Source organism: Selaginella moellendorffii, unplaced genomic scaffold (genome assembly GCF_000143415.4).
Source record: "Selaginella moellendorffii unplaced genomic scaffold, v1.0 SELMOscaffold_118, whole genome shotgun sequence".
Classification (NCBI taxonomy): Eukaryota; Viridiplantae; Streptophyta; class Lycopodiopsida; order Selaginellales; family Selaginellaceae; genus Selaginella; species Selaginella moellendorffii.
In genome coordinates this window covers 357,462-426,966 of record NW_003314379.1, presented here as the reverse complement: position 1 = coordinate 426,966, position 69,505 = coordinate 357,462, and the positions used below count along the sequence as shown (strand labels likewise).

The 69,505-nt window shown below is 46.2% G+C and overlaps 7 protein-coding genes and 1 pseudogene across 8 annotated transcripts; 4 read left to right on the top strand and 4 right to left on the bottom strand.

Annotated features, from left to right (window-relative positions):
- Positions 1-19,041: 19,041 nt before the first annotated feature.
- LOC9639429 (F-box/kelch-repeat protein At1g55270) lies at positions 19,042-20,117 on the bottom strand. The gene has a single exon (XM_024665073.1). It carries the CDS (start codon positions 20,041-20,043, stop codon positions 19,042-19,044), a length of 1,002 nt encoding a protein of 333 aa, XP_024520841.1. The 5' UTR covers positions 20,044-20,117.
- A 739-nt stretch (positions 20,118-20,856) lies between these two features.
- LOC9639469 lies at positions 20,857-24,065 on the bottom strand (annotated as a pseudogene).
- A 2-nt stretch (positions 24,066-24,067) lies between these two features.
- On the bottom strand, positions 24,068-34,996 carry LOC112342755 (fanconi-associated nuclease 1 homolog). Its single transcript, XM_024665047.1, has 6 exons — positions 34,883-34,996; positions 25,394-25,411; positions 25,208-25,340; positions 24,768-25,162; positions 24,620-24,715; positions 24,068-24,573 (listed from the first exon to the last, which is right to left on the bottom strand). The coding sequence occupies exons 1-6, from the start codon at positions 34,934-34,936 to the stop codon at positions 24,145-24,147; spliced, it is 1,125 nt and encodes a 374-aa protein (XP_024520815.1). The 5' UTR covers positions 34,937-34,996; the 3' UTR covers positions 24,068-24,144.
- LOC9639468 (acidic endochitinase) lies at positions 25,785-26,647 on the top strand. Its single transcript, XM_002991307.2, has 3 exons — positions 25,785-26,066; positions 26,119-26,236; positions 26,283-26,647. Exons 1-3 carry the CDS (start codon positions 25,808-25,810, stop codon positions 26,584-26,586), a joined length of 681 nt encoding a protein of 226 aa, XP_002991353.2. The 5' UTR covers positions 25,785-25,807; the 3' UTR covers positions 26,587-26,647.
- A 319-nt stretch (positions 34,997-35,315) lies between the features above and the next one.
- LOC9639428 (chitinase 4) lies at positions 35,316-36,092 on the top strand. Its single transcript, XM_002991304.2, has 3 exons — positions 35,316-35,535; positions 35,588-35,705; positions 35,754-36,092. Exons 1-3 carry the CDS (start codon positions 35,316-35,318, stop codon positions 36,055-36,057), a joined length of 642 nt encoding a protein of 213 aa, XP_002991350.2. The 3' UTR covers positions 36,058-36,092.
- Positions 36,093-36,249: 157 nt separating this feature from the next.
- Positions 36,250-46,045, top strand: LOC9639464 (fanconi-associated nuclease 1 homolog). The gene is made up of 14 exons (XM_024665046.1): positions 36,250-36,356; positions 41,903-41,935; positions 42,000-42,128; positions 42,181-42,276; positions 42,323-42,632; positions 42,688-42,762; positions 42,817-42,920; positions 42,974-43,050; positions 43,106-43,190; positions 43,257-43,397; positions 43,446-43,654; positions 43,713-43,986; positions 44,042-44,278; positions 44,326-46,045. The coding sequence occupies exons 3-14, from the start codon at positions 42,072-42,074 to the stop codon at positions 44,758-44,760; spliced, it is 2,100 nt and encodes a 699-aa protein (XP_024520814.1). The 5' UTR covers positions 36,250-36,356; positions 41,903-41,935; positions 42,000-42,071; the 3' UTR covers positions 44,761-46,045.
- On the bottom strand, positions 40,217-41,028 carry LOC9639465 (chitinase 4). The gene is made up of 3 exons (XM_002991267.2): positions 40,755-41,028; positions 40,585-40,702; positions 40,217-40,538 (listed from the first exon to the last, which is right to left on the bottom strand). Exons 1-3 carry the CDS (start codon positions 41,011-41,013, stop codon positions 40,235-40,237), a joined length of 681 nt encoding a protein of 226 aa, XP_002991313.2. The 5' UTR covers positions 41,014-41,028; the 3' UTR covers positions 40,217-40,234.
- Positions 46,046-47,248: 1,203 nt separating the features above from the next.
- On the top strand, positions 47,249-48,422 carry LOC9639463 (F-box/kelch-repeat protein At1g55270). Of its 2 annotated transcripts, none has more exons than XM_024665045.1 (2): positions 47,249-47,420; positions 47,484-48,422. In XM_024665045.1, the coding sequence occupies exons 1-2, from the start codon at positions 47,328-47,330 to the stop codon at positions 48,324-48,326; spliced, it is 936 nt and encodes a 311-aa protein (XP_024520813.1). In that variant the 5' UTR covers positions 47,249-47,327; the 3' UTR covers positions 48,327-48,422. The 2 variants fall into 2 exon arrangements, with proteins under 2 accessions (XP_024520813.1, XP_024520811.1); XM_024665043.1 differs by having other exon boundaries at positions 47,249-47,919; positions 47,974-48,422.
- Positions 48,423-69,505: the final 21,083 nt, after the last annotated feature.

Sequence of the window (69,505 nt, the reverse complement as noted above, 5' to 3'; positions counted from 1 at the left end):
ACAAAGGATTTGCCAATGGTGCAGCTATACGTGAAGGTGGAGCTAGGTAAATTGCAGGACATCATTTAGCAGGGTGGACAGCCAAGTCGTTGTGGATGTCAAAGCCTAAAACATGCACCACTGTCCCAAAAGCCATGATGTTGCAATTGAGTAGTCATGAATGATAGAGGAAGGTGCTGATGACAACCTGTGGTCATCCTGGATTGCCTATAGAAGTCTAGGTCGTACAAAGTGAAAATTGCACCAGAAGGCAAGTGGAAAGCTCAAAGTTGAGGAAGCCATGCTCCCCCTATCATGCTGTGTCCAAGAGTGCCAAAAAAATCTCTTATATCCAAGAGTCCTGCTGAAAAGGTACTAAAGTTGTGAAAAAGCTGTAGAGTGCTCACGTCCACCACTTTCATTGCTGTGAAGTTGTTAAAAGAATGAGGTGCTCTGATTGACTGCTACAGGTGTGGATGGCCATGGTCCAGAGCTGAGTGTGGTTGAAAAGAGTCACTGCTCCAAGTCAAAGTAGGAAAAACATGCTGGAATCTTGAAAATGCCACCTTGCAGGATCCTAAGCTTTGCAAGCTCAAAACTCTCATGCAGCACGTCCAAACTTGTTGGAAATGGATGGAGAGAAAACTAGAAGAGTCTCCTGAATATCATTGTGAAGGCCTAGTGTCAGAAGCATAGAAGCAGAACTCACTATTTGATAAAACTTATATCAAGCATCTATGATAAGCCTAGAGTACTTGAAAGTCACACATTAGTGCATAAGGGGTGGATACATTGCCTTCACAGTTGGCCAAAGAAAGCCTCTAATAAAAACTCTAGGAATGCTTTTGTCAGAAGGCAACTATTCAAGAGCACAAACTTTATGCTCTTTGATAATGGTCTTTTATATGCTATTAATGATGTTTGAAAACTAGGAGAAAATCTTTGGTGTGGTTTGGCTTGGGATTGCGACTAGCTGCACCAGATTACTGTTGTGGTTGCAGAATGACAAAGGGCTTTTGTTGTCATTGATCTTGCATTTGTGTAGTAATCCTCCCCTTGGAACAAGCTACCAAACACATGAGTTAATTAAAAACTAACTTGAGACCTTCAATCCCCAAGAAGGATCATGCGAGTGATCGTGAGTAAGGATAAACTTGACATCACTAGTATACTCCGAGTCTTGAGCAAATAGATGTGCATTGGTGATAAGTTGGAATACAACAAAGATAAGGATAAGGATCAAGTGTTAACTCTCCCCCTTAACTACTCCTACATGGTGGTAGTTGCCATTTCTTCCTGAGTTCTAACTATCAAGATTGTAACCTTGAGTGTTAAGGTCATAATCTTGAATGTCAAAAAAATGCTCAAATGCATGCTTAATTTGATATACTTCACTCTCCCACAACTAAACAAAGCTTCGTCTTGAAGCCCCTACTACTCCATTGCATTGGTTGGCTTTGTTGGCATTGAATTTCCTGCGAGTTTGACTTGGAATTTGTTGAGTCGCTAATGGAACTCTTCATCATCGTCATTCTCCTCATCGTGTTTGCTTTCATTGTCGTCTTCCATTACTGCAGGCTGCTTTGCCATCAAAATGGGGACCTCACTGTGGAGGTCTACATTTTCTTTAGCGAGCTCATCATTGATGCATTGTGTCTCCGCACATACTGTCCCTTGGAAGGACATACCTCAAATGCTCCTTTTGAGCTGCTGGATGTCGCTCTGGATCTTGTTGAGCTTTGCATCTAGGGGCTGGAAGACAACTACGTTGATTATGGCCTATACTCCATTGTGTAGAAAGATGCTCATCTATTCGTCATGGAACTATCATGCGAAGTCCGGCAGGATTGGCATCTGTGGCGTTGGTTGGAGGCGTTGGACTTCATCAACAAACTGAAGGAACACCGAGCTGAGCAGCCTGTGTGGCAGCTCTAGTTCGCATTGTTGCTCTTGCTTTGGCTCCCTGCATCATTCCTGGTCTGGACGCTCCTTGCTGTGGTGCTCTCGGTGCTGAGGCATAGTGCTGTTGTCAACTGGTGCTTTTGCAGGTGGGGATGCTCGCCCTTCTTTCTTGGTGTGAACTGCTACACTATTGGTTGGGGTGGTTATGGAGTCAAGATTGATTTCTTGGTTTTGTTCCTGACTCTTTTCCTCCAATTCTTCCTTGGAGATGATGCTTTCGATTTGGTTTGTGGTTGTCCTGTTCTTTGGGGGTGAACCTGTTGTCATCTTGGTTCTTTTTGCTGGTGGAGTCATTGTCAGTGGCAAAAGCTCTTTTTTGTCCTCTTGTTCTTCCTCCTCTTCGTCTTCTTCTTCGGATATATGGAGCAGATCCTCTCTTCTCTTCGATTTGCATTCCCACTTTCTTCTAGTTTGTGGTGTTGTCGGAGGTACTTTCACGCTGAGTGGAAATGCCGAGTCAAGAGCTGACACAAGTGCAGCCACATAGGGGAATGCAAGTGTTTCACATTTTTGGCTGCTATGGATCAGTTTTGTTGCCAAGTGGATTTCCTTAATGAGTTTTTTGTGGAGGTAACTTGTGATGTCCACTTTGATTTTGTGTTGCAAGTCGTCATAGAGGATTGCAATGGCTTTGCTGGTGGAGCTACTTGACTTGCACATCTCGGGAGTTGAGATGAGAAACTTGAGCATTGGCTTCACTTCATCGGTGATGTTACTCACTTGAAGTGAGCTTCTGGAGTTGTAATTCTCAATGATCTTGATGCATCCCGGTGGCATCCCTTTTGTTTGCAACATGGATGTGACTTGCTTTCTGTTGTTTGGAAGCTTGACTACCCCTGCAATGTAGCCCATGGTGAAAATATATTTGAGTTCTTGGGCACACACCATTTCTTCTCGAAAAGCTGGAAGCATTTTCTTTGCAATGTCAATCTTGTACTCTTTCTCTATGATGTAGGAGACCTCGTAGAGGCCTATAGCTTGATTTCGGTGTTGTAGATCCTGATCTCGGTGCTTGGAGATATAGCCGCAAATGCTAGAGTTAGGGTTTTGCCCTTTGCTCTACAGTGTTGAGTTCAAGTCTCTATAGTAGCCAGTAGAATTGGGAAGGTGTTTTTTTGGGTTGCATTATTGAGCCTTTTGTAGTTGACGTAGACTTTGAGTTTGCCATTTTTCTTGAGAATAATGACAAGTGGTGATAGCCATTTCAGGTTTTGAATTAGGTAGATGAAGCCGGCATTCTCAAGCTTGTCAAGTTCTTCTTTAACTTTCATTTGCATGTTAGGGTTTATTCGATAGGCTACTTGCTTTCTTGGTATAATTTGAGGTAGCGATTCGGTGCATGTAGATTTCGGGAGGAATTCCTCGCAAATCTGTATTTGATCAAGCAAAAATATCTTTGTACCTGTCGAGAAGATTGATTGCTTTTGTCTTGAAGTCAGGGTCAAGCAAACCTAAGTGGAATCAATCCTTCAAATAATTCCCTAGTACAAACCAAAGCCCCTATCAGTTTTCAAGGGAATGAATAACTATAAAGTGGTGGAGGATTAATTTTATGATATAGAGGATTACTTCTGAGTATTGTAGTTACTGAGCTCAAAAAGGGTCCCATGTGCAAAACCATACTTGGCAAATAATACTAAAGCTCTATTTCGTTAAAGTGGGATTTATTCAGTAAAATGGGACTAGGTACAAATTTTCAAGTATTTGAAAATGACGTGAAATTATATGTTTTTTGTCCAGGGGCTAGACATATCTGGGGCATGGTGACTAGCGCGGTGACCTTATGTCCAGACTGAGTCCATCTAGTTGTATAATAAATCTCATTGTCAAGGTGAACAAGCCGAATCTGAAGCTAAAGAAGAGCGATGGCATGCGCGCACACACTATTTGTTTGTTCATTGAGCGTGTGGTGAGCTTTCCAAGATGAACATCATTCCTATTAGCCAGACATATAACTTAATGGTGAGAACATTTAGATATTATTCAATGTTATCTTTTTCTAACGAATCTAATTGTGAAGGTGTAGCAAGAGGCATTGCTAGTCTGGAGAAGTCATTTAACTCATTTGACCCTTAGTGTATTTTCATGAAACTAAATAACATTCATATTATTAAGGAATTTCTCTAGTACCTTTTTTTTACGACATAGAGGCTTGCATTTCTTTCAAAGGTGATTTAGTAAAAGGCCTGAGGGCACATGCCATTCTATTTCTCAGACCGGTATTAAGATATACTAGTGCAAAGGGAAAAAGGTATTTGGTGATCAAGTAAATGGCATGAGGGCACACGCCATTATAAGCCTAAGCGCTAGTGGACACCTCCTTTTTGGTACTCTCGGCAGTACTATCATCCTTCTCCGGGTCAGTTGTTTTGCTTTGGATTGTTGTCTCTGACGTTACTGGGGCGTTCTCGATAGTTGTTAATGTTGCCATTTGTTCAGAAAAATGATCACCTGGAGTATAGTACGGGGAGTTTGGAAGACTTATATATTCTACATCTTCACCTATCTCCTTCTCCGTCTCCTTTTCTGCCTCACTTACAGATTTTGTGCTTGCCATGAGAACGCTCTTCACCCTAAAATATGGAGTTCGTTGTGTTATAAAAGGAAACCAACACACACGCTGCAAGGGAATGATGGTACATAAAGCACGTAAGCCCACAATATGGGTTTATGTGCCATTAATATGGGCCACACGCCATATTATTAGATTTATGCACGTGTGATTGGTAAATGCATATGTCACATCATCTTTGTTTTACCTCACACACTATATCAAGCCTCCTCTGATTCAGATTCAGATTGTTCACCTTGAAAAAAAATACATTAGAAACTTTGTAAAGGAATATTAATGAATCTCACCTTGAACCCGAGTTATGAATGCTCTTGCTGCATCTCTTGCATGGTCTGGCAAGGTGATGGTGGCACTCTGCTTCCGCATCCAACCATGCACAACATTATCCACCGATATGCTCATGCTGGGATCCCTTGGATTCAGCACCCATCTCTTTTCTAGGCAATCCTTCGTATATCCGGAACTTGGCTTGAACCACTCCACAGTTACATTGAAGGAGTTAGTTTCCGCGTCCTCCTCTGCATCAGTGATGCAGCGCCCCACCCATATCATTTGTTTTTTATTACTGGGTCTGACAAGCACGACCATTCCTTTGCAGACCTGTACTGGATTGAATGCTGAATCCGGCTTCTTGTTCCTCGGCCCACAATAGTGATCCTCAACATCGTTATCTGTCACTGCATTTCCAGAGGACATTGTTCCGCTACTATCTGGTGCTCTGGGTTCTGGCCAAAAGGACTCTTCCAATTCTTCATATACAACCGGCCCATTTTGGATAGCAGATATAATCTTCTCCCAGTATTCGAGCAAAGGCTTGCACCTCTGAAAATAGGATTCTCCACCAAACACCAACCCCCTCTTCCAGAAGGCAATATGCTGTCTAATCCCGGCCACTATACTTTCCTGGTCTTTGAGTCCATCCGGGTGCATCGGCCGTGGGGAACCCTGAGGAATCATAGGTTCCCCAGTTATGGGATCTCTCTTGAAGAGTTCAATGCCGTCCACTGGCAGCCACACTGTGTCCCATTCTCTCATCTTGTACCTCATCACTGGAGCACCGTCACACATGCTGAAATGAAACTGAAGAGGCTTGGAGTGGCCAATCAGCGTTTCGGATCCATCCCTGATGTAGCCTCTTACAAACCCCTTAAAGTCTGGAACCTCTGTCAGAAGTGCAGCTTCAACAGTGCCTTTGATGCAATTTTGGAATTCATCGTAGAGTTGTGGGAGGGTGAGGACATTGGATCGCCGGAGGGACTCTGCCAGGTGACTGAACATGGCATCGACGTCTTCATGAGTGTGCCCAACCATGAGAAAGCCAAGTGTAACCGTTTCAAATATGCCTTTGGCAACAAGCATCGCCAAGTACGCGAAGACGTACATGTTTTTGTTCTCACTGCCAGCATTGTCTGTTTGGAGCAGAAGATGGGGTGGAAGGCCACATCAGCCGCAAGAACTTCCTTGAGATTCTGCTTCGTTTGGATGAGGCTGTGCATTCACCGGGCGACCAGCCTCGTCGGAATGGCATGAGGCCTCACGTGATAACCCTACAATCTGACGGCCAACATATTCACTGGGATGGCATGGGGCCCCACGCGATACTGCAAGCCTTTGCTCCTCCTCCAGCTGAACCCTGTATGGGGTTCGATCGACAAGGGCCTTATGCAAGGGTTGGCCGTTCAGCTCAGTCTGCGCACTTTGCAGAGACCTTAAGTGTTTTGCTAGGGACGCAATCATCATGTTTGCACCCCCGCCACCCCATAGAGGTACAAAGAAGTTCCCATAGTTCTGGGCACCATGCCCATGAGCGATTATGCCAAACAGAGACACAGGCAGCTGCATGGATGAAGAGATTGCCTTGGGGGCAGGATTGAGTCGAGGTAAGCACGTCTTTTTCTGGTCCATTTTGTCGTGGATGATGTAGAGGTAAGAGTCAGGTCTCTCCATGGAGAGAATCCTGTTATGATAATATGCAGTCCTGCAGCTTCTCTGCTCGATGTTGTGGTCGAGCCGCCTTCTAACCAACGTCTCTCGCTCTTGAGCGCTGCAAGAATTCTTCGACAAAGCCATTTTGATAGCAGTGCACTCGTCACACTTTGAAAAGCTGGAGTACTTTCCTATACTCACATCCCTGAACCTGTTGCTCCACAATCTACTAAATCTAGATTGGCTCAGCTTCCTGTAGCCATTACTCTGGAGTTCCCGATTCACATCTTCCAATATGGCCCCCTTGGTATACATGGAAGGGAGAACTCGTTGGGTGTCTCGTGTTCCATCTTCCAAGAGCCGGGTTTTATGTGGTTGCTGCTCGCTACATGTCTCGACAAACCTCTTGAAGATTGCCTCTCCATATACAACATGACCCCTGGTTTTGTGCGTACCGTCGTTCCCATGGACTGCCTGTTGAACCCTTTGTTCCTCGAACTCAGTTTTGATTCTGTAGAATGTGCTTCGAGGGACTCCATAAATGATTCTCCATGCCTTCATGCAGACCAAACCCCTCTGGAAGACCATGCCCCCCACCTGATGTTCTGAAGCATCAACAGATGACCGTAATGCCTCATACACAAAATTGCGAGCTGCCTTCCAGGACAATGTCTTGTATCTTGCTCTCTCCTCTTCAATAGCATCCCAATCAGCATGTTGACAGCACCTCCTCTTGCAACAAGCAACTGTCGAGACCATTCGAACCTCCATCGCCATTTTCTGCCTTTTCGGTTCGTTGCTCAGATCCCTTTGGCTGCGCTTTAGGAAGGTGTACTTTCTTTTCCCATGAAGAGATGTTCTATCATCAGTTGTAGTGGTGTTTGATTGTGAATCCTTCACATTCTCAAACACTAAGTGCCTCAATTTCCACCGCACAATGCTTCCAATAGTCAGACTGTTTTCTTCTGTGTCAACAACCTTTAAAATCGCAACTCCAATATCATCCCAGCCCAATTCTTGATTAGCAACCGCATCTCTTGGATCGACAACTGTGGCTAAGCCCTCAGCTACCACCTCCCCCTCGGGGTTGTTTAGAAACACTTTTGCCTAAATCCATGTAGCACGGTTCTTAAGATCCACGGAGGGAACATGCGTCGCACTTGCGCTGTCCCCAACATCTGCTTTCTTCTGAAGATTTTTCAAGGCAACAACAACATTTACCCCGACGACCATCTCTCCTCGTTCAATAGCGACCACATTCCCATCGAAGACAGTCTCTACTGATACAGCAGCATTGCCTTCCCCAAGCCTTTCACAGTGTATAACAAAGTTCCGATCCATAGACACAAGGGTCCCTTTTGCAACTCTCTTCCCACCATTCAAAATGTAAACCTTTTCCCCAACCCTGAAGGCCATTCTGAAAGTGCAGAAAAGAAGTTAAGACCATACAAAAAATGATTGGAGAATGGCCTAAATCATAACATACCAAACAACCTCAATAGCATGAGGCCACATGCCATTATTCAAACATGCTATTGACACCCACGTGAAATTTCGCATTCACAAAATTGGCATGAGGCCTCATGCCATCTTGATATACACACAGCTGCAGGCAAGTAAAAACATACATGACAATACGCTAGCCATGAAATTGCAAGGGCCCAAGATGGCATGTGGCCTCATGCCATTTCTAAATGTGGTCCTAAGCCATTCCATGGTGAACATACCAGGAAGCACAAGTGCCGAATATCAAGAGGAAGCGGTAGCCACACCAAAGACAGTGCCGCTCGCAACACTGCAACTACTCGTAGCGCCGCTCGCAACACCGCAACTGCTCGTAGCGCCACTCGCACAAACTGCCACTCGCATAAACTGCCGCTCGCAATGGCGCTCGCAATGCCGCAACCGCTCGTAGACGCATAAACCACAGCCCACAACGCCGCTTACACAAGCAGCGCTCACTGCGCTCAGCGGAACCAAGAACACGGCGCACAAAAATGATAGACCTAGGAATGAGTTCGAGAATTCAAAAATAACACACGCTTGAACGTCACATCAAATCCTCTGACAAACCAGATCTTATGATTCCTCTGACAAATTTCAAACTGAGTAGCTTCTAGACTTTGCTGTCGGAGGTTGAACTTTGTCACATCATGTCCTTGCCTCGATCCAGCTGTGCCATGTCAGTGATTCGAACTTTGCCATGCCATGTCAGCGATCCGCGCCAAGATTATTCGCCGTGTAAAGGAATAATTACGCTGTGTGTGTACGTCCATTTATGGCAATATAAGGCCACACGCCATTCAAAGAATAATGCTAGTCGAGCATTTTTTGGTGCATTTTTGGGTTCAAAATTGCATGAACCCACACGCTATAAAGTTTACCTGTACCAAAAATAGAAACAGCTTTATTTACTTGGGAATTTAAGTGGTTGAGGCATTTTTAAACTTACAAACACATGCCCTACTTACATTCCTTTGGTTGCCTAAAATTCAAAAATATTATAAACCTTTCTTTTTGCATTTTCAATGTTTTCAATTATGGTTTTTGATTTTCGTAGGACCAGCCTAGTAATCTATTTGCATCCCGTCATGTTTATAGCTAGCTTTCGTTCGTCCCCTTCGCTAGCCTGAGATACATCTGCTCGGCATCTGCCTCTTACAGCATTTGCCCAGAAAGGGCATCTTTCTTCACGCAGCATTTGCCACATGTTTAGGGTTTAGGGTTTAGGGTTTAGGGTTTAGCAATTCAGTAGCTTGATAAACATGCAAATACAGAACTTGATGCAAAATCCTTTGATATGTCACAATGCCCCTAGGACCATAAACACATTTCAATAGAGAGGGTCCTTTCATTTCATAACTCCTTACGTAGATCTTGGTGAAACCAGAGTTAGTGAAGTTAGTTTCTTGTGATCCCGGATCTGATTGTGATGTCCCTTTGCAGTTTCGATGGAAAGGTCAATGCACACCAAACTGTGAAATCTTGGAGCAAAATAACGGTCGGATCTATGGCAAATGCCCCTGAAACATTGTAAGGCTCGTGTGGTCTCATGTGGTGTCCGATTGAGATGCTTCTTTGCAGGGTCATCAAGAAAGACATTGTATACCATTCTGTAAAATCTAGTTGCGATCTAACGGTTGGATCTCCAGAAAACTCAAAAAAATCTCGCGCGTGTCAGAATATCCTAGGAATATACTCCTATGTGCCCCTGAAAATGGCATGCGGCCCCACGCCATTCAAGAGATAATGCCAGATGACGCCGAGAATTTTTTGGTGCATTTTTTGGGTTCAAAATTGCATGAGCCCACACGCTATAAAGTTTATCTTTGCCAAATAGAGAAAAATTTATCTGTGTCATGTGAGGTAGTTACAGTCCTTTGTGCTCGGCATCTGCCTCTTGCAGCATTTGCACTGAAAGGGAATTTTTCTCCATTCAGCATTTGGCCCTGAAAATGGCATGCGCCCACACGCCATTCAAGGAATAACGCCACAGGACGCCTGGATTTTTGGGTTTAAAATGTTTAGGGTTTTTTGGGTTTTTTCAAAATATTTTGGGTCCAACGTTTTTTGGGTTTCTTTGGTTCAAAATTGCATGAGCCCACACGCTATAATATTGATTTGAGAGAAAAATAGAAACAGATAGAATTTCTTTATTTAGCTGAACATCTGCCATTTTTGGAAATACAAGATGCTTTGGAATATCCAATCATGCATGGTATAAATATAGCGAGGGTATTAAATGATATCCCAATCATGATCTTTCTTTTGGATTTCGCGTGCATGCAGTCCGAGGAATGATGACGTTGCGGATTTCTTTTGGATTTTGCGTGCTTGCATGCGCGCGGCAATCCAGAAATTAATGGTGGCGCCCAAGTCCGAGGAATGATGACGTGGCGGGATTACCAACCGTTGTGACATTTCGCGCGTGTGAGGTTAGGTTTTGCATTTTGCTTTGTACTCGCGCTCGCGCTCGCATCACACTCGCGCTCCCGCTCGCATCGCGCTCCCACTCGCGATCACGCTCACTTCTCTACAGGTTTCTCGTGTGCATCGGCGTCCACTCGCGCTTGCATCACACTCGCGCTCGCATCGCGCTCGTGTGCATCGGCGTCCACTTCAAGACACACCCAGTTTGTAACTTCGCCGCCAACTCCGCCGCCCACTCCACCACCCACACGCAGCCCACTTGGCGTCCCGGGAGATTTCAGCACCACTCTCCAACTGTAAGTGGCAGAGTAGCCTTGCTGCTACGATCCGCTGCACACACAGTGCACATTCGCCAGCGAGTCCGGCCTCGATTGTCACGGCCTCCATTCGGCTTCAAATGGTAAGTCTTTTAGACGAAGTAGAAAATGGCATGAGGCCACATGCCATTCAGTAGCAACATTGGCATGCACCGATTGGGCTCTCGAGTGCAGTCCGGTTACAGATGGCGTGTAGCCTCACGCCATCTTAGGATGCAGCCTCAAGACATCTGATGCAGTGGTGAATGGCGTGTGGCCTCACGTTATTTCCAGCTGCTAGCTTTTCATCTGTCAGCTCTAATTGTTGTGCATTTTTGAACAGGCGAGGAATTGCGTTCTTCTTCCAGCCACTGTCAATGTGGATGCAGAGAAGGGGGAGGAGCTCACCAGTTGGACTTTCGGGATGGAAGGCGAGGATCTGATGCTGTACAACACAGATGGTGGGAGAAAAGAATGCATGGGGATCCTCATCCAAGTGACAGACACTCCATGCAGTTCCATGCAAGAATATGGACTGGCACTTGTGGTAGAGACAGCGTCCGCCTTCAAGATCCACCTTGCACATCCTAGCGGCTTCCCGGAGGGGGGCAGCGGCTATCAGGAATTCCTAGAGGGAGCTAGGGAGAGGTTGTCCAGGAGGCCCACAATTTCAAAGACGCTGCGGGTCTATGAAGATCACATGGAATCCACGGACCTCACCTACGGCGATGTTCAAAAACTATATTCCAACATTGAGCCGTTGAGAGTGCCTCCAGTTTGCGAAGCGAAGGGGAAGGGGGTCGATCTGGAAACTACCCCGAAGCAGAAAAGGGTGGTCAAGCTCAAGCCGACGTCCGACTCTGCTGCTCCAAAAAAGAAGCTACTCGGTGATGCCATTGCCTCGGGTTCGAACACTACACCCACCAAAAAGAAGAGCCGCAAAGAGCAGAAAGAGCAAGAAGAGGCAGCAAAAATCGTCGCAGATAATAGTACTTGTTACTATTCCAACAAAGTATATACAATCGACGTGAGCCGTATCGAGATCCAAAGCAAATACAACCACAGGCTAGTATCTGATGAGTGGGTGGAGAAACTGAAGCAGAAGATGCTGGCAAGTCCAGTAACACCCGACATCGCAGACGTGATCCCCTACTACCGAACAATGAAGGGCGAGACGAGGTTTCCAGACTTGATCAATAGGAAGGTGTTGGACGATCAGAACATCCGGTTCTATGCCGTCTCCGGGCAGCATTCTAGCTTGGCGATGCAACAGATAGTTGTGGATATTATGGTGGGCGAGGAGGTGAAGAAAGTCTTCAAGACAAGAGTTGTCCGCCTGATAAAAGGCAACTCGCCCCTCCGATCTATCATATACATCTCCCACGCGCAGAATGTCAAGCAAGAAACGTGCTACAAATCGGGTCTGCACGAGACATTGGCACGAACACGGAAGCTCTGGGTTCAACTGAAGAAGCCACAAAAACCAAGACAAGGACGTGCACTAGCAACTAGCGCCTGGCAGGTAAGCCTCGTTGCATGTGGCATAGCATATGGCCTCACGCCATTTCCATTGCAGGAATTCTCGAGTCTTCTCTCGAAAACACTGGGGGTCAATGACACACTCAGCATCCATAACATTCTACTCGCGACAAAAGTTGTTTTTGACAAATGGGTAGATGTGCTAAGGAGGTACCATGACGGGGAGTTGCTAAACTCAATGGGTGTGGAGGACGGCCGGAAGCCCAATGATTTGAAGCTCAACGCCTTGCGTTTCTCGCGGTCTCTAGACGACGACGACCTTCTGACAGTGGCTAATGCTCTTCTACTTGGTGAGGTAGTCTTCAACAAGACCAAAATGACTCCCGGCCATATTGTGCCATACGAGGACTTGTGCACGACTCTGAGAGCTCGTGCGCTATTGAAGGATTGGATCTTCGAGCAAGTGGCCGTGGCGAGGGTGAGCATCGACACCACGCAAGAGATGATGGAAGAGCTGGACTTGTCAAATGAAGACATCGACGAGTACGTGAAGGGGGCCCCCAAGTTCATCGATCTGCTGCGGGATGCCACGAAAAGTAAAGCTGAGAAGTTGGATCAGTATCCAAATTTCATTAAGAGGGATGTCGACCGCCGGCTTCAGAAACAGCTCGACCCCGCAGCAGAGGCCTATCGAGAACCTTACCGGGTATACGTGAATTCGGATGAGGATCAAAGGTGGAGGAGCATCGTTTCCCGCGGAGATGAGCAGGTCAAGAACATCTTTTGTGTGATGGACTTCACAAACGAGGAGATCACTCATGCAGACGAAGTCAGCTCCATCATTGACTTAATGGTGGGACTTGCGGAGGTGGAATCTTCAGTCCACTATATGATCTACGACTCCGAATCCTATCACAAGTTCTGGAAGGCCTTGAACGAGGTGAAGGCTCGGTTGAAAGGCAAGGAGATGCGGGAGATCCATGGGATAATGGCTAAGAAGAAGATACCGACGAATGTCCGCATCTTCACAGTCGCCCTTGTTATTGGTCCTGCAGCAGAGTGGGACTGGAGTGACTTCCCAGCTTCGTTCAACAAAGCCGATCGAATTGATCTGAGGGAGGTCAATTTACCCGTGCCTGAGGAACTGAAGACGGCTATGGAGCTTTTGAATCCAAAGAAAGCTCCAGGTGCAGCATGGGAAATGCTCAGCTGGGTCTTCAACGCAATAGCGGGTGACTCCAAGGGCAAATGCGTTGTCGAGTACAACTGCGGCGGACTATTCTTTCGAGCCGCACTACTCAAGGGTGTCCCGTGTGTTGCGGTGACAAACTCCATTGAAGAGGTGACTTCAATGGAGCATATAATTACAGTTGCCAAAGAAAAACAGTATCTTCTCTACGAACCTGGTGAGTACGCACTTTAAGTTTAAATGTTATCTCACAAGCTCTGTATGCAGGAGCGTGGCCACCCCCAGATGCTGAAACGGCGTTAACAGCTACTGATGTTAGGCCGAGGTCACAACCTGCACAAGGTAAGGTCACGTGAGGCCTCACGCCATTTTGATTATAGATCGTTGTGAATATTCAGACACGAGGACTGAAAAGCGCACTGGTGGCGCGTCGAAGAAGGACAAACAGACAAGCAATAGGAAAAAAGGAGGTACAAATTATATTTGCAATGGCGTGTGGTCTCATGCCATTCCTTGGAGGAGACACTTCTTCAAAGGCAAAACAGGCAAGCACCAGCCAAGCTCAAACTGACAGTGGTCATAAAAAGCGAAAGCACGTTGGACAGTCGTCGGGATCAGAGGCGTTTGATTCGAAAAGGAAGAAGGGCAACGAAAAGATGATAGGTAATGCCTCGCGGTTATGGCGTGTGTGCTCATGCCATTCATTGCAGATCAAGGGCTGAGTGAAAGGAGCCAGTCACCACCTTCTGACTCAGATTCCTATGGCGGACTCCCCTTCCCCAATCTCAATGGAGAGGTACAATGGATGAGGGATGCTTTTCAAGTCAGGGCCACGTTTTTCTCATCTCGTCGTCTTCGAAGGGTGCAAGAACGTGCAGAAACCATGTTAAGACAGTCGGGTGAGGATACGGTCCTAGGTCACGCACTAAAACAGGCTATGGATGTCTTGTATTTTGAGATGGAGACTCGGCCAGATGATTTTTCCAAGATGGTCCTGGAAAAACAAGCAATCTAGCCTGAGCAACCTATGGAAGAAATGCAAGAGGGGGATGAGGAGCCAGAGAAAGATAATGAACAGGAAGAGCAGAAGGACGAAGAGGAGGACGAAGAAGAGGAGGACGAAGAAGAGGAGGACGAAGAGGACTTGGATGGTCCTCACAATGGTGACGATCACAATAACGATGATGACGATGATGACGATGATGGCCAGCCTGAGGTGGCCAAAGAGCAGCGGAGGAAGGTCATACAAGACAAACCATCAGGTAAATAATAGTACATCCATTCCTAACCTTTTACCATTTCTAACATTGTCCATGTAGGTCGCAGAAGAAATGGTAAGTAGAGATTATTCAGTTGAATTAAGATACAAACTCTAGCCTTTAGTGTCGAGGAAGGATAGTGCCAAGCAAGGGTCGAAACGTATGTCCAATCCTTCAGAATCAGCAGTGCGCCCAAGTGATATCGGTCCTAGTTCCTCAATAGCAGTTGATGGTAAATACAGTATAGTCGATTCAATGTGCTAATGAGTTTGTTTTTAGTAGCACGGGAGGATACCATCTCAATCGAAGGGAGATATTTGGACATGCATATGGATCCGCCAGTGGACTCTACTTGCCTGCAAGAGTCATCAGAGCTGGTGGAGGCTACTATCCATATCAACGCCAAGCAAGTTGACCACGCTCCACTTGATGCTGCCCATACCACTAAGTCAATCTTGTCCACGTATCCAACTGACGGTGACCAGGCGCCATTGGACCCGCATGAGGCCGCCCCAGCCGCCGAGCCGGTCGTATCCTCATTTCCAACGTGTGCCCAATCGTCTGACTACGCGCCGTTGGAACCTCCCTACACCGCCCCTGCTGCCTGTTCGGTCATGTCCACTTTGCCAACGGAGGCACCAGCTGAAATGGCGTGTGATCACACGCCATCGGAACCACCCCATGCCACTGTTGAGCCAGTTGTACCAGAGTCTACAGCTGAAATGGCATGTGCCCACACGCCATCGGATGCGATTGACCCCACATTGCAGAGGAGAGTATTTCCACCCTTCACGTTTCCTCGACCAAAACCCTCTGAACGACCATCGGGAGCACCATTCGCTAATATTGTAGATGGTAAAATTAACTTGTACCATTTTTTATGCTAACGCATTTCATTTCAGAGTCACGGCGAAAGTACTGTATCGTTTTTGATCTGAACGGTGTCCTTTTCTCCCATGAGCGTGGCTCGTCCTCGAATGTCACTGCACCCTCCAAAGCCTGCGGTCGCAAGTTGGTCAAAAGAGACAGATTCACATTAATCACACGGGAGAAACTGCGGGATCTAATAATGACCATGCGACACTTAAAACAGAGGGCCGGGTTCAATTTGCAATTGGGAGTTTGGACATCCATGATGCGCCACAATGCATTAATATTGCTACAGATGATGCACGATCAGACGCGAGTAATATTACCATTTGACTTTCTCCTAACGCAGGAGGATTGCTTGACTATGGTCCATGTGAGGGGTAGCAAGCCCATCTTCGTCAAGGCAGAGGCTGTAGTGATGAACCGGACTGCTAGGTCAAGTGAAATCCTCATCATCGATGACTCGCCGATTAAAACTGCAGCGAACACGCACACATATGCAGTGCACCCCATCTCTTGCAGTATGGAAACTAGGGAGAAGAAACCGTATGTTCTGGGGGACCTTGCAAAACGGCTTGAAGCGATGGTGATAGAGAACCGGCTAGTCCAGGAGGTGGCTGCAGAAATCAACCAAATGGCAGATGGAACGGTATATCAGAAGCCATTTGATCGGACAGACACCAGTCATCATTTATGGCATGTATATTGTCTAGCCAAGCACTATCCGCATCTCCATAATCTGCTCAACCGGATGGGTTCTTCGACCACTGAACATGAGCGTGGACGTATTAGAGAAGAGATGGCATTACTATTGGGTTTAAATCCTGATAGTGTGGAGAGTGATGAAATTCCAAGATTATTGTATAGGCGTTGGAGGCAAAAAATAACAGTCTGAGATGGCATGTATTTATTTAAAAATGTAACTTATTATGGCATGGGGTTCCATGCCATTGTATTAATATTAAAAGACAATTCTTTGAGAGGATTTGCATTATACTAGAAGTGTTACAGCATGTTATTGGAAGTCTACGAAGTTGTTTTATTAATAAGGGGAAAGTAAAGATTGAATGGGGACTTGGGCTCCACCTAGACTCGGAGCAACTGAGCCAATATTAAAAGGATGGAAAGAAATTGGACGACAATGACAAGGAGAAGAGAGAGGTGAAGCAGTGAGAAGTGATTGAGTAGACATTTCCTTGTTTAAAATAAAATGGCATGTGCCTCAATGCAGTTGAATTTTGTTATATTTATATACTATATAAAGGTTTGGAAACCTTATTTTACAAGTGGGATAATGACAATTCCCACTTTAACGAAATAGAGCTTACTAAGTCTTAGTGGAGAACAACAAAGGCTAATAAAGGACTAGCCCACTTGGGAAATGATGAAAGTGAGGATTCGTGCAATTTATGTTCCTCCAAATGCTACTCTACATCTAAAGGATGAGTTGAGTATGCTGAAGTAGACAAAAACTATTCAAGAGTATGTGAATGTATTCATGGTGAAGAGGATCCCTTTCATATATATGAGCAACATGGATGCATTCCATGCCTTCATATTAGGCTTAAGACGAAGTGATGCGTTGGAACTCGACCAACTACAAGGAAGTATTGGATACAACTATTAAGCTGCATTTCAATTATAACTTGTGAAAAAGGAACATAACGGGGTCAGGGTCCACATTTAGCAAAGAAGCTAAACCAAGGGGGATATATGGCAAAGGGAAATTCAAGAAGAGTTTCTCTAAGAATGAGTCCTTAAGGTTTCAAAAATGCAAATCCAATAGCTAGTGAGCAAGTATGTGGGGGACTCAAGTGAAAACGAATAAACCCACTAATAAAAAGGCTAAGTCTACTAGTAGCATAAGAAATAACATATGTTTCAATTGTGGTGAAGCATAACATTTTTGAGAGAATATCCTTACCCAAAAAAGGCCAAAGTCAATGTGGTCATTAAATCAGGTGAAATCCAAACTAAGGTACGTGATGCAATCTTTAGCTCAAAGTTACTCATTACATAAGCAACTTTGCTAGAGAGTCATTTGCAACATTTACTAGCTCTTTGAGAGAAGCTCAGAGGTAGTTTTGTTAAAATCTTTATTGATATGAGTGCTTTAGATAATTTTGTGGTTGCAAACATAGTTCAGTAAGCTAGATTAACGGTGTAGCAACTAAGTGAACCAAAAACTATAAAACTTGTTCAAGGTAACTAAAGCATTGATAAGGTATTTCGACAAACAAGAGTTGAAGTAAGGATAAATGGGTCTATCCTCGAGAAGTAACATATCCAGAGGGCATGACTCTCCACTTTAGTTTATATATGAATATATAAGTAATATAGTGAATAGAAAGGGGCTAATGAGAAAATGACTTTAAGATTTTGGGATTAGTAAAAAGGTTTCCCTTAGAGAGTTGATGATGTGATCCATATAAACATTTTACTTAGCAAAGTAGTTAATGTAATTGTAGACTATAATTGGGATCATGGGAATGATAGAAACTCTTAAATAATAAAGGAGTCATAAAATTATCTTTATATGATTAAGGATAGTGTTCAAAAATTTAAGATTGGAATCGATGACTATATGAGGTCAAATACGGATGAAGATATATATCCTTAAAATGGTAAATAAGGCTATTTTTAATAGATTCATTTCTTCTTTTTTCTACCATACTATTATTTCAAAAGTAATAGAAGTATTTTTATTAATAGTGATAATGGTCTTTACATTCCTAGGTGGGTAATAAAGATCAAAAGTGTAATATGAAATCTTAGTAGTAAAAAAAATTTAATATTTTCACATTTATTTATATTATAATTATTCACAAATTTTTTGTCTCCCTTGCTTTCTATCTCTGCAAAACCCTAAAGAATGGATGAATGAATGAGTCTATAAAATTATTTATATTTTTAGTTTAATGTGTGGTGGTCAATTATTGAAATGTCAAAATATTGGAATATCAAAATGTTGAAAGGTTAAATTATTGAGATGTCAAAATATATAAAACGAATTTTCAAGTTTATAGTGAACTTCAATATTCCCATTTTTTTAGCTGAAAATGATTCTCTTTAACTAGAATATTGTGAATGTATATGGGTTTGGACTAACTTTTAATTCTAGAAATTACTTAGTCAGTATTTTATTATATAAATTTTTTTTCTCTATAATAGTACCAAAACATATAAATTTCTCCAAACCATTTTCATAAATTTAAGTTCATGAAGGATAACATTTTTCTGACATGAAATTTCTTTATAAAACTTATAATTGACTATATTTATTTGCATTGATTTGAATTGAATTGAGCTCAAACTTGTAAGCTCGACTCAATTTTAGACTATCCCCAATTCCCACATCCGACAGGGCTCACAAGCTACCTTTTAAACACTCCAACAAACAAAATTCACCAAAAAAATAACTCACATCAGCATCTTGGAGTGACATGAACACACTGCTCTACTACTTCCCTACAAGCTGCCACACTGTAATGCTGCCTTAAATGAAATAAAACTATCTTTTTAAAACATGGAGATCCATGTAAAAAACTTTTCTTTAGCTAGTAGATAATCCAGGATCCATCAAGCTCGAAGAACTTCGAGGTCGAATATTAGATGTAAATTGCTGAAAGGCACATTGAGCTCATAAACTGCCATCACCTTGGCTTCCAGGCTGCCATCATTGGGAACTTGGATCACTTTCACGACCTTGCAATCCTCCTTGACTGCCCAGATGTTCTTCTGGCAGCTCACACCACGGAACACAGACTTGCTATCGCTGGAAGAAGCGTTCGTCAGCTGGAGTGCCTCCCATGAGTTGTTGCCACTGTCATATCTCTGCAACGTGTTGGCATCGTAGATCCGGTTGCCATGGACAATACAGCAGCACCCGCGCAATCTAGTCATGTCCGCCACTTCCCAGGAATGATCTTGTGCTGAGAAAACAAGCGTCTCTCCATTACCAGCGCGCAAGATAACCATCTTGTAACCATCCACGACGAGAGCGTTGCGAAAGGCCATGGTCCCATGCGGTGGCAATGGCGGGAGGGGATACCATCGGTCCTCCAGCGGATTGTATGTCTCAGCGTCCTGTTCCTGCCGCTCACGGTTGCCACCAACGACGTAGAGCTGACCCTCCATAGCCGCGGACGCATAGAAGAATCGAGGACACAGCATTGGCGCTGCGGTGCTCCATCGATTCGTGTGTGAATCGAAGACGCTCAGTGATTTCCCCTGGCCTAATCCGAGAAGATAGAGCTTGCTGCCGAGGGCCCTGCAATCGAATCCCCCAGTGGCGTAGAAGCCCCGCGGTGGAGGAGGAAGAACCATCCACGCTTTCTTGGAGCTACTGGGATTGAACGTCATGATCAAAAGCTCGTCCTCTTGCCTGAGGATCACCGTGGCGACAAGCCATTCCTCGTCCAACCCCTGTGCAGCGCGATCATCGTAGAACTTGGCGCTGGAGACGAGATCCCTCCACGCTCGGCTCATCTTGCGCATCTGCCCATGAGATGAGAGGGACACTCGCAGGAGGCACTGGTAAGCGGCATCGCTGTCCAGGCCGGGGATGATTGTCGTCGCCATAGCCCAGCTCTATTTGCCCTAACTCCAGATCCAAGCAGCCCTTTATACGCAGAGCAGGGATATGCCCCGGTTGGGCATCTTGACGAGCCAACGTTTCTTTTTCCTTGGCGTCGCTGGCTGCGAGGAATTTGTCGCTTGCCTCTTATGTGATTCCGTAGTCGCTATGATGATCACTGCCTCTTCGGGGGCGAGACATGCATCACGACAGCCAAGTCTTCTTTAGGATGCCCCAGTGCGATGACGGTTTAGTCTCTACGTGTTCTACCAACGCCGCGATGCCCACAATGGGGATATGGAGCAAGGACTGCATTGTTTGATAGGATACTCATCAAGGACGAGAGAATCGCCAGATATCTTTAACATGCATGGAATCCCTCGAGATTCCAGAAGAAGCCCACAAGAAAATGAAACAAGAACCTGAAGTGTGTCTGGAAGACATCTGGAACGAGTTTTTCTTCCCACTTTGCAGGCAAGTATCTGGACAAGACAAACCATCGATCAAGCTGCTTGAATCAAAACAGAGCAAACTCCAAACCAAGGTGGCAACTGACAAGAAGTTCATTCCCGCGTTTGCTTCCCACACACAAGGCAGTCACAACAAGCTAAGCTGTTTGACATCACAGCACTGCAAGAAAACGATTACAAGCTCGATCACTCACCTGAGCTGGCGGAGCGTCCTGGGGTGACACACTGCGTTGCCGCTTCCCTACAACCCGAATCAAGCTCTCGCGGCCCTGGAGCATTGTAATGCCGCCTTAGCGGACCGGCCGCTTCCTCCTCGCCCTCCCAATACATCTCAACCGTACTCACACAGAAAAAAACCATTTCATAGAACTTTTCATCTGCAAACACGACATCCTTGTAGATAACTTATTCATCTTTAAATAGTAGCTCATCTAAGCTCGAAGAATCTGAACGGCGAAGCTTATGGGATTGACGCTGGATGCTTGGTTCCAAGCCGGATCAACGTCACAGCCTTGCAATTCGCCGAGACTGCCCAGATGTTCTTCTGGCAGTTCACAGCGCGGAAGAAAAACTTGTGATCGGTGGAAGAAGCGGTCGTCCTTCCATAAGTTCTTGCCAACACAATGATCCGGCCATGTCGTTCCATAGGTGCACAAAGTAGTGACGCCGGGGCAATCCAGTCGCCACTTCCCAGGAAAGATCTTGGGCTGCGAAAACAAGCGTCTGTCCGGCACCACCGGGCGAGCTCAAGATCACCTGGTTGTGAAAAGATTTCGTTTCCTGCGGTGCAGAACGCAGCATTGGTGCTGCGAAGCTCCATCGATTCTTGCGTGCATCGAAGACGCTCACCGAATTGCAAGGAGATAGAGCTTGGGACCCAGAGCCCTGCACTCGAATCCTCCCGTGTTGGGCTCATCCTGGCGAGCAAGTACCGGCAATGAACATTCTGCTATCGCATATGCCCATTTTGGGCATCTTGACGAGGCGATCAAGGTTTTCCACTCTCGGAACATCCTATTACGGGTCCTTTGCAAAGAAAATCGCGTTGCTGATGCGAGGAAAGCCAGGACGTGGTGACCTGGACGACAATAGTGAGCAAATATGCTCCGATTGGGCATCATGATGAGACAAATGCCGCAACAAGCTCGGGCCGAGACATGTATCACGCCAGCCAAATCTTCTTTGGGATGCCCCAGTGCGATGATGGTTTAGTCTCTACGTGTTCTCCCAACGGACTCCATGCCCACAATGGGGATATGGAGCAAGCAACTGCATTGTTCGATAGGATACTCATCAAGGATGACAGAGTCGCGGGGGATGTTCTTTAAGGTGCATGGAATCCCTCGTGATTCATCTCTTTGGGACTCGCATTTCCTGATCCTCCGCCGAGAGGATCTTTAAGATGACGGTGGAGGCCGAGTGGTGATTCTATCACATCGCGGTCCCGATCGAAGAGCTCTTGAGACGGTGACACTGAGGACTTGGAACTGGCTGTGTGTAGCGGCAATGGATTCTTCGCAGTCCACAGCGGGATGGGGCGGAGTTGCTTACGACTTCAAGCAAGGCGGAACAAGTTGCAGAGGCCTGCGCAGCCGTCTCGGGGCCGGCACTACTCGGAGTAGCCGATCTAGGATCGATCATTCATCGTCTTGGAGACCTTGCAAAGTTCCACTGGAACATTAGCGTCCGAGAGAATAAGAAACCAGGCCACCTGTTGCTCGGACAAGCGATCCCCTGGACCCTTGACTTCCGCCAGCTTTGCCTCTTTCTCCTTCCACAGCAGAAGATCAGGCATTCCAGCCGTCCAGTTACTGTGGTCTTCTGCAAGAAGCTTGCAAATCGCCGACAATCCTGGATCTCCGATACAGACCGCTATCGTTTGAAGGTCTTCAAGCAAGTACTTCTCCCAGTTTACCCCGCTACATGATGTCCCGTAGTGCTCTGCCCAAGTCTCAGCCACGAGTTGCCTAGCTCCGGCATCGCGTATGGCTTGAAGACGAGATTCAATAAGCGAGCTTCGGACTGGATAGAATGAATCCGTGCACAAGTCCAATGGTGCAGTCTGCAAACAAGAACTGTAGAGCAACCACGAGAAAATGAAACAAGAACCTGAAAAGGTGTCTGGAAGACATCTGGAACGTCTGAAAAGATAACATCCCACATGAGCAGCCCGAACAATGTCAGCCATATGCCACTTTCTGAATGGACTCCTTTCCAGCCGCCTCCATCTTCTCCGGCATAGTATTGAAGTGCCAGGTCCTCCACACTGCATTGTTGCCCATCGTAGCCATAAATCTGCTCTTCATTCCATTGGCATTGTTTAGCGGCATTCCCATAATCGTCACCTTCAGAGACAATTGTAGCTGAAGGCCAAATATCTGGAAGACACAGTACGTACCACCTTGTGTTTTGTCTTTAAAAGCGCTGCATATGGAGGTACTTTCCACCTTCTAGGAGGTTTTCCTAGTCGGAGAACCTCCGTTGCAAAGCGATACGATCCCCTCCTCGGACGTTGAAATCGTTTAATCCGTTTTCTGCAACGAGCAGGCTCTCTTCTAAACGCTGTAAGTGCTCCAAGTCAATAGATAGCCGGAGAGTCAGTATCCTCTCCGTCCAGGACAATACTGCATGCTAAGGAGCTGCTTGAAGAGGTTTACAGCTTCAGCGTATCTGGTCAAGAGCCAGCTTTCGTTCAAAAGCATTGTCCGCCATTGGTGAAAGAGCGTACCTGCGTTCTTTCTCCAGAAACGATGCAGCCACAGTACAGATTGTTGCATACACCCATGCAGCCGAAAATCGTGCTAAAAATGGATGCTTGATCTCGGTGTGCGCATTGATCAATTCGAGAGTAGTCCTTGCTTTTCGAAAAGAGGAGTTTAGAGCCTCAGAATTACCAGCTTCCAGGGACATGTCAACCACCTGAGCCAATTGCAATGCCTGAAAACTTGACGGTCAGACAAATTTTATAACAAAGTAGGAACGGACCTGCTCATACGCCAGAAAGTCCTCTCGAGAAGCAAAGACTGGCATTGTTCTAGCGCACCTATAGCTTGGATACTTGATCCTTCCAATATCCACAAGAAGAAAAACATCGAACTCCTGCTCACCGTTTAGAAAGAACAGCCTCTGAATAAATAAATAAATAAATAAATAGATAAATTGCTCAGCATCAGCAGTGTAACACTTTGGAGAGGATGTCACTGACCTGTAAACGCCAAAGCAGAAATTCAACTGTTTCGGCTATTCGAATGCATGGCCCGGTTGCTTCACGAATTAAAGCCGTTAGATTACTGCCGCCAAGTATTTCACGCTTGTATAACGAACCAATGATCACTTGCTACTTACAAATGCAGCGAAATCAATGCATCTCGAATTACTGTAATAAGCTGAATCTTTTTCAAACTTAGCGTAGCACTTTTGATCTGTAAGCAGGAACAGAAATAAAAACAAGGAAGAAAGTCTTAGAAGTAACTACCATGATTTTGCTGTTCACTGCCAAATCTTTGAGCTATTGTACAGTCAGATGTTCAAGCAACTCAGACGAATTGACGTCCGCGTCGAAAACTAAGTAGCGTCTCTCTGTTACAAGGGAGCAAACATATTATGAAGTACACGATGAAAGAAACTGAGTACCGACTAACTCATGGACTGCAGAATTTGTGTCACCAATATCTTCATAGAAGATGTTCTGAAGACGGAACCATGGCCCTGCAAAACCACTGTCTCCCTTGAGTCACAGTTTGTGCGACGGCGTCGACGGCGTTGAGCCAATCTTAGCAAAAGGCGCTGTCCATCAGACGAGATTGAACGAAATGCCTCGAGAAGTTCGATCTCGTCTGGAGTAAAGAGATGGAGATCCTGTTCCAATACAACTTGGAGCATGTAGAGAAAATTCTGTTGGTATCGACAGCCGTGGTCTTGTCCCTTGTCAGCTGCATCCATCAGACGGCTCCATTTGACAGCCAGCACTTTTTCTTCTGAGAGACTTCCAATAGTCCGACTCTGGATCTCACGGAAATCAAGCTTGAGGCGTGCAGCTTCCGATGTACTCTCAGAGACATATCCCTGAAAGCTTTGTGAACAATTGAAAAACGCCCCAGAGATTAATTACCTGAACATCTACCACGGCTTTGTCCATGAGAGGAGACAAATAACGCGAAAGCTCTTTTGGAATATGTCCCAGCGAAAGCCCATCCGCTGTAACCACCTGGCGCAATGTTGCTGTCAGCCATGAAACACGTCCATTCAGTCAAGTTTACCTTCACAGCGTATGTATCCATGGGATTTTCTGGTTCCCTTACCAGGTGAACTCGCATCCCAGCTTGGCACTCGACGTCTCTGTGGTACTTGCGGCCAGCAATCCTTGCCTCCAGGCAGCCATTGTAAAGATCTCTAGTTTCACTGTTGAGCTCTGCCGGAAGGACGCCGTTGGCCACGTCGGGCTCCTCAAAGCTTTCAAGAGTAGAAGACACTTCCGGTTTCGGAGACCCTGCCGCCGGGTTACAGTCGACCCCAGTCTCGAGCGGAGGAGACTGCTGGATTTCCAGTACGCAGTTTCCGCTTTCCTCGTACTCTATCTTTTTCGACAAGTTGAAGTGAAAGAGTGTATGCTGGACACTGTTCTTCTTTTTCTTCCCACTTTGCAGGCAAGTATCTGGACAAGAGAAACCATCGAATCAAAACAGAGCAAAATCCAAACCAAGATGGCAGTTGACGAGAAGTTCATTCCCGCGTATTTGCTTCCCACACACAGGGCATTCCACCCAGTCACAACAAGCTAAGCTCAGGCCTCCTTTTATTTCCAGCGAAACATCACCGCACTCCAACTCTTCCTGCAGGAAAACGATCACAGATCCACCCAAGAAATAGAAGCTCGATCACTCACCCGAGCCGGGAGTGACACATTGCGCTGCCGCTTCCCAGAATCAAGCTCTCACAGCCCCGGAGCATTGCTGAGATTACCGCATGGAACACCGCCGAGCTGTGTGTAGGACGCTTCCTCTTCGCAGACCTAAACCCTAGCCAAATAAAATATTTCCCTCCATTCCTTTGAATTCACTAGGGCAAAAGCTTATGATTAAGTGCACATGATTGAATTATAAAATAGATGCCTTCAAAGTTTGGTCACCTGTATTACAAGCAAACACAAAGAGATCTTCTTAGCGTGCTTCGACCAAGGGGAGAAGTTAATATGTACACGGCACTTCAAGACTATGAAGTCAATATAAATCGCAATCCCACTCCTCAAGGCTATAAAAACAGCCCCAAAATTTCATTGCACAACCACGAGTTCTCATCCATGGCATTAGTCATGATAATGTTTATGCTATGCCTCCTAGGATTTTCTCCGTTCTCTACACTGGCATCTCCCTCTAGTATTATAACTGTGTCTGTGTTTAGGAAGTTCTTCCCATCCAACATCGCGAATCCTTTCTACACATACAACAATTTCATTGCGGCAACAAAATACTATCCCACGTTTGGAAGCTCGGGGAGTCTTGATGTTCAAAAGAGGGAACTGGCTGCCTACTTTGCAAATGTGAAGCAGGAGACTGGAAGTAAACTCGCTTAGTATTTATCCATTAATCTCACTAATGTCTTTGATTGTAGCACTGCAATACATTCGAGAGATCAACCGAAACAACGTCTATTGTGACACTAGTCGTGGAATCCCATGTCCTGCAGGTACAAAGGCTTACTATGGAAGAGGACCTTTGCAGCTCACTTGGTAAGCTGAAAATGTTATATTCAATATTTAAAGTGTATATATACAGGAATTACAATTACGATGCTGCTGGAAAGGCTTTCAACATGAACCTCCTCCAAAATCCAGACCAGGTTGCTCAGAATGGCGTCCTTTCGTGGAGGTCATCAGTGTGGTTTTGGATGCAAAATTCGAATTGCCACACTGCAATAACACAGAACCAAGGATTTGGAGCTACAATTCGAGCCATCAATGGAGGTCAGGAGTGTGGCAAGGGCAGTGAGACACAACCCGCACAGAACCGCATCAATTATTACAAGGACTTTTGCTCACAGTTGGGTGTTTCACCAGGTGGGAACCTTGGCTGTGCTTAAACAAATGTTTTTAAAAGTAATGAATAAGTAATTAACTACTGAATAAAAACAAATAATAAATCTGGAAATTGCAAGTTGTTTGAAGCCCTCGATCAACACATGCACCGCAAGCAAGCAAACCACTTCCCAACACCAACAGCATCTTCTCAAGCAAGACTCCTTCATATACACCCGGGGAGCGATCAAGAAGGAGTTCTATGAGCATTTAAACCACCAGCTGGATACTCAGCTTGAAGAGATGAAGCAGATCTGCATTGACCTCCGGGACATCAGGAAGATCGTCTCCAAGTAGCCATCAACCCCATCAGCAGCTCACAAATTCACCTACAAATTCAAATACAAAGAGCTCAACACCTGCTACTGGAAGCTCGAGGATGATTATACTGCCCTCCTCGCTGAGATAGCCGACCTCCAGGAAGATGGGACAGATCCACCAGACAGTGTCCCTAACCATGAGCTTACACTCCCACAGCAAAAACATCGCCTCCATTGATTTGAGCAACAGCAGCAACAAGCAATGGAGATTGACTATGTTCACACTAAAGACAATATTTAGTTCTGTTAGGGGAGCAGAATGTATCAACCAAAAACCCAGGTTCAGGGGACTTTAACCTTGAACCCAAGGCTGTATTGGAGCTATAGATTAAATCATGCACAACATATAATATATGTTAGCAATTAGAACCACTAACCTTTCAAAAGGGGAATCCAAATTGTGGATCTTTATTTCCATTCCATCATTTTTCTTATCAATACACAACATTCTTTTATTTGTGCTTCTTCTTAGCCCTTGGAGATCAGGCTCTTTTCTCTTTTGTTTTCTTACTAACAATAGATTTCTAGTGAAGAGGAGTTTCCACACCTCTTCAAGGACATGGCACTTCAATACTATGCTGGAGAAGATGGAAGTGGCTGGAAAGGAGTCCATTCAGAAAGTGGCATATGGCTGACATTATTCGGGCTACTCATGTGGGATGTTATCTTTTCAGACAATCCAGATGTCTTCCAGACACCTTTTCAGGTTCTTGTTTCATTTTCTCGTGGTTGCTCTACAGTTCTTGTTTGCAGACTGCACCATTGGACTGGTGCACGGATTCTTTCTATCCAGTCCAAAGCTCGCTTATTGAATCTCTTCTTCAAGCCATACGCGATGGCGGAGCTAGGCAACTCGTGGCTGAGACTTGGGCAGAGCACTACGGGACATCATGTAGTGGGGTAAACTGGGAGAAGTACTCGCTTGAAGACCTTCAACCAGTAACGGTCTGTATCGGAGGTCCAGATTGTCGGCGATTTGCAAGCTTCTTGCAGAAGACCATAGTAACTGGACGGCTGGAATGCCTGATCTTCTGCTGTGGAAGGAGGAAGAGGCAAAGCTGGCAGAAGTCAAGGGTCCAGGGGATCACTTGTCTCAGCAACAGGTGGCCTGGTTTCTTATTCTCTCAGACGCTAATGTTCCAGTGGAACTTTGCAAGGTCTCCAAGACGATGAATGATCGATCCCAGATGGCTACTCCGAGTAGTGCCGGGACCGAGATGGCCATTCCATCCCGCTGTGGACTGCGAAGAATCCATTGCGCGCTACACACAGCCAGTTCCAAGTCCTCAGTGTCACCGTCTCAAGAGCTCTTCGATCAGGACCACGAGGTGATAGAATCACCACTCGGCCTCCACCGTCATCTTAAAGATCCTCTCGGCAGAGGATCAGGAAATGCGAGTTCCAAAGAGATGAATCACGAGGGATTCCATGCACCTTAAAGAACATCCCCCGCGACTCTGTCATCCTTGATGAGTATCCTATCGAACAATGCAGTTGCTTGCTCCATATCCCCATTGTGGGCATGGAGTCCGTTGGGAGAACACGTAGAGACTAAACCATCATCGCACTGGGGCATCCCAAAGAAGATTTGGCTGGCGTGATGCATGTCTCGGCCCGAGCCAAGCCCGAAGAGCTCGTTGCGGCATTTGCCTCGTCATGACGCCCAATCGGGGCATATATGCTCACTATTGTCGTCCAGGTCACCACGTCCTGGCTTTCCTCGCATCAGCAACGCGATTTTCTTCGCAAAGAACCCGTAATAGTGGAAAACCTTGATCGCCTCGTCAAGATGCCCAAAGTGGGGATATGTGATAGCAGAATGCGCATTGCCGGTACTTGCTCGGGATGAGCCCAACACGGGAGGATTCGAGTGCAGGGCTCTGGGTCCCAAGCTCTATCTCCTTGCAAATCGGTGAGCGCCTTCGATGCACGCAAGGATCGAAGCAAGCATCCAGCGTCAATCCCATAAGCTTCGCCCTTCAGATTCTTCGAGCTTAGATGAGCTACTAGCGGATGAATAAGTTATCTACTAGGATGTCGTGTTTGCAGATGAAAAGTTCTCTATGAAATGTTTTTACTGGGAAATATTTCTGTGTGCGTACGGTTGAGGTCTTATCCCACACACAGGGCGAGGAGGAAGCGGCCTGTCCGTTAAGGCGGCATTACAATGCTCCAGGGCCGCGAGAGCTTGATTCGGGTTGTAGGGAAGCGCCAGGACGCTCCGCCAGCCCAGGTGAGTGATCGAGCTTGTAATCGTTTTCTTGCAGTGCTGTGATGTCCAACAGCTTAGCTTGTTGTGACTTCCCTGTGTGTGGGAAGCAAATACGCGGGAATGAACTTCTCGTCAACTGCCATCTTGGTTTGGATTTTGCTCTGACGAAAAATGTCCAGCATACACTCGTTTCAGATGTCTTCCAGACACACTTCAGGTTCTTGTTTCATTTTCTTGTGGGCTTCTTCTGCTCTTCTTGTTTGCGCGTTGCAAGAGGCTCTTTGTGTTGAAAAAACCTTGTTTTGTGTTATTTTGCAGAGACTGCACCATTGGACTTGTGCATGGATTTCTTTCTATCCAGTCCGAAGCTCGCTTATTGAATCTCCTTTTCAAGCCATATGCGATGGTGGAGCTAGGCAACTCGTCGTGGAAGTACTCTGGGAGGGTTAACTGGGAGAATGAAGACCTCCACACAATTACGGGATTGTCAGTGATTCATATGCTTCTTGCAGAAGACCAAGGAGGGCAAAACTGGTCGAAGCCAAGGGTCCGGGATATTGCTTGTCCGAGCAACAGGTGGCCTGGTTTCTTATTCTCTCGGATGCCAGGGAGCTGGACCTGGCATGCTATGCATGAGCTCCTCGGCCTCCAGACTTGGTGAGAACGTCCACAAGGCAATGGTTGAGATAGAATGACTCACTTGTAGCGCTATGCCTCGTGGAACATCGCTCACCTTAAAGGAAGGATTGTGTTCCAAGGAATCTGCTTTAGATTGGAAGATGAAGGGCTGAATGTTTCCATTGGAATCTAATGATTGAGAAGATCTTCTTTCAAATAGATGTGATACGAACTCACTTCTGGTTTCTGTTTTTTCTCTTGCAGGCATAGTCATAACTGGTGGCATTTAGAGCTTTGTCATCTAGAGGGTGGTCCAGCTGAAAACGTGCTACGCATATTTGACACCCGTATATGGGGAGACCGCGAAAGAGCTGAAAGGGATACATTTGCGGTAAGCTCTCTTAACAGAAAAACCCAACACTAAGTAATCAATAATGTGCAGGTGAGCTTAAACGCGTTGGAATTTTTGCTGTGTCTTCAAGTAAACAGATTTGGAGATCACATCATGAAGCTCTTGGTGGACAAGGTACGTGGGCTGGCGGCGATTTTTGAACTTATATTTTCCTTACTTTTGTGTTTAGTCCACATGATTTTCTGGTCCTTTGGTCACTGGTTCGAAGCTCTTTATTGCAGAGGCCAAACAATTACTCTCATATTTGGATCAACGGTGAGAAATGTTGTCAAAGTGACCTCGCTCTGATTCTCATCAGAGCATAAACGATCGGTTCTACAGAGGGGATTCACCAAACGATAGTCTCAGTAATCAATGCTGATTTAGTTTGTGCTTGTGCTCTAAGTTGTGTTTGTTATTTTCGACCCGTCAGATTGCTTCGGCATTGTATGAGTATGGCTCTGGCAACGAAAGTGCTGTCTCTTCACTCTTGGGATCAAAATTTAGTGCTAGGGAGCTCAAGGTTTGCCTGTGTATTCATTGTCCTTGCTCTGCTCTCCCAGGTGATTGGAGCCTCGAATGAACAGATGAGAGTATTTGGACATCTGTGGGCAACAGCAAGCTCAAATCTGATGGTAACTTTGGTATGTACAGATTGATAATGGAATATTCACTATATAAGGATTATATTTTTAGAGCATATAGCAAATTGGTTACCAACAGGTTTATGTTTACTGTTGGTACCTACTCAGAGGCTGATCCAATCCCCGAGGGCAACATTTACAATCTGCCAGAACATATGACATAAACCACAGGAATATTCCAAAAATATTTCATGGCTTTAAGGCTATAACACATTAAGGTTTGGGAGGTTGGCCTAGGGTTCACTCCTCATTCATTTCATTAATATTGGAGTAACATGTTTTTTTGGGGATGGCAAATGAGTGGAATATAAAATCTTGATAAGGAGTATGGCATTAGTGATGACAATCATGACGATGAAGAAAAAACTCTTGATAGTGTAGTATAGTCACTAAATTATTGAGTTTCCGAATGTCATTAAGGAGGCTAAGGATTTCTTATTTCATATGGACCTTCAAAAGTTGAATCAGTATCATATCCATGATTACCATTGGTTCTAAGAAGTTGATTTTTGGTTGAAATTGTGGGAAAATTTATAGTCTCACAATCCTTGTGAGGATAAAGTGAAGATTTTTTTTTTTTTTATGACAAAACTGACAGGCCATGCTTTTTTGTGGTGGAAGAACTACATCAAAGCTAATTCTAAGCAAACTTCTTAAAGTGATTTGAAAAAGATTTTCTATGCTTCATTTGTCAAGAAATTTAAAGAGGTTGATCTCGTAAACTAGCTATTGAAGATCAGGCAAAACACTTTATTTTTGGATGCATATCACTTCCATGATCTTTGCTTTAATCTCATAGGTACTTCTAATGAACTGTTAAAGGTGCAATGTTTTATTAAAGGTTTGAACTCAATGGATGTGCACTAGAAAGTCAAGAAGGATTTTCTAAACACGTTTACTAATGCTATTATTAAGGCTTAAATCTTTTTGCCAAAACCGTTAATCAACTTTGGTCAACAGGATGGTCTATGGGGTAATCAACGTGATGATCAGCCTGCCAATGTTTCATATTCAGGGAAGAAATAGCAATTGCTATGTCATGGCTCAAAGTATAAAGATGTCAATGAGGCTAAGAAATTTCATTTGAACCAGGGAGAAACGAACAAGGTAAAAGGCAATTGTTTTCATTACCACAAAGCTGAACATCAAAGCAAAGATTGTTCTGAAAGGGTTAACAAATGCTAAAATGACTATAGTGGAATCTATAAATAATGATAAGCAATAATGTGTGTATTGTTCCACAAATTTGATATTATACAATGGAATTGACCTAGTTAAGATAAGGAGTTATATGTTGTGATTGTTGTTGTGAAGGAATGGCAACATTATTTGTATGAATTAGACTTCCATTAAAATAGTGAAAAGTTTTAAAAACTACTAAATATTCAGCACAGTTTTTTATTTATATTAATTCTACATTTATCAATATAACAATTATTGTGGATTCAAACTATCAGTCTCTCCAACATTTCAATCATTAAAAGGACCTTCAAGGCCACCTTACTCATTGGCAAGAGTTCTTGTAGGAAATGTCTGTTAAGATCCAGTATAAGTATAGAAGCAACAATAAAGTTGTAATGCATATGGTTTTCACCCTTTATCCTATTGTGATTTACTATAAAATAACCACAAAGCAGAATTTAAACCTTTTATATGCCACATGTCATATATCACGTGTCCAAGGATAATGGAGTAAAACCTAAGTTTCAAAGCCTTAGGCCATTGAATGAAAGAATGAAGCCAAACTCCTAAATATGAAGGTAAGGAGTGAAAGAACTGGAACACAGAGTGACTCTTGAGCGTATAACCCAAGGAGCGAAGGGATAAAAGCACGAAGTGACTTAAAATAGTTCTAAAACATTTAGCATCCTAATGCTAGAATCAGCACATAAACGGAGCCAAACGAAATTTAGCACTATTTCAGCATACCAGTGGTCTAATGCAAGGATATGAGTACTTCACCAACTAGTATAGTATGGAACTTAGATTTAAACTTAAGCCAGATACAGAACAAAAACATGCATGCAAGCAGGAGCTAGTCTATGCATCAAATTGGTCAGCCATACCTAACCTACCCACTATCCTTATTATACATTTGGAACATGGAATTTGCGTATTTATAATGCGTGAAAGATGGCTCTCACAACGTATGGAACAGCCTCAACTGTTACATTCTCAGGGCTTCTATGCTCCAGCAAGTAGGAATTGAGAAGGGCATTACTACTTATGACAACCGCATAAGTCTTTAGATGATGATAATAAGGAACTAGCTTTTGCATCCCTACAGAGGAATCCATGAATGACACTACCTTTGCAAAGTCTGAGAAGAATCATTACCTTTACCATGTCTGCTGTCGTAAGCATCCTGCTTGAACTGGTCAATCTGAACCACAAGTTACAGTGGGACTTCAAGGCTGGTGTTCAAAGCAGTTGCTCCAGAGACTGCAAAATTCACCCCATTGGCATAATTCGAGTTAATACTTTGCAAAATGGGATCCAGGAATCTATCATACTCAAAAGCCTCTGCTGCAAAAACATACACGAATAACATCAAACGCTGTTAATCAACACACACAATTACCAAAGAAGTCGACAACCACGCGACCATCAGAGTATCTCTTCGATGGCTTACTGAAGAAAGTCATGCCATAAGGCTTATACTGTGTGGCACTAATAAACGGAGCTGCTGCTTGAACATTCCCTGTATCGACAATAGAATCCCCGAACCAGAACATGGCTTTTGGACACTGGAAACCCAAGCCTGGAGCAAATAACTCAGCAATCACTAGAACTGCCGCAACTGACAAAAACTCCATGATAATCAACTGTTGAGTGAGGAGAATGTCGACTTGATGTCACTGATCGTTTCTAGAGCTGCAGAAACGATGTGATCGTTGTCTTAAAACTCGAAGATGATCTCCAAATAAGTCTCTTTATAGCCACACCTTGGTATACATGCTCTATCCCCCTCTCTCGCTAAGTCTTCTTGTCCTTCATGTTCTAGCAGGGAAACTTGACCAAGGAACAAGGTTGAGCTAATTAGTTGATTAATAATTACTTTTAAAAACATTTGTTTAAGCAGATACGGTTCTGTGCGTGTGTCTCACTGCCCTTGCTACACTCCTGACCTCCATTGATGGCTCAAATTGTAGCTCCAAATCCTTGGTTCTATGTTATTGCGGTGTGGCAATTTGAATTTTGCATCCAAAACCACACTGATGACCTCCACGAAAGGACGCCATTCTGAGCAACCTAGTCTAGATTTTGGAGGAGGTTCATGTTGAAAGCCTTTCCAGAAGCATCGTAATTGTAATTCCTGTATATATATACTCTTTAAATTTTGAATATAACATTTCCAACTTACCAGGTGAGCTGCAAAGTTCCTCTTCCGTAGTATGAGATTAATGGATAAATGCTATGTGAGTTTACTTCCAGTTTCCTTCTTCACATTTGCAAAGTAGGCAGCCAGTTCCCTCTTTTGAACATCAAGACTCCCCGATAATATCATACTGAGACAGTATTTTGCTTAGCTATTTTAAGTCGTTGTTTTAACGACAATCCCCCGCAGGTTAATTTATCACACTGGATACCTCGACCAGCTTCGAGAGTGGGATGGAACCGATGGTGGCAACAAAGCAAGTACTTAGAGTTTCCGTTCAAAACGAACGAGAAGAATGTGAGTAGACTTGGCTAGGGTTTAGGTCTGCGCCGACCTCTCTCCCTCACATGTCTCATGTGGTAATATCAGCAATGCTTTTTAGATACCAAAATTGTTTAGATATCTTACAACTTTACCCATTTTATAAGTAAGAATGATAGGCAAGATATTATTCTCGGCTTTTGCAGGCAAGTATCTGGACAAGAGAAACCATCGATCAGCGTGCTTGAATCAAAACAGGGCAAAATCCAAACCAAGATGGCAGTTGACGAGAAGTTCATTCCCGCGTATTTGCTTCCCACACACAGGGCATTCCACCCAGTCACAACAAGCTAAGCTCAGGCCTCCTTTTATTTCCAGCGAAACATCACCGCACTCCAACTCTTCCTGCAGGAAAACGATCACAGATCCACCCAAGAAATAGAAGCTCGATCACTCACCCGAGCCGGGAGTGACACATTGCGCTGCCGCTTCCCAACAAGCCGAATCAAGCTCTCACAGCCCCGGAGCATTGCTGAGATTACCGCATGGAACACCGCCGAGCTGTGTGTAGGACGCTTCCTCTTCGCAGAACTAAACCCTAGCCAAATAAAATATTTCCCTCCATTCCTTTGAATTCACTAGGGCAAAAGCTTATGATATTAAGTGCACATGATTGAATAATAAAATAGATGCCTTCAAAGTTTGGTCACCTGTATTACAGCAAACACAAAGAGATCTTCTTAGCGTGCTTCGACCAAGGGGAGAAGTTAATATCTACAAGGCATTTCAAGACTATGAAGTCAATATAAATCGCAATCTCACTCCTCAAGGCTATAAAAACAGCCCCAAAATTTCATTGCACAACCACGAGTTCTCATCCATGGCATTAGTCATGATAATGTTTATGCTATGCCTTTTAGGATTATCTCCGTTCTCTACACTAGCATCTCCCTAACTGTGTCTGTGTTTAGGAAGTTCTTCCCATCCAACATCGCAAATCCTTTCTACACATACAACGATTTCATTGCAGCAACAAAATACTATCCCACGTTTGAAAGCTCGAGGAGTCTTGATGTTCAAAAGAGGGAACTGGCTGCCTACTTTGCAAATGTGAAGCAGGAGACTGGAAGTAAACTCGCATAGTATTTATCCATTAATCTCACTAATGTCTTTGATTGTAGCACTGCAATACATTCGAGAGATCAACCGAAACAACGTCTATTGTGACACTAGTCGTGGGATCCCATGTCCTGCAGGTACAAAGGCTTACTATGGAAGAGGACCTTTGCAGCTCACCTGGTAAGCTGAAAATGTTATATTCAATATTTAAAGTGTATATATATACAGGAATTACAATTATGATGCTGCTGGAAAGGCTTTCAACATGAACCTCATCCAAAATCCAGACCAGGTTGCTCAGAATGGCGTCCTTTCGTGGAGGTCATCAGTGTGGTTTTGGATGCAAAATTCGAATTGCCACACCGCAATAACACAGAACCAAGGATTTGGAGCTACAATTCGAGCCATCAATGGAGGTCAGGAGTGTGGCAAGGGCAGTGAGACACAACCCGCACAGAACCGCATCAATTATTACAAGGACTTTTGCTCACAGTTGGGTGTTTCACCAGGTGGGAACCTTGGCTGTGCTTAAACAAATGTTTTTAAAAGTAATGAATAAGTAATTAACTACTGAGTATGTATTAATAAAAACAAATAATAAATCTGGAAATTGGTTGTTGATGATTGCAATCTTTACAGTAGCAAGAATTACTAGAGGAGAATGCTGAAAAGTCATGTATAATCGAGGAAAGCGGAAACTGCGTACTAGAAATCCAGTAGTCTCCTCCGCTCGAGACTGGGGTCGACTGTAACCCGGCGGCAGGGTCTCCGAAACCGGAAGTGTCTTCTACTCTTGAAAGCTTTGAGGAGCCCGACGTGGCCAACAGCGTCCTTCCGGCAGAGCTCAACAGTGAAACTAGAGATCTTTACAATGGCTGCCTGGAGGCAAGGATTGCTGGCCGCAAGTACAACAGAGAAGCTGGGATGCGAGTTCACCTGGTAAGGGAACCAGAAAATCCCATGGATACATACGCTGTGAAGGTAAACTTGACTGAATGGACGTGTTTCATGGCTGACAGCAACATTGCGCCAGGTGCTTACAGCGGATGGGCTTTCGCTGGGACATATTCCAAAAGAGCTTTCGCGTTATTTGTCTCCTCTCATGGAAAAAGGCGTCGTAGACGTCCAGGTAACTAATCTCTGGGGCGTTTTTCAATTGTTCACAAAGCTTTCAGGGATATGTCTCCGAGAGTACATCGGAAGCTGCACGCCTCAAGCTTGATTTGCGTGAGATCCAGAGTCGGACTATTGGAAGTCTCTCAGAAGAAAAAGTGCTGGCTGTCAAATGGAGCCATCTGATGGATGCAGCTGACAAGGGACAAGACCGCGGCTGTCGTTACCAACAGAATTTTCTCTACATGGTATTGGAACGGGATCTCCATCTCTTTACTCCAGACGAGATCGAACTTCTCGAGGCATTTCGTTCAATCTCGTCTGATGGACAGCGCCTTTTTGTAAGATTGGCTCAACGAAAGGGTAAGCTCGACGCCGTCGCACAAACTGTGACTCAAGGGAGACAGTGGTTTTGCAGGGCCATGGTTCCGTCTTCAGAACATGAAGATATTGGTGACACAAATTCTGCAGTCCATGATTTAGTCGGTACTCAATTTCTTTCATCGTGTACTTCATAATATGTTTGCTCCTGGAAGGATCAAGTATCCAAGCTATAGGTGCGCTAGAACAATGCTTCTCGAGAGGACTTTCTGGCGTATGAGCAGGTCCGTTCCTACTTTGTTATAAAATTTGTCTGATCGTCAAGTTTTCAGGCATTGCAATTGGCTCAGGTGTTGACCTGGAAGCTGGTAATTCTGAGGCTGTAAACTCCTCTTTTCGAAAAGCAAGGACTACACTCGAATTGATCAATGCACACACCGAGATCAAGCATCCATTTTTAGCACGGTTTTCGGCTGCATGGGTGTATGCAACAATCTGTACTGTGGCTGCATCGTTTCTGGAGAAAGAATGCCGGTACGCTCTTTCACCAATGGCGGACAATACTTTTGAACGAAAGCTGGCTCTTGACCAGATACGCTGAAGCTGTAAACCTCTTCAAGCAGCTCCTTAGCATGCAGTATTGTCCTGGACGGAGAGGATACTGGACTCTCCGGCTATCTATTGACTTGGAGCACTTACAGCGTTTAGAAGAGAGCCTGCTCGTTGCAGAAAACGGATTAAATGATTTCAACGTCCGAGGAGGGGATCGTATCGCTTTGCAACGGAGGGTTCTCGGACTAGGAAACCCTCCTAGAAGGTGGAAAGTACCTCCATATGCAGCGCTTTTAAAGACAAAACACAAGGTGGTACGTACTGTGTCTTCCAGATATTTGGCCTTCAGCTACAACTCTGTTTTTGAAGGTGACGATTACGGGAAGGCCGCTAAACAATGCCAGTGGAATGAAGAGCAGATTTTATGGCTACAATGGGCAACAATGCAGTGTGGAGGACCTGGCACTTCAATACTATGCCGGAGAAGATGGAGGCGGCTGGAAAGGAGCTAGTAGCTCAAGGCTGCAAACACGACAAGGATGTCGTGTTTGCAGATGAAAAGTTCTATGAAATGTTTTTTTTCTGTGTGCGTACGGTTGAGGTGTATTGGGAGGGCGAGGAGGAAGCGGCCGGTGGCATTACAATGCTCCAGGGCCGCGAGAGCTTGATTCGGTGTAGGGAAGCGGCAACGCAGTGTGTCACTCCAGGACGCTCCGCCAGCTCAGGTGAGTGATCGAGCTTGTAATCGTTTTCTTGCAGTGCTGTGATGTCAAACAGCTTAGCTTGTTGTGACTGCCCTGTGTGTGGGAAGCAAACGCGGGAATGAACTTCTTGTCAGGTGCCATCTTGGTTTGGAGTTTGCTCTGTTTTGATCCAAGCAGGTTGATCGATGGTTTGTCTTGTCCAGATACTTGCCTGCAAAGTGGGAAGAAAAGACGAACAATGTCCAGGATACACTCGTTCCAGATGTCTTCCAGACACACTTCAGGTTCTTGTTCAGGTTCTTGTTTCATTTTCTTGTGGGCTTCTTCTGCTCTTCTTGTTTGCGCTTTGCAAGAGGCTCTTTGTGTTGGAAAATCCTTGTTTTGTGTTATTTCGCAGAGACTGCACCATTGGACTTGTGCATGCATTTGTTTCTATCCAGTCCGAAGCTCGCTTATTGAATCTCGCCTTCAAGCCATACGCGATGGTGGAGCTAGGCAACTCGTCGTGGAAGCACTATGGGAGGGTTAACTGGGAGAATGAAGAATTACGAGATTGTGTGTGATTCATAAGCTTCTTGCAGAAGACCACAGTACTGGTTGATGTGGAAGGAGAAAGGGGCAAAGCTAGTCGAAGCCAAGGGTCCGGGAGATTGCTTGTCCGAGCAACAGGTGGCCTGGTTTGTTATTCTCATGCCATAAAGTCATGCCATAAGGCTTATACTCTGCAGCACTAATAAACGGAGCTGCTGCCTGAACATTCTCTGTATCGACAGTAGAATCCCCGAACCAGAACATGGCTTTTGGACACTGGAAACCCAAGCCTGGAGCAAATAACTCAGCAATCACTAGAACTGCCGCAATTGACAAGAACTCCATGATAATCAACTGTTGAGCGAGCAGAATGTCGACTTGATGTCGCTGATCGTTTCTAGAGCTGCAGAAACGATGTGATCGGTGTCTTAAAATGTGAAGATGATCTCCAAATAAGTCTCTTTATTGCCACACCTTGGTATACATGCTCTATCCCCCTCTCTCGCTAAGTCTTCTTGTCCTTCATGTTCTAGCAGGGAAACTTGACCAAGGAACAGCTTTAGGGAGGTTGAACTAATTAGTTGATTAATAATTACTTTTAAAAACATTTGTTTAAGCAGATACGGTTCTGTGCGTGTGTCTCACTGCCCTTGCCACACTCCTAACCTCCATTGATGGCTCGAATTGTAGCTCCAAATCCTTGGTTCTATGTGTGGCAATTCGAATTTTGCATCCAAAACCCCACTGATGACCTCCACGAAAGGATGCCATTCTGAGCAACCTGGTCTAGATTTTGGAGGAGGTTCATGTTGAAAGCCTTTCCAGAAGCATCGTAATTGTAATTCCTGTATATATATACTCTTTAAATTTTGAATATAACATTTCCAACTTACCAGGTGAGCTGCAAAGTTCCTCTTCCGTAGTATGAGATTGATAAATGCTATGTGACTTTACTTCCAGTTTCCTTCTTCACATTTGCAAGGTAGGCAGCCAGTTCCCTCTTTTGAACATCAAGACTCCCCGATAATACCATACTAAGACAGTATTTTGCTTAGCTATTTTAAGTCGTTGTTTTAACGACAATCCCCCGCAGGTTAATTTATCACACTGGATACCTCGACCAGCTTCGAGAGTGGGATGGAACCGATGGTGGCAACAAAGCAAGTACTTAGAGTTTGCGTTTAAAACGAACGAGAAGAATGTGAGCTAGGGTTTAGGTCTGCGCTTCTCATGTGGTAATATCAGCAATGCTTTTTAGATACCAAAATTGTTTAGATATCCATCATCTTACAACTTTACCCATTTTATAAGTAGACTGATAGGCAAGATATTATTATCGGCTTTATTATACCTTTTCAGCATTCTCCTCTAGTAATTCTTGCTATTGTAAAGATTGCAATCATCACCAACAAATTTCCAGATTTATTATTATTTTTATTAATACATCCTCGTAGTTAATTACTTATTCATTACTTTAAAAACATTTCTTTAAGCACAGCCAAGGTTCCCACCTGGTGAAACACCCAACTGTGAGCAAAAGTCCTTGTAATAATTAATGCGGTTCTGTGCGGGTTGTGTCTCACTGCCCTTGCCACACTCCTGACCTCCATTGATGGCTCGAATTGTAGCTCCAAATCCTTGGTTCTGTGTTATTGCGGTGTGGCAATTCGAATTTTGCATCCAAAACCACACTGATGACCTCCACGAAAGGACGCCATTCTGAGCAACCTGGTCTGGATTTTGGAGGAGGTTCATGTTGAAAGCCTTTCCAGCAGCATCGTAATTGTAATTCCTGTATATATACACTTTAAATATTGAATATAACATTTTCAGCTTACCAGGTGAGCTGCAAAGGTCCTCTTCCATAGTAAGCCTTTGTACCTGCAGGACATGGGATCCCACGGCTAGTGTCACAATAGACGTTGTTTCGGTTGATCTCTCGAATGTATTGCAGTGCTACAATCAAAGACATTAGTGAGATTAATGGATAAATACTAAGCGAGTTTACTTCCAGTCTCCTGCTTCACATTTGCAAAGTAGGCAGCCAGTTCCCTCTTTTGAACATCAAGACTCCCCGTGCTTCCAAACGTGGGATAGTATTTTGTTGCCGCAATGAAATCGTTGTATGTGTAGAAAGGATTCGCGATGTTGGATGGGAAGAACTTCCTAAACACAGGCTCAGTTATAATACTGGAGGGAGATGCTAGTGTAGAGAACAGAGAAAATCCTAGGAGGCATAGCATAAACATTATCATGACTAATGCCATGGTACTTAAATTAATAGTATGAGAACTCGTGGTTGTGCAATGGAATTTTGGGGCTGTTTTTATAGCCTTGAGGAGGGGAGAAGTTAATATCTACACGGCATTTCAAGACTATGAAGTCAATATAAATCGCAATCCCACCTTGGTCGAAGCACGCTAAGAATGTTCGCTTGTAATACAGGTGACCAAACTTTGAAGGCCTCTATTTTATAATTCAATCGTAATATCATAAGCTTTTGCCCTAGTGAATTCAAAGGAATGGAGGGAAATATTTTATTTGGCTAGGGTTTAGGTCTGCGAAGAGGAAGCGTCCTACACACAGCTCGGCGGTGTTCCATGCGGTAATCTCAGCAATGCTCCGGGGCCGTGAGAGCTTGATTCGGCTTGTTGGGAAGCGGCAGCGCAATGTGTCACTCCCGGCTCGGGTGAGTGATCGAGCTTCTATTTCTTCGGTGGATCTGTGATTGTTTTCCTGCAGGATGAGTTGGAGTGCGGTGATTTTTCGCTGGAAATAAAAGGAGGCCTGAGCTTAGCTTGTTGTGACTGGGTGGAATGCCCTGTGTGTGGGAAGCAAATACGCGGGAATGAACTTCTCGTCAACTGCCATCTTGGTTTGGATTTTGCTCTGTTTTGATTCAAGCACGCTGATCGATGGTTTCTCTTGTTCAGATACTTGCCTGCAAAGTGGGAAGAAAAAGAAGAACAGTGTCCAGCATACACTCTTTCACTTCAACTTGTCGAAAAAGATAGAGTACGAGGAAAGCGGAAACTGCGTACTAGAAATCCAGCAGTCTCCTCCGCTCGAGACTGGGGTCGACTGTAACACGGCGGCAGGGTCTCCGAAACCGGAAGTTTCTTCTACTCTTGAATGCTTTGAGGAGCCCGACGTGTCCTTCCGGCAGAGCTCAACAGTGAAACTAGAGATCTTTACAATGGCCGACGTGGCCAACAGCGTCCTTCCGGCAGAGCTCAACAGTGAAACTAGAGATCTTTACAATGGCTGCCTGGAGGCAAGGATTGCTGGCCGCAAGTACCACAGAGACGTCGAGTGCCAAGCTGGGATGCGAGTTCACCTGGTAAGGGAACCAGAAAATCCCATGGATACATACGCTGTGAAGGTAAACTTGACTGAATGGACGTGTTTCATGGCTGACAACAACGTTGCGCCAGGTGCTTACAGCGGATGGGCTTTCGCTGGGACATATTCCAAAAGAGCTTTCGCGTTATTTGTCTCCTCTCATGGACAAAGCCGTGGTAGATGTTCAGGTAACTAATCTCTGGGGCGTTTTTCAATTGTTCACAAAGCGTTCAGGGATATGTCTCCGAGAGTACATCGGAAGCTGCACGCCTCAAGCTTGATTTGCGTGAGATCCAGAGTCGGACTATTGGAAGTCTCTCAGAAGAAAAAGTGCTGGCTGTCAAATGGAGCTGTCTAATGGATGCAGCTGACAAGGGACAAGACCACGGCTGTCGATACCAACAGAATTTTCTCTACATGCTCCAAGTGGTATTGGAACGGGATCTCCATCTCTTTACTCCAGACGAGATCGAACTTCTCGAGGCATTTCGTTCAATCTCGTCTGATGGACAGCGCCTTTTTGTAAGATTGGCTCAACGAAAGGGTAAGCTCGACGCCGTCGCACAAACTGTGACTCAAGGGAGACAGTGGTTTTGCAGGGCCATGGTTCCGTCTTCAGAACATCTTCTATGAAGATATTGGTGACACAAATTCTGCAGTCCATGAGTTAGTCGGTACTCAATTTCTTTCATCGTGGACTTCATAATATGTTTGCTCCCTTGTAACAGAGAGACGCTACTTAGTTTTCGACGCGGACGTCAATTCGTCTGAGTTGCTTGAACATCTGACTGTACAAGAGCTCAAAGATTTGGCAGTGAACAGCAAAATCATGGTAGTTACTTCTAAGACTTTCTTCCTTGTTTTTATTTCTGTTCCTGCTTACAGATCAAAAGTGCTACGCTAAGTTTGAAAAAGCTTCAGCTTATTACAGCAACTCGAGATGCATTGATTTCGCTGCATTTGTAAGTAGCAAGTGATCATTGGTTTTTTATACAAGCGTGAAATACTTGGCGGCAGTAATCTAACGGCTTTAATTCGTGAAGCAACCGGGCCATGCATTCGAATAGCCGAAACAGTTGACGTTCTACTTTGGCGTTTACAGGTCAGTTGACATCCTCTCCAAAGTGTTACACTGCTGATGCTGAGCAATTTATTTATTTTTATTCAGAGGTTGTTCTTTCTAAACGGTGAGCAGGAGTTCCATGTTTTTCTTCTTGTGGATATTGGAAGGATCAAGTATCCAAGCTATAGGTGCGCTAGAACAATGCCAGTCTTCGCTTCTCGAGAGGACTTTCTGGCGTATGAGCAGGTCCGTTCCTACTTTGTTATAAAATTTGTCTGACCGTCAAGTTTTCAGGCATTGCAATTGGCTCAGGTGGTTGACATGTCCCTGGAGGCTGGTAATTCTGAGGCTCTAAACTCCTCTTTTCGAAAAGCAAGGACTACTCTCGAATTGATCAATGCACACACCGAGAGCAAGCATCCATTTTTAGCACGATTTTCGGCTGCATGGGTGTATGCAACAATCTGTACTGTGGCTGCATCGTTTCTGGAGAAAGAACGCAGGTACGCTCTTTCACCAATGGCGGACAATACTTTTGAACTAAAACTGGCTCTTGACCAGATACGCTGAAGCTGTAAACCTCTTCAAGCAGCTCCTTAGCATGCAGTATTGTCCTGGACGGAGAGGATACTGGACTCTCCGGCTATCTATTGACTTGGAGCACTTACAGCGTTTAGAAGAGAGCCTGCTCGTTGCAGAAAACGGATTAAACGATTTCAACGTCCGAGGAGGGGATCGTATCGCTTTGCAACGGAGGGTTCTCCGACTAGGAAAACCTCCTAGAAGGTGGAAAGTACCTCCATATGCAGCGCTTTTAAAGAAAAAACACAAGGTGGTACGTACTGTGTCTTCCAGATATTTGGCCTTCAGCTACAACTCTGTTTCTGAAGGTGACGATTATGGGAAGGCCGCTAAACAATGCCAATGGAATGAAGAGCAGATTTTATGGCTACGATGGGCAACAATGCAGTGTGGAGGACCTGGCACTTCAATACTATGCCGGAGAAGATGGAGGCGGCTGGAAAGGAGTCCATTCAGAAAGTGGCATATGGCTGACATTGTTCGGGCTGCTCATGTGGGATGTTATCTTTTCAGACGTTCCAGATGTCTTCCAGACACCTTTTCAGGTTCTTGTTTCATTTTCTCGTGGTTGCTCTACAGTTCTTGTTTGCAGACTGCACCATTGGACTTGTGCACGGATTCATTCTATCCAGTCCGAAGCTCGCTTATTGAATCTCGTCTTCAAGCCATACGCGATGGTGGAGCTAGGCAACTCGTGGCGGAGACTTGGGAAGAGCACTACGGGACATCATGTAGCGGGGTAAACTGGAAGAAGTACTCGCTTGAAGACCTTCAAACGATAACGGTCTGTATCGGAGGTCCAGGATTGTCGGCGATTTGCAACCTTCTTGCAGAAGACCACAGTAACTGGACGGCTGGAATGCCTGATCTTCTGCTGTGGAAGGAGAAAGAGGCAAAGCTGGCGGAAGTCAAGGGTCCAGGGGATCGCTTGTCCGAGCAACAGGTGGCCTGGTTTCTTATTCTCTCGGACGCTAATGTTCCTGTGGAACTTTGCAAGGTCTCCAAGACGATGAATGATCGATCCTAGATCGGCTACTCCGAGTAGTGCCGGGCCCGAGACGGCTGCGCAGGCCTCTGCAACTTGCTCCGCCTTGCTTGAAGTCATAAGAACCGGTAAGCAACTCCGCCATTCCATCCCGCTGTGGACTGCGAAGAATCCATTGCGCGCTACACACAGCCAGTTCCAAGTCCTCAGTGTCACCGTCTCAAGAGCTCTTCGATCGGGACCGCGAGGTGATAGAATCACCACCGTCATCTTAAAGATCCTCTTGGCGGAGGATCAGGAAATGCGAGTTCCAAAGAGATGAATCACGAGGGATTCCATGCACCTTAAAGAACATCCCCCGCGACTCTGATGAGTATCCTATCGAACAATGCAGTTGCTTGCTCCATATCCCCATTGTGGGCATGGAGTCCGTTGGGAGAACACGTAGAGACTAACCCATCATCGCACTGGGGCATCCCAAAGAAGATTTGGCTGGCGTGATGCATGTCTCGGCCGAAGAGCTCGTTGCGGCATTTGCCTCGTCATGATGCCCAATCGGGGCATATGTGCTCACTATTGTCGTCCAGGTCACCACGTCCTGGCTTTCCTCGCATCAGCAACGCGATTTTCTTTGCATAGAACCCGTAATAGGATGTTCCGAGAAGTGGAAAACCTTGATCGCCTCGTCAAGATGCCCAAAGTGGGCATATGTGATAGCAGAATGTGCATTGCCGGTACTTGCTCGCCAGGATGAGCCCAACACGGGAGGATTCGAGTGCAGGGCTCTGGGTCCCAAGCTCTATCTCCTTGCAATTCGGTGAGCGTCTTCGATGCACGCAAGAATCGATGGAGCTTCGCAGCACCAATGCTGCGTTCTCCACCGCAGGAAACGAAATCTTTTCACAACCAGGTGATCTTGAGCTCGCCCGGTGGTGCCGGACAGACGCTTGTTTTCGCAGCCCAAGATCTTTCCTGGGAAGCGGCGACTGGCCGGCGCCACTACTTTGTGCACCTATGGAACGACATGGCCGGATCATTGTATTGGAGGCAAGAAGTTATGGGAGGAGCTGCAGCTGACGACCGCTTCTTCCACCGATCACAAGTTTTTCTTCCGCGCTGTGAGCTGCCAGAAGAACATCTGGGCAGTCTCGGCGAATTGCAAGGCTGTGACGTTGATCTGGCTTGGAAGCCAAGCATCCGGCGTCAATCCCATAAGCTTCGCCGTTCAGATTCTTCGAGCTTAGATGAGCTACTAGCTAAAGATGAATAAGTTATCTACAAGGATGTCGTGTTTGCAGATGAAAAGTTCTATGAAATGGTTTTTTTCTGTGTGCGTACGGTTGAGGTCTATTGGGAGAGCGAGGAGGAAGCGGCCGGTGGCATTACAATGCTCCAGGGCCGCTAGAGCTTGATTCGGGTTGTAGGGAAGTGGCAACGCAGTGTGTCACTCCAGGACGCTCCGCCAGCTCAGGTGAGTGATCGAGCTTGTAATCGTTTTCTTGCAGTGCTGTGATGTCAAACAGCTTAGCTTGTTGTGACTGCCCTGTGTGTGGGAAGCAAACGCGGGAATGAACTTCTTGTCAGGTGCCATCTTGGTTTGGAGTTTGCTCTGTTTTGATTCAAGCAGGTTGATCGATGGTTTGTCTTGTCCAGATACTTGCCTGCCAAGTGGGAAGAAAAACTCGTTCCAGATGTCTTCCAGACACACTTCAGGTTCTTGTTTCATTTTCCTGTGGACTTCTTCTGCTCTTCTTGTTTGCGCGTTGCAAGAGGCTCTTTGTGTTGAAAAAACCTTGTTTTGTGCTATTTCGCAGAGACTGCACCATTGGACTTGTGCATGGATTTCTTTCTATCCAGTCCGAAGCTCGCTTACTGAATCTCCTTTTCAAGCCATATGCGATGGTGGAGCTAGGCAACTCGTCGTGGAAGCACTCTGGGAGGGTTAATTGGGAGAATGAAGACCTCCAAACAATTACGGGATTGTTAGTGATTCATATGTTTCTTGCAGAAGACTGAGGAGAAAGGGGCAAAGCTGGTCGAAGCCAAGGGTCCGGGAGATTGCTTGTCCGATCTTATTCTCTCGGATGCCAGGCTGGCATGCTATGCATGAGCTCCTCAGCCTTCTCCAGCCCTGCAGACTTGGTGAGAACGTCCACAAGGCAATGCTTGAGATAGAATCACTCACTTGTAGCGCTATGCCTCATCAGAACATTGCTCGAAGGATTGCATTCCAAGGAATCTCGAGGGGATTCCATGCATGCTAAAGATATCTGGCGCTTCTCTCGTCCTTGATGAGTATCCTACCAAACAATGCAGTCCTTGCTCCATATCCCCATTGTGGGCATCGCGGCGTTGGTAGAACACGTAGAGACTAAACCGTCATCGCACTGGGGCATCCTAAAGAAGACCTGGCTGTCGTGATGCATGTCTCGCCCCCGAAGAGGCAGTGATCATCATAGCGACTACGCCCCGGCAAGCGACAAATTCCTCAGCCAGCGACGCCAAGGAAAAAGAAACGTTGCCTCGTCAAGATGCCCAACCGGGGCATATCCCTGCTCTGCGTATAAAGGGCTGCTTGGATCTGGAGTTAGGGCAAATAGAGCTGGGCTATGGCGACGACAATCATCCCCGGCCTGGACAGCGATGCCGCTTACCAGTGCCTCCTGCGAGTGTCCCTCTCATCTCATGGGCAGATGCGCAAGGTGAGCCGAGCGTGGAGGGATCTCGTCTCCAGCGCCAAGTTCTACGATGATCGCGCTGCACAGGGGTTGGACGAGGAATGGCTTGTCGCCACGGTGATCCTCAGGCAAGAGGACGAGCTTTTGATCATGGCGTTCAATCCCAGTAGCTCCAAGAAAGCGTGGATGGTTCTTCCTCCTCCACCGCGGGGCTTCTACGCCGCTGGGGGATTCGATTGCAGGGCCCTCGGCAGCAAGCTCTATCTTCTCGGATTAGGCGGGAAATCACTGAGCGTCTTCGATTCACACACGAATCGATGGAGCGCCGCAGCGCCAATGCTGTGTCCTCGATTCTCCTTTGCGTCCGCGGCTATGGAGGGTCAGCTCTACGTCGTTGGTGGCAACCGTGAGCGGCAGGAACAGGACGCTGAGACATACAATCCGCTGGAGGACCGATGGTATCCCCTCCCGCCATTGCCACCGCATGGGACCATGGCCTTTCGCAACGCTCTCGTCGTGGATGGTAACAAGATGGTTATCTTGCGCGCTGTTAATGGAGAGACGCTTGTTTTCTCAGCACAAGATCATTCCTGGGAAGTGGCGGACATGACTAGATTGCGCGGGTGCCGGTGTATTGTGCATGGCAACCGGATCTACGATGCCAACACGTTGCAGAGATATGACAGTGGCAACAACTCGTGGGAGGCACTCCAGCTGACGAACGCTTCTTCCAGCGATAGCAAGTCTGTGTTCCATGGTGTGAGCTGCCAGAAGAACATCTGGGCAGTCAAGGAGGATTGCAAGGTCGTGAAAGTGATCCAAGTTCCCAACGATGGCAGCCTGGAAGCCAAGGTGATGGCAGTTTATGAGCTCAGCGTGCCTTTCAGCAACTTATATCCAACATTCGACCTTGAAGTTCTTCGAGCTTGATGATTCTTGGATCAGCTACTAGCTAAAGAAAAGTTTTTTACATGGATCTCCATGTTGTAAAAAGATAGTTTTATTTCATTTAAGGCAGCATTACAATGTTGTAGGGAAGTAGTAGAGCATTGTGTTTATGTCACTCCAAGATGTTGATGTGAGTTATTTTTTGGGTGAATTTTGTTTGTTGGAGTGTTTAAAAGTAGCTTGTGAGCCCTGTGGGATGTGGGAATTGGGGATAGTCTAAAATTGAGTTAAATGTGGGAATTGGGGATAGTCCAAAATTGAGCCAAGTTTACAAGTTTGAGTTGAATTCAATTCAAATCAATGCAAATAAATATAGTTAATTATAAGTTTTATAAAGAAATTTCATGTCAGAAAAATGTTATCCTTTGTGAACTTAAAATTTATGAAAATGGTTTGGAGAAATTTATATATTTTGATACTATTAAGGAGAATTTTTTTTATACAATAAAATATTGACGAAGTAGTCCAAACCCATATACATTCACAATATTCTAGTTAAAGAGACTTTTTAGCTCAAATAAAAATGGGAATATTGAAGTTCACTACAAACTTGAAAATTTATATTATATATTTTGACATCTCAATAAATTAACCTTTCAACATTTTGATATTTCAATATTTTGACATTTCAATAATTGACAGGGAGACAAAAAATTTGTGAATAATTATAATATAAAGAAATGTGAAAATATTAAAAAAAATTACTACTAAAATTTCATATTACACTTTTGGTCTTTATTACTCATCTGGGAATGTAAAGACCATTATCACTATTAATAAAAATACTCCTATTACTTTTAAAATAATAGTATGGTAGAAAAAAGAAGAAATAAATCTATTAAAAATAGCCTTATCTACCATTTTAAGGATATATGTCCTCATCTGTACTTGTTGTTATATAGTCATCGATTCCAATCTCAAATTTTTGAACACCATCCTTATAAAAATAATATTATGACTCCTTTATTGTTTAAGAGTTTCTATCATTCTTGTGATCTCAATTATAGTTGTTTGTTACAATTACATTAGCTAGTTTGCTAAGTAAAATATTTATATGGATCACATCTTTGAGGGAAACCTTTTAATATTCCCAAAATCCTAAAGTCATTTTCTCACTAGCCCCTTTCTATTTACTATATTGTTTACATATTCACATATGAACTCAAGTGGAGAGTCATGCCCTCTGGATATGTTACTCCTCAAGGATAAACCCATGTCTCCTTCAACTCTTGCTTGTCGAAATACCTCATTAGTGCTTTGGTTATCTTAAATAAACTTTATAGTCTTTGGTTCACTCAATTGTTACACCATTAGTTTAGCTTACCGGATTATATTTGTAGCCACAAAATTATCTAAAGCACCTGTGTTAATAAGAATTTTAACAAAATTACATTCAAGCTTCTTTGAGAGGGCTAGTAAATGTTGCGAACGATTCTTTACCAAAGTTGCTCATGTAATGAGTAACTTTAAACTAAGGACTATATCATGTACCTTAATTTAGATTTCACCTAATTTATTGACCACATTGACTCTGGCCTTTTTTAGGTAAGGACATTCTCTTGAAAAATGTCATACTTCACCGTAGTTGAAGCATATGTTATTTCCCATGCTACTAACAGACTTGGCTTTTTTATTAGTGGGTTTATCCCTTTTCGCTTGACTCCCCCACGTACTTGCTCACTAGCCATTGAATTTGCCTTTCTGAAACCCTAAGGATTCATTGTTAGATAAACTTTTCTTGAATTTCCCGTTGCCATATATCCTCCTTGGTTTAGCTCCTTTGCTAAACATGGACCTTAACCCTATTATTCCCTTTTCACAAGTTATAATTGAAATGCAACTTAATAGCTATATCCAATACTTTTTTGTAGTTGGTTAGGTTCCAATGCATCACCTCGTCTTGACCCTAGGTCTTCAAATCTGATATGAAGGCATGGAAGGGATCCTCTTCACCATGAATGCATTCTTATACTCTTGAATGGTTTTTATCTACTTCAGCTTACTCAACTTATCCCTTAGATGTAGAGTAGCATTTGGAAGAACATAAGTTACACAAATCCTTGCTTTCATCATTTCCCAAATGGCCACCAGTTTTTCATTAGCCTCCATTGTTCTCCACTAAAATATAGTATTATCTACCAAGTATGGTTTTGCATATGGGACCCTTTTCGAGCTCAGTAACTGCAATGCTTGGAAGTAATCCTCTATATCATAAAATTAATCCTCCAGCATTTTATAGTCATTCACTTCCTTGAATACTAATAGGGGCTTTGGTTTGTACTTGGGAACTATTTGAAGGATTAATTCCACTTAGGTTTGTTTGACCTTGACTTCAAGACAAAAGCAATCAATCTTCTTGATAAGTGCAAAGATGTTTTCACTTAATCATATACAGATTTGCGAGGAATTCCTCTTGAGATCTACATACACTGAATTGCTACCTCAAACTATACCAAGAAAGCAAGCAGCCTATCAAATAAACCCCAACATACAAATGAAAGTTAAAGAAGAATTTGACAAACTTGAGAATGCCAGCTTTATCTACCCAATTTAAAACCCGGAATGGCTATCACCACATGTCATTATTCTCAAGAAAAGTGGCAAACTCAAAGTTTATGTCAACTACAAAAATTTCAATGATGCAACCCAAAAAAACACATTCCTAAATTCTATTCTCTGATGAAATTCTCAACGTAGTAGTTGGATACAAAATGTATTCACTTCTTGATGGCTTTAGTGGCTACAATCAAGTTTATATTATACCTGAAGATCAGCACAAGACAGCCTTCATCAGTCCTTGGGGTGCTTATTTATATCTACAAATGCTTTTTTGTATTTCTAAAGCATTATTTACTTTTCAAAGAATCATCACTAACACATTTCGAGATATTGACTTCATGTGAGGTTTTATGGATGACTTCAACATCTTTAGTAGCAAAGAACAACATCTCCAACATCTCGAGAAATGCTCAATCAAATGTCGAGAGAACAACATTGCCTTAAACCCCGAGAAATCTACCTTCTTCATCAAATCAAGCATCCTACTTGAACATATTGTCTGCAAAGAAGACATTCTTATCGACAAAGCCAAGACACTTGCCATCATCAACATACAACATCCAACAAACATCACCAAACTACGATCCTTCCTTGACAAAGTGGGATACCATCGATGCTTCATCAAAGATTATGTGAAGATTGCAAAACCCCTCACAGAGCTTTTGAAGAAAAATCATATCTACAACTAGACTCAAGACTATCAACAAGCATTTGACATGCTCAAGAATTCCTTAACAAGAGCTCCAATACTTGCCCAACCAAACTGGTATAAAGACTTCAATACACAAGTTGATGCCTCCGATTACGCCATTGGAACAATACTTTCTCAATAACAACAAAATCTCAAAGACTGACCAATCTACTATGCTAGTCAAAGACTCAACTCAGCTGAGATGAACTACACCACCATTGAAAAAGAAGCTTTAAGAATGGTTTATGCATTACAAAAGTTTCAACATTACCTACTCGGTACCAAAGTTAAGATCATGTGTGACCACAAAGCACTTTTACACCTCTTCAATAAAACTATCCTCATGGGTACAATTTCCCAATGGTTCTTACTATTTCAAAAATACAACTTCGAGATTATTCACAAACTAGACAAATAATATGAACAAGTTGACCACCTTAGCCACATTACAACAGGTGAACAATCAAAATATAACATAGATGACTTTCTTGATTTTAACATACTTCACATGCACACATCACCAACATAGACAAATAACATCTACTACTATCTCACAACATCAACAATACCAAGTTGATACTCCACCTCTAATCACCGTAAACAATTTGTCTTGAGGACAAATCCATATTCAATTGTGGGAGGAAGATTATACAAAAAAGGACGAGACAACATATTATGAAGATGTACAAACTGAAAAAACTCAAGATCTACTCAAAGAAGCCCATTATAAACAAGCAAGAGGCCACTTCACAAAAGAAATCACAGCTCACAAGATTTTGTAAGCAAAATGGCACGACTTAGCAAAATTTTATCAAGAATGTGACATTTGTCAGCAAACCAAGGATGCACTAGAAACAAATTCAAAAGCTTCATCCAACAACACCACTGGAACCATTTCAATGATGGGGACTTGACTTCATTGGACCATTAGTAACAAGCTCCAAGCAAAACAAACACATCCTCATAGCAACTAACTATATGACAAAATGGGCCGAAGCTCAACTAATGAAAATTGCAATAACAAAAAACATAGCAAAGTTCATCTACGAAAATACCATCACAAGATATAGCTTGCTTCGAGAACTTGTCACAGATTGAGAACACACTTCATCAATGAAACCATCAAGATTCTAACTTAAGAATTTATGATCAAGCACAAGGCTTCAACACCGTACTACCCTCAAGGCAATAGTCAAGTAGAGTCTACAAACAAGACACTCAAGAACATCCCAAAAAAATTGTGAAGACAAATCAAGAAGACCAGGATGTAAGGAATCGACTCCCCGAGGTGTCGTAGGCTAAAGGATCCCCAAAAGCATGACCAAAATGACAAAGAGTGCACCCCCTTTTCCAATCGGTTAAGGGTCTTGGGATAGTTGGAGTTAAGCGTTCTTAGGTTTGAATAGTACTGGGCTGGGTGACCTCCCGGGAAGTCCAAACTCAGGAGCTTACATTTGGTATCAGAGGGGTCTCAGGTCCGACTCTGTTGGTTGGCTAGGGGAATCACACCACATGTTGATTGACATCTGGCTGGTTCAGTTTGCTCCCGCTGGGCTCGACCCGAGGGGTAGGGTGTCAAGAGAACGGGGCTCTCGGGAGAGCTACAGCTCTCAGCTTCCGTTCACGAGGGCGTGAACTTGCAGGGAAGCGTGGTGGATTGTAAGCAACAAAAGGGAACGACTCGAGAGACGATCTGTTGGGGTTCAAATATAGAGGGAAAGGGCTTATGAACAAGAGTGCACCCCCTTTTCCAATCGGTTAAGGGTCTTGGGATATTTGGGGTTAAGCGTCCTTGGGTTTGAATAGTACTAGGCTGGGTGACCTCCCGGGAAGTCCAAACTCAGTGTGAGACACAAAATCCCTAGGCCCCAAAGTAGAGCCGGAAAGGGCGCCACGTGGTAGTGGCCGAAGCGAGAGCCAAACGAGTGTAACACGTTTGGACCAAAAGCTCCGACTTGAAAAAGTCAAGAGCGGGAGTGGAACTCCCAACGAAGTGCTCGAGGAATGAGCACGAAGCGAGCCATAGGCGAGGCTCCAAAAAGGGACCCAAAAGGACCAACACATGACACGTGGAAGTGTCTGAGGTGGACCCGAGATGGACCCAAAATGGAGTCCGAGATGGACCCGATATGGAGTCCGAGGTGGAGTCCGAGATGGACCCGAGATGGAGTCCGAGATGGACCCAATATGGAGCTCGAGGTGAGCACGAAGCGAGCCATAGGCGAGGCTCCAAAAAGGGACCCAAAAGGACCAACACATGACACGTGGAAGTGTCTGAGGTGGACCCGAGATGGACCCAAAATGGAGTCCGAGATGGACCCGATATGGAGTCCGAGATGGACCCGATATGGAGTCCGAGGTGGAGTCCGAGATGGAGTCCGAGATGGACCCGAGATGGAGTCCGAGATGGACCCAATATGGAGCTCGAGGTGGAGTCCGAGGTGGACCCGAGATGGACCCAAAATGGAGTTCGAGATGGAGTCCGAGATGGACCCGATATGGAGTCTGAGGTGGAGTCCGAGATGGACCCGATATGGAGTCCGAGGTGGATGTAAGCGACTAAATTTTCCATTCTACTTTAGTCACTTAACCACACCTCCGACCACTTGGAGGAGTCTCATTCACAACCTCCATAAGTCCAATCCAGGACTTGGGACTTGCTAGCCCTGAGAATGGCATCCATGCCACTCAACATTTGCACTTGGTCCAAGTGCTCCACGTGTCCGATCACATGACCGACACTCAAAGGTACCACCGACATGGCAGCCCGTTACGCTAAGGCCATGCCCAATCACCTTTGCCACACTGGTAGTCCAATACCACTTGCATCCCAATCTTGGCTCTCCAAGACTAGGCAAACCATCCGTGAGTGGTCATCTCAGATCCACTCCTTAGCATCCTTAGGATGCCCACCGACAAGGGGAATAGCCTTCCCCAATATCCCTCTGTCAGTCCCCACTAAGTCCCTTTCTGCCCTTGGCCGTGTTTGCCAACACTGCCACTGGATCGAGGCCCACAGGCCCGACCACTAAGTCCCATGGTCCTCTGGGACTTCCTCACCACATGACTGCATCCTTGGTCACTGCTCCAGAGGACTGCTCCCCTTCCTTTCCACAGCCTGGGCCTTTGGGACAACATTTCGGAACACCGTGGCCTTACGCGAGCCACCTGGGTACTCTCCCCACCTATCGCCTTTAGGTGCTCTAGCCATGGGCTTAGAGCGAGGTTCCATTGAGCCACGCCTGGTATCCAAGTAGGTAGTGCCACCCACACTTGGACTGGGAGCATCGGCCAGTCGATCTCCCGGGGGAACTAGAGCCGGCTCTTGAACACTTCACCAAGCTACCCCGCTTGTCGGTCCGTGTTCACTCTAGTCTTGGACTTCCCAGTGGGCAGCTCATCACCCAACACTGGGTCCGGCCTTCCTGGGCCAAACTGGCCTTTCCTGGCCAAACTGGCTCCACTGCAGTCCTCCCCCTACTATACTTTTGGAGCTCACCAAACCCCCCAGGGTCTGGGAGACGAACGCTTTGGGCTTTCACCCTCTCAGGCTCCGGACTCGGACTCGGACTCGGACTCGGACTCGGATTCGGACTCGGACTCGGACTTGGGCTCGGCCTCGGTCTCGGTCTCGGTCCCGATCTCGGTCTCGGTCTCGGTCCCGGTCTCGGTCTTGGTCCCGGTCTCGACTTTGGACTCCATCTCGGGTCCATCTCGGACTCCAACTCGGACTCCATCTCGGACTCCATCTTGGGTCCATCTCGGACTCCATCTCGGGTCCCATCTCGGACTCCATCTCGGGTCCCATCTCGGACTCCATCTCGGACTCCATATCGGGTCCATCTCGGGTCCACCTCGGACTCCACCTCGGACTCCATCGGGTCCATCTCGGGTCCACCTCGAACTCCACCTCGGACTCCACCTCGGACTCCATCTCGGACTCCATCTCGGGTCCATCTCGGACTCCATCTCGGGTCCCATCTCGGACTCCATCTCGGGTCCCATCTCGGACTCCATCTCGGACTCCATCTCGGACTCCATATCGGGTCCATCTCGGGTCCACCTCGGACTCCACCTTGGACTCCATCTCGGGTCCATCTCGGACACTTCCACGTGTCATGTGTTGGTCCCTTTGGGTCCCTTTTTGGAGCCTCGCTTATTGCTCGCTTCGTGCTCGTTCCTCGAGCACTTTGTTGGGAGTTCCACTCCCGCTCTCGACCTTTCAAGTCGGAGCTTTTAGTCCAAACGTGTTACGCTCGTTTGGCTTTCGCCTCGGCCACTACCACGTGGCGCCCTTCCAGCTCCACTTTGGGGCCTAGGGATTTTGTGTCTCACAACTCCACCACCCATAGACGAAGTTCGATGTTCTCATCGAACGGTAAACCATTTTATAAAGTAACACTCGCATGTGTTACCATTTCCATCCTTGGCACCTAGCCAATATTCGTCAATGGTTTGACATTGAAGGCTCACCATGCCTTGCCCATCCTCTAAGGAGGGTAGTCTCTCCAACTTAGAGACTGATTAGACCACATGCAGTGGTTCTCTCCTTTTATTGATTTAGTTCTTGCTAAACCTTTTAGAGACCCTTCTCTAAGTCAATCCCACTACTCCTTCTCGAGTAGTCTCAATTTCCATTGATTGAACGTTTGCACCTTGGAACTTTTACTCTTTGACTTCTGGAAGTCAATTCCTTAGGTGTCTCCAACACCTTGCATTGCACATATTGTGAAACTCCACTCCCTCATCCTAGGAAGTTCTTTACTTGAGGGCACCATCATCCTCTCTTCTATTTCGTGCCACCTTGGGCACTAAGTTCCAGTTATCATACTTTGTTTTAGGGCTGTCCATGGCCCTATCATTTGGCTACTTTACCGCTCCCTCCCTCGGAGCTTCCCGTTTTCGCCAAACCGGAGCAATTTGGAATCCATCCTTGGAAACTCGCTTCCTTTCCCACAATTTGTTAGCGTCCAACACATTAGTGTTCCTCGCCTAACTTTGCCACTTGGATTCCTTCCAAGGGATTCCACAGCCCTATTTTGGCCACTCATCTTTTGCTCCTATCTGTTGATTGTTGCACCAAGCAACACTGAATCTCTACCTTCCTCCTTGAGGTATTCTTTTGATTCCATAGCAAAGGCTCTACTTTGCCAAGACTAGGGTGTTCACCCCTAGTAAGTCTCTTTTAGCATCTTCTGCAGTGGGCTCTATCCACAGCCCAACTTTGTGACCCTCCCATGGGTCTTTTTAGAGACTACTTTCCTTAGACACACTATGCCATCGCAATGACATAGCTCATTTCCCTAAGGTGCTTTTCCCACTTGGTCACCTTGACCAAGCCACACCATCATCAATAGTTCAAATCAACACTTTGAACTAGGAACCTTATTCCTTAGCCCAAACAAGGACCTTGTCCTTATTTAGCCACAAGATCACCTAGTGATCTCACCTCGACACCTTAACAGGTTTGCCAATAGGTACTAGGTCTTCCAGACCTTTAACTTGTTAACTACGACCCCGGGGGCATCCCCCACACTTGGCGGTGCGCCCAAGCCAGCCCTTCCGGCCAAGGGTCCATAGCAACTGAGATTAGGTGTCCCCATCTCACTCACCACGTCCTTGGTGCCACGTGCACCAAAGCGTTCAAGTTAGATATGCCGAGCTTTCACACTAAGCAATCTAACCGTGCATCACGACTCCGAGGCATCCCTCGTTTGGCGGTGTGCCCAAACCAGTCTCCCCACTGAGAGTCCATGACCACCGAAATATGAGTGTCCTCATATTCCAAACCATCACCACGCCCTAGTGATTTGGGACTCGAACCCAAGCACTAGAGGGTTGGGACTCGAACCCAACCTCCGTATATGCATCTACGGACGGCATCACACAAGATGCCTGGCGTGACTCCCCACGCCGGTGCACCAACCTATTTTTAAAGCGCGCTACAGATCACAGCTTAGGAACCTAGTTCCTCCACACTGCCAAGTCCTCTCACTTGACATGTTTGTGATCATGCATGGACTCCTCCATGCTCGGCCCCATGGCCCACCCCTTTTTGAAGTTATCACCTTCAACTAGGGTCTTTGTTCCCCCGACGTGCCAATCTCACTTGGCAAGTCCTCCGACCACTGTAACATGGTTCCTGCATAAGCGTGAAAGTCCTTGACCATTGACTTTCGTTCAAAGCCCTTTCTTTGAACACTCGGGAACTACTTCCCTAACCTTGATAACCTTGCCTCATGGCAAGCTTCAAGACCACGCTTCTGCTGCGCCACTCTGATTTCGCGCATTCCATGAACCATTTACACTCGGCCTTTCTAGGTACTACGCTACCTAGAATCGTCTTTGGGAACCTTGAAGGAACTCTGTCCCTCAGCTTGCTAAGGCCTCCCTTTTCGCAAGCTTTATAGTTGCCATATAGTCTAACATGGACAATTCCATATTTTAGACTCTCCATGGCATCACGGTTGCTAGCAACAACATCCTCGAGCACCCTCTTGATTCTCCACTCCCAACTTTCATAACCACTGTTGGATATGCCCTTTGATTTCTATGGTTCAGTTCCATCCCCTTACTTCTTACTTTTGGCTTCACACCTTTCCTTCGGTCATTCTCCTCAAGACCAGGAGGATAGCTTTGCACTTTCTATCATGCCTTAGCAAGTATTCTTAGGGATGAACCTACCCAATAGCCCAGGGAGTGGTTCCTCAATCCGGGTATGCTCACCTTATAATCCCACACACTGGGATTACATTGTTGCTTATGGGCCTTTACATGCCCATCACTAGCCTTGCCAAAATTCCATTTTTGGCTTTGTCCAACTCGGGTAGACAGTCCTCTCCTGTCTCTGCAACCTTGGACATTTGGATAGCATCTTCTATCCATCATTCGCTAGGGACTTAGTCCCTTGGGCTTTATCCATTGCCCTCGTGACATCAAACACCATCTTCTGGTGTTCTAGAGTGTTCGGGTGTCCCAATGATGGCTTTCTTGACAATGAGTATTTCCTTTTATGACATTGACTTACTATATCGCAACATAAGCAACTTATCCCCCGTAAGGGTATATCCGACTTCCCTATGCTAGAAGTCTTGGGTAGCTACCTTCTACCCGTTTAACCAGTTATTTTGCACCTCTTGCTTAGTTGCCTCATAGTTGTCAAGTCCTACAACTCATTGCTTGGTGCTTTCACACCTCCATCATTATCTGGGTCACCACACTCCAACTGCATGCTCTGCAGCTTAGGCTATGCCATTCCCATTTCCATTGGGATTCCTTTGGCAAGGGGTTCTCATGAACCCACCAACATAGCCTCAAGGTATCACACTTTGGCACATTTGGTGTCTCCACACCATCGGCTCCACGAGCCTACCTCTATGACACTTCCCCTTCGTGTTTAAGTCTTTGCCAAGACCAACACCGCTCTTTCTCATGCCAACCATCCGTTAGCACTGCACCATAGAGGTCACACACAACTTTGTGTCAAAGTTGTTTTCTTCTGGGAACACCTTTCCCATAACTTTAGCATGGCACATTTTGCCATCGATGAGATACCCTCTGTTCTCATCCTTGGATTTTATGATCCCCCCCCATCCTTTGTGGGGTACAACACACCTCAGTCCAAATGCTTCCATCAGTCCTTTTAGGACCATCTCTTGACTCTACTTGAGTCGTCTAGCAGTTTTGGACTTGGTTAATCCACAGACCTGTAAGGTCCTACTTGTGAGGCACTAGCTCACTGGAATACACTTCTTGCATTCCTGTCCTACTCAAAAGGACTATTTTCACAAGTGTTACTCTGACACTTGATTTTGTTCTCTGTGGGCAACCTTTGCCCCTTAGGACTACTTGTCCATGTGATGAGAATACCAACTCATCTCTAAGTACACCCCTAACTCCTTGGGTTGTTCCAGCATTTATTAAAGGTAGCCCCGGCTACCATTTCAAGGACTTGAGTCCTCTTCCGTATTTGACCTCCCACGGTCATTACCTCTAGTCTCACATTCATGAGCACCAACCTCAAATATATGAGGATAATCTTGTGACTCCTTTATTGTTTTGGAGTCTCTATCTTTCCCGTGATCCTAACTTTAGTTGTTTACCACAACAACCTTAGCCAATTTGCTGAGACAAATGCTCATCCGGATCACATCCTCAACTCAATGAGGAAAACCTTGCACTGTTCCCAAGATCCCAAAGTCGTTCCATTATTGGCCCTTTTCTATCCACCACCTCGTCTACAAGTTCACACATGAACTGTAATGGAGAGCCATGTCTTCCCGACTTGCTACTCCTCAAGGATAGGCCCACTCCTCGGACCTTTCGATGCCAACACTAGTGGTGATATACTTGAGCACCAATAAAAGTCGGACTAAGGAACAGCTCCGATACCAAATTGTAAGCGACTAAATTTTCCATTCTACTTTAGTCACTTAACCACACCTCCGACCACTTGGAGGAGTCTCATTCACAACCTCCATAAGTCCAATCCAGGACTTGGGACTTGCTAGCCCCGAGAATGGCATCCATGCCACTCAACATTTGCACTTGGTCCAAGTGCTCCACGTGTCCGATCACATGACCGACACTCAAAGGTACCACCGACATGGCAGCCCGTTACGCTAAGGCCATGCCCAATCACCTTTGCCACACTGGTAGTCCAATACCACTTGCATCCCAATCTTGGCTCTCCAAGACTAGGCAAACCATCCGTGAGTGGTCATCTCAGATCCACTCCTTAGCATCCTTAGGATGCCCACCGACAAGGGGAATAGCCTTCCCCAATATCCCTCTGTCAGTCCCCACTAAGTCCCTTTCTGCCCTTGGCCGTGTTTGCCAACACTGCCACTGGATCGAGGCCCACAGGCCCGACCACTAAGTCCCACGGTCCTCTGGGACTTCCTCACCACACAACTGCATCCTTGGTCACTGCTCCAGAGGACTGCTCCCTTTCCTTTCCACAGCCTGGGCCTTTGGGACAACATTTCGGAACACCGTGGCCTTACGCGAGCCACCTGGGTACTCTCCCCACCTATCGCCTTTAGGTGCTCTAGCCATGGGCTTAGAGCGAGGTTCCATTGAGCCACGCCTGGTATCCAAGTAGGTAGTGCCACCCACACTTGGACTGGGAGCATCGGCCAGTCGATCTCCCGGGGGAACTAGAGCCGGCTCTTGAACACTTCACCAAGCTACCCCGCTTGTCGGTCCGTGTTCACTCTAGTCTTGGACTTCCCAGTGGGCAGCTCATCACCCAACACTGGGTCCGGCCTTCCTGGGCCAAACTGGCCTTTCCTGGCCAAACTGGCTCCACTGCAGTCCTCCCCCTACTATACTTTTGGAGCTCACCAAACCCCCCAGGGTCTGGGAGACGAACGCTTTGGGCTTTCACCCTCTCAGGCTCCGGACTCGGACTCGGACTCGGACTCGGACTCGGATTCGGACTCGGACTCGGACTTGGGCTCGGCCTCGGTCTCGGTCTCGGTCCCGATCTCGGTCTCGGTCTCGGTCCCGGTCTCGGTCTTGGTCCCGGTCTCGACTTTGGACTCCATCTCGGGTCCATCTCGGACTCCAACTCGAACTCCATCTCGGACTCCATCTCGGGTCCATCTCGGACTCCATCTCGGGTCCCATCTCGGACTCCATCTCGGGTCCCATCTCGGACTCCATCTCGGACTCCATATCGGGTCCATCTCGGGTCCACCTCGGACTCCACCTCGGACTCCATCTCGGGTCCATCTCGGGTCCACCTCGAACTCCACCTCGGACTCCACCTCGGACTCCATCTCGGACTCCATCTCGGGTCCGTCTCGGACTCCATCTCGGGTCCCATCTCGGACTCCATCTCGGACTCCATATCGGGTCCATCTCGGGTCCACCTCGGACTCCACCTCGGACTCCATCGGGTCCATCTCGGGTCCACCTCGAACTCCACCTCGGACTCCACCTCGGACTCCATCTCGGACTCCATCTCGGGTCCCATCTCGGACTCCATCTCGGGTCCCATCTCGGACTCCATCTCGGACTCCATCTCGGACTCCATATCGGGTCCATCTCGGGTCCACCTCGGACTCCACCTCGGACTCCATCTCGGGTCCATCTCGGACACTTCCACGTGTCATGTGTTGGTCCCTTTGGGTCCCTTTTTGGAGCCTCGCTTATTGCTCGCTTCGTGCTCGTTCCTCGAGCACTTTGTTGGGAGTTCCACTCCCGCTCTCGACCTTTCAAGTTGGAGCTTTTAGTCCAAACGTGTTACGCTCGTTTGGCTTTCGCCTCGGCCACTACCACGTGGCGCCCTTCCAGCTCCACTTTGGGGCCTAGGGATTTTGTGTCTCACAGTGGAGTCCGAGGTGGAGTCCGAGGTGGAGTCCGAGATGGACCCGAGGTGGACCCGAGATGGAGGCCGAGATGGAGTCCGAGATGGACCCGAGATGGAGTCCGAAGTCGAGACCGAGACCGGGACCGGGACCGAGACCGAGATCGGGACCGAGACCGAGACCGAGGCCGAGACCGAGGCCGAGCCCAAGTCCGAGTCTGAGTCTGAGTCTGAGTCCGAGTCCGAGTCCAGAGCCTGAGAGGGTGAAAGCCCAAAGCGTTCGTCTCCCAGACCCTGGGGGGTTTGGTGAGCTCCAAAAGTATAGTAGGGGGAGGACTGTGGTGGAGCCAGTTTGGCCAGGAAAGGCCAGTTTGGCCCAGGAAGGCCGGACCCAGTGTTGGGTGATGAGCTGCCCACTGGGAAGTCCAAGACTAGAGTGAACACGGACCGACAAGCGGGGTAGCTTGGTGAAGTGTTCAAGAGCCGGCTCTAGTTCCCCTGGGAGATCGACTGGCCGATGCTCCCAGTCCAAGTGTGGGTGGCACTACGTACTTGGATACCAGGCGTGGCTCAACGGAACCTCGCTCTAAGCCCATGGCTAGAGCACCCAAGGGCAGAAGGCGGGGAGAGTACCCAGGTGGCTTGCGTAAGGCCACGGTGTTCCGAAATGTTGTCCCAAAGGCCCAGACTATGGAAAGGAAGAGGAGCAGTCCTCTGGGGTAGTGACCAAGGACACAGTCGTGTGGTGAGGAAGTCCCAGAGGACCGTGGGACTTAGTGGTCGGGCCTGTGGGCCTTGATCCAGTGGCAGTGTTGGCGAACACGGCCATGGGCAGAAAGGGATTTGGTGAAGACCAGAAAAGGGATATTGGGGAAGGCTATTCCCCATGTCTATGGGCATCCTAAGGATGCTAAGGAGTGGATCTGGAATGATCACTCATGGACGGATGGCCCAGTCCTTGAGAGATGGGACTGTGATGCAGGTGGTGTTAGACCACCGGTGTGACCAAGGTAAAGGGGCATGGCCTTAGCGTAACGGGTTGATATGTCGGTGGTACCTTGGGGTGTCGGTCATGGGATCAGACACGTGGAGCACTTGGATCAAGTGCAAAGGTTGAGTGGCGGGGATGCCATTCTTGGGGCTAGCAAGCCCAAGTCTGAAATAGGACTTATGGAGGTTGTGAGTGAGACTCCTCCAAGTGGTTGGAAGTGTGGTTAAGTGACTAAAGTAGAATGGAAAATTTAGTCGCTTACAATTTGGTATCGAAGCTGTTCCTTAGTCCGACTTTTATTGGTGCTCAAGTATATCACCACTAGTGTTGGCATTGGAAGGTCCGAGGAGTGGGCTTATCCTTGAGGAGTAGCAAGTCGGGAAGACATGGCTCTCCATTACAGTTCATGTGTGAACTTGTAGACGAGGTGGTGGATAGAAAAGGGCCAATAATGGAACGACTTTGGGATCTTGGGAACAGTGCAAGGTTTTCCTCATTGAGTTGAGGATGTGATCCGGATGAGCATTTGTCTCAGCAAATTGGCTAAGGTAGTTGTGGTAAACAACTATAGTTGGGATCACGGAAAAGATAGAGACTCCAAAACAATAAAGGAGTCGCAAGATTATCCTCATATAGTTGAGGTTGGTGCTCATGAATGTGAGACCAGAGGTAATGACCGTGGGAGGTCAAATACGGAAGAGGACTCAAGTCCTTGAAATGGTAGCCGGGGCTACCTTTAATAAATGCTGGAACAACCCAAGGAGTTGGGGGGTGTACTTAAAGATGAGTGGTATTCTCATCACATGGACAAGTAGTTCTAAGGGGCAAAGGTGGCCCCCAGAGAACAAAATCAAGTGTCAAAGTAACACTTGTGAAAATAGTCCTTTTGAGTGGGACAGGAATGCAAGAAGTGTATTCCAGTGAGCTAGTGCCTCACAAGTAGGACCTTACGGGTCTGTGGATTAACCAAGTCCAAAACTGCTGGATGACTCAAGTAGAGTCAAGGGATGGTCCTAAAAGGACTGATGGAAGCATTTGGACTAAGGTGTGTTGTACCCCACGAAGGATGGGGGGGGATCATAGGATCCAAGGATGAGAACAGAGGGTATCTCATCGATGGCAAAATGTGCCATGCTAAAGTTATGGGAAAGGTGTTCCCAGAAGAAAACAACTTTGACACAAAGTTGTGTGGGACCTCTATGGTGCAGTGTTAACGGATGGCTAGCATGAGAAAGGGCGGTGTTGGTCTTGGCAAAAACTTAGACACGAAGGGGAAGTGTCATAGAGGTAGGCTTGTGGAGCTGATGGTGTGGAGACACCAAATGTGCCAAGGTGTGATACCTTGAGGCTATGTTGGTGGGTTCATGAGAACCCCTTGCTAAAGGAATCCCAATGGAAACGAGAATGGCATAGCCTAAGCTGCAGAGCATGCAGTTGGAGTGTGGTGATCCAGATAATGATGGAGGTGTGGAAGCACCAAGCAATGAGTTGTAGGACTTGACAACTATGAGGCAACTAAGCAAGAGGTGCAAAATAACTAGCTAAACGGGTAGAAGGTAGCTACCCAAGACTTCTTAATAGCATAAGGAAGTTGGATATACCCTTACGGGGGATAAGTTGCTTATGTTGCGATATAGTAAGTCAATGTCATAAAAGGAAATACTCATTGTCAAGAAAGCCATCATTGGGACACCCGAACACTCTAGAACACCAGAAGGTGGTGTTTGATGTCGCGAGGGCAATGGATAAGACCCAAGGGACTAAGTCCCTAGCCAATGATGGATAGAAGGTGCTATCCAAATGTCTAAGGTTGCGGAGACAGGAGAGGACTGTCTACCCGAGTTGGACAAAGCCAAAAATGGAATTTTGGCAAGGCTAGTGATGGGCATGTAAAGGCCCATAAGCAACAATGTAATCCCAGTGTGTGGGATTATAAGGTGAGCATACCCGGATTGAGGAACCACTCCATGGGCTATTGGGTAGGTTCATCCCTAAGAATACTTGCTAAGGCATGATAGAAAGTGCAAAGCTATCCTCCTGGTCTGGAGGAGAATGACCGAAGGAAAGGTGTGAAGCCAAAAGCAAGAAGTAAGGGGATAGAACCGAACCACAGGAATCGAAGGGCATAACCAAGGTTGGTTATGCCAGCTGGGAGTGGAGAATCAAGTGGGGGCTCGAGGGTGTTGCCGCTAGCAACCGTGATGCCATGGAGAGTCTAAAATATGGAATTGTCCATGTTAGACTATATGACAACTATAAAGCTTGCAAAAAGGGAGGCCTTAGCAAGCTGAGGGACAAAGTTCCTTCAAGGTTCCCAAAGAGGATTCTAGGTAGCTTAGTACCTAGAAAGGCCAAGCATAAATGGTTCAAGGAACACGCGAAATCAGAGTGGCACAGCAGAAGCGTGGTCTTGAAGCTTGCCATAAGGCAAGGCTTTCAAGGTTAGGGAAGTAGTTCCCGAGCCTTCAAAGAGAAGGCTTTGAACGAAAGTCAAGGATCAAGGGCTTTCACGCTTATGCATGAACCATATTACAGTGGCTGGATGACTTGTTAAGTGAGATTGGCAAGTTGGGGGGGAACGAATACCCTAGTTGAAGGAGCCAACTTCAAAGGGGTGGCCCATGGGGCCAAGCATGGAGGAGTCCATGCATGATCACAGGCTTGTCAAGTGAGAGGACTTGGCAGTGCGAAGGAACTAGGTTCCTAAGCTGTGATTTGTAGCGCGCTTTAAATATAGGTTGGTGCACCGGCGTGGGGAGTCACGCCAGGCATCTTGTGTGATGCCGTCCGTAGATGCATATATGGAGGTTGGGTTCGAGTCCCGACCCTCTAGTGCTTGGGTTCGAGTCCCAAATCACTAGGGCGTGGTGATGGTTTGGAATATGAGGACACTCATATTTTGGTGGTCATGGACTCTCAGTGGGGAGACTGGTTTGGGCACACCGCCAAGCGAGGGATGCCTCGGAGTCGTGATGCACGGTTAGATTGCTTAGTGTGAAAGCTTGGCATATCTAACTTGAACGCTTTGGTGCAAGTGGCACCAAGGACGTGGTGAGTGAGATGGGGACACCTAATCTCAGTTGCTATGAACCCTTGGCCGTAAGGGCTGGCTTGGGTGCACTGCCAAGTGTGGGGGATGCCCCCGGGGTTATAGTCAACAATTTGAAGGTTTAAAAGACCTAGTACCTATTGGCAAACTTGTTAAGGTGCCGAGGTGAGATCACTAGGTGATCTTGTGGCTAAATAAGGACAAGGTCTTTGTTTGGGTTAAGGAATAAGGTTCCTAATTCAAAGTGTTGATTTGAACTATTGATGATGGTGTGGCTTGGTCAAGGTGACCAAGTGGGAAAAGCACGTAAGCTATGTCATTGCGATGGCATAGTGTGAGCAAGGAAAGTAGTCTTTATAAGAGACCCATGGGAGGGTCACAAGTTGGGCCGTGGATAGAGCCCACAGCAGAAGGTGCTAAAGAGACTTACTAGGGGTGAACACCCTAGTCTTGGCAAAGCAAAACCTTTGCTATGGAATCAAAGGAATACCTCAAGGAGGGAGGTAGACATTCGGTGTTGTTGGGTGCAACAATCAACGGATAGGAGCAAAAGATGAGTGGCCAGGATAGGGCCATGGAATCCCTTGGAAGGAATCCAAGTGGCAAAGTTAGGCGAGGAACACTAATGTGTTGGACGCTAACAAATTGCGGGAAAAGAAGTGTGTTTCCAAGGATGGATTCCGAATTGCTCCGATTTGGCAAAAGTGGAAGCTCCAAGGGAGGGAGCGGCAAGGTAGCCAAATGATAGGGCCATGGACAGCCCTAGCACAAAGTATGATAAATGGAACTTAGTGCCCAAGGTGGCACGAAATAAAAGAGAGGATGATGGTGCCCTCAAGTAATGAACTTCCTAGGATGGGGAAGTGGAGTTGCACAATCTATGCAATGCAAGGTGTTGGAGACACCTAGGAAATTGACTTCCAAAAGTCAAAAGAGTAAAAGTTCCAAGGTGCAAACGTTCAATAGATGGAAATTGAGACTACTTGAGAAGGAGTAGTGGGATTGACTTAGAGAAGGGTCTCTAAGAGGTTTAGCGAGAACTAAACCAATAAAAGGAGAGAACCACTACATGTGGTCCAATCAATCTCTAAGTTGGAGAGACTACCCTCCTTAGAGGATAGGTAAGGCATGGTGAGCCTTTGGTGTCAAACCATTGAGGAATATGCAAAAGGCATGGTGAGCCTTCAATGGCAAACCATTGACGAATATGGAGAAGGCATGGTGAGCCTTCAATGTCAAACCATTGACAAATATTGGCTAGGTGCCAAGGATGGAAATGGTAACACATGCGGGTGTTACTTTATAAAATGGTTTACCGTTCGATGAGGACATCGAACTTCGTCTATGGGTGGTGGAGTTGTGAGACACAAAATCCCTAGGCCCCAAAGTAGAGCCGGAAAGGGCGCCACGTGGTAGTGGCCGAAGCGAGAGCCAAACGAGCGTAACACGTTTGGACCAAAAGCTCCGACTTGAAAAAGTCAAGAGCGGGAGTGGAACTCCCAACGAAGTGCTCGAGGAATGAGCACGAAGCGAGCCATAGGCGAGGCTCCAAAAAGGGACCCAAAAGGACCAACACATGACACGTGGAAGTGTCTAAGGTGGACCCGAGATGGACCGAAAATGGAGTCCGAGATGGACCCGATATGGAGTCCGAGGTGGAGTCCGAGATGGAGTCCGAGATGGACCCGAGATGGAGTCCGAGATGGACCCGATATGGAGTCCGAGATGGACCCGATATGGAGCCCGAGATGGAGTCCGAGGTGGAGTCCGAGGTGGACCCGAGATGGACCCAAAATGGAGTCCGAGATGGAGTCCGAGATGGACCCGATATGGAGTCCGAGGTGGAGTCCGAGGTGGAGTCCGAGATGGAGTCCGAGATGGACCCGAGATGGAGTCTGAGGTGGAGTCCGAGGTGGACCCGACATGGAGTCCAAGGTGGAGTCCGAGGTGGACCCGAGATGGAGTTCGAGATGGAGTCCAAGATGGAGTCTGAGATGGACCCGAGATGGAGTCCGAAGTCGAGACCGAGACCAAGACCGAGACCGGGACCGAGACCGAGATCGGGACCGAGACCGAGACCGAGATCGGGACCGAGACCGAGACCGAGGCCGAGCCCAAGTCCGAGTCCGAGTCCGAATCCGAGTCTGAGTCCGAGTCCGAGTCCGAGTCCGAGTCCGAGTCCGAGTCCGAGTCCGAATCCGGAGCATGAGAGGGTGAAAGCCCAAAGCGTTCGTCTCCCAGACCCTGGGGGGTTTGGTGAGCTCCAAAAGTATAGTAGGGGGAGGACTGTGGTGGAGCCAGTTTGGCCAGGAAAGGCCAGTTTGGCCCAGGAAGGCCGGACCCAGTGTTGGGTGATGAGCTGCCCACTGGGAAGTCCAAGACTAGAGTGAACACGGACCGACAAGCGGGGTAGCTTGGTGAAGTGTTCAAGAGCCGGCTCTGGTTCCCCCGGGAGATCGACTGGCCGATGCTCCCACTCCAAGTGTGGGTGGCACTACCTACTTGGATACCAGGCGTGGCTCAACGGAACCTCGCTCTAAGCCCATGGCTAGAGCACCCAAGGGCGGAAGGCGGGGAGAGTACCCAGGTGGCTCGCGTAAGGCCACGGTGTTCCGAAATGTTGTCCCAAAGGCCCAGACTGTGGAAAGGAAGAGGAGCAGTCCTCTGGGGTAGTGACCAAGGACACAGTCGTGTGGTGAGGAAGTCCCAGAGGACCGTGGGACTTAGTGGTCGGGCCTGTGGGCCTTGATCTAGTGGCAGTGTTGGCGAACACGGCCATGGGCAGAAAGGGATTTGGTGAAGACCAGAAAAGGGATATTGGGGAAGGCTATTCCCCATGTCTGTGGGCATCCTAAGGATGCTAAGGAGTGGATCTGGAATGATCACTCATGGACGGATGGCCCAGTCCTTGAGAGATGGGACTGTGATGTAGGTGGTGTTAGACCACCGGTGTGACCAGGGTAAAGGGGCATGGCCTTAGCGTAACGGGTTGATATGTTGGTGGTACCTTGGGGTGTCGGTTATGGGATCGGACACATGGAGCACTTGGATCAAGTGCAAAGGTTGAGTGGCGGGGATGCCATTCTTGGGGCTAGCAAGCCCAAGTCTGAAATAGGACTTATGGAGGTTGTGAGTGAGACTCCTCCAAGTGGTTGGAAGTGTGGTTAAGTGACTAAAGTAGAATGGAAAATTTAGTCGCTTACACTCAGGAGCTTACATTTGGTATCGGAGCCTTTTCCTCAGTTCTAACGAAGGATAGAGGTGGATTGCAGGGAGATGGCAAAGGCAGGGTGTAAGCGAACCCAGGTGGAGACGGATGGCAAAGGCAGGGCTTAAGCGAACCCAGGTGGAGACAGAGCCTCCGCCAGAGCTGGAGCCTCCGGTCGAACAAAAGGCTATGGATGAGGAATCCTTGTATGAGGAGGACTCTAGTGAGGAAACTTCCAAACAGGAGTCCGGTGGCGAGGTTTGGTTGTCCAAGGCTTGATTGGACGTTCTAGAAGGACAATTGGCGTAGACCAATGCCCTGCTAGAGACTCTCGTACGCAAGCTAAAGCGT

Coding starts and splice junctions, on each gene's coding strand:
- LOC112342755 (XM_024665047.1), bottom strand. CDS start 34,936: ATGCTCCGGGGCTGTGAGAGCTTGATTCGGCTTGTTGGGAAGCGGCAG. Junction 25,163..25,207: donor TCTCGTCAACTGCCATCTTG/GTTTGGATTTTG, acceptor TCTCTTGTCCAG/ATACTTGCCTGCAAAGTGGG. Junction 24,716..24,767: donor TGGATACATACGCTGTGAAG/GTAAACTTGACT, acceptor ACATTGCGCCAG/GTGGTTACAGCGGATGGGCT.
- LOC9639468 (XM_002991307.2), top strand. CDS start 25,808: ATGGCATTAGTCATGATAATGTTTATGCTATGCCTCCTAGGATTTTCT. Junction 26,067..26,118: donor TGTGAAGCAGGAGACTGGAA/GTAAACTCGCTT, acceptor CTTTGATTGTAG/CACTGCAATACATTCGAGAG. Junction 26,237..26,282: donor GGACCTTTGCAGCTCACTTG/GTAAGCTGAAAA, acceptor GTATATATACAG/GAATTACAATTACGATGCTG.
- LOC9639428 (XM_002991304.2), top strand. CDS start 35,316: ATGCCTTTTAGGATTATCTCCGTTCTCTACACTAGCATCTCCCTAACT. Junction 35,536..35,587: donor TGTGAAGCAGGAGACTGGAA/GTAAACTCGCAT, acceptor CTTTGATTGTAG/CACTGCAATACATTCGAGAG. Junction 35,706..35,753: donor GGACCTTTGCAGCTCACCTG/GTAAGCTGAAAA, acceptor ATATATATACAG/GAATTACAATTATGATGCTG.
- LOC9639465 (XM_002991267.2), bottom strand. CDS start 41,013: ATGGCATTAGTCATGATAATGTTTATGCTATGCCTCCTAGGATTTTCT. Junction 40,703..40,754: donor TGTGAAGCAGGAGACTGGAA/GTAAACTCGCTT, acceptor CTTTGATTGTAG/CACTGCAATACATTCGAGAG. Junction 40,539..40,584: donor GGACCTTTGCAGCTCACCTG/GTAAGCTGAAAA, acceptor GTATATATACAG/GAATTACAATTACGATGCTG.
- LOC9639464 (XM_024665046.1), top strand. CDS start 42,072: ATGCGAGTTCACCTGGTAAGGGAACCAGAAAATCCCATGGATACATAC. Junction 42,763..42,816: donor TGCAGTCCATGAGTTAGTCG/GTACTCAATTTC, acceptor CCCTTGTAACAG/AGAGACGCTACTTAGTTTTC. Junction 43,987..44,041: donor TAAAGAAAAAACACAAGGTG/GTACGTACTGTG, acceptor CTGTTTCTGAAG/GTGACGATTATGGGAAGGCC.
- LOC9639463 (XM_024665043.1), top strand. CDS start 47,328: ATGGCGACGACAATCATCCCCGGCCTGGACAGCGATGCCGCTTACCAG. Junction 47,920..47,973: donor CAACGCTCTCGTCGTGGATG/GTAACAAGATGG, acceptor TTGTTTTCTCAG/CACAAGATCATTCCTGGGAA.
- LOC9639429 (XM_024665073.1), bottom strand. CDS start 20,043: ATGGCGACGACAATCATCCCCGGCCTGGACAGCGATGCCGCTTACCAG.